The 72,089-nt window shown below is 43.0% G+C and overlaps 1 protein-coding gene across 4 annotated transcripts; it reads left to right on the top strand.

Moving 5' to 3' along the window:
* Positions 1-26,791: 26,791 nt before the first annotated feature.
* On the top strand, positions 26,792-66,767 carry LOC308348076 (overexpressed in colon carcinoma 1 protein). Of its 4 annotated transcripts, XM_080811921.1 has the most exons (7): positions 26,906-26,915; positions 27,312-27,406; positions 43,494-43,518; positions 61,191-61,226; positions 62,041-62,120; positions 62,938-62,969; positions 65,871-66,767. In XM_080811921.1, exons 2-6 carry the CDS (start codon positions 27,361-27,363, stop codon positions 62,940-62,942), a joined length of 192 nt encoding a protein of 63 aa, XP_080668047.1. In that variant the 5' UTR covers positions 26,906-26,915; positions 27,312-27,360; the 3' UTR covers positions 62,943-62,969; positions 65,871-66,767. The 4 variants fall into 4 exon arrangements, 3 of the variants coding, with proteins under 3 accessions (XP_080668045.1, XP_080668047.1, XP_080668046.1); XR_013967305.1 differs by lacking the exon at positions 43,494-43,518 and having other exon boundaries at positions 26,792-27,406; positions 65,871-66,010; positions 66,523-66,753; XM_080811920.1 differs by lacking the exon at positions 26,906-26,915 and having other exon boundaries at positions 27,231-27,406.
* Positions 66,768-72,089: the final 5,322 nt, after the last annotated feature.

Raw genomic sequence — 72,089 nt, 5'->3', positions numbered from 1 at the left:
GATTCAGAATTTTGTAAAAGAAATATCACTGGAGGGGCACCTGGTGGCTCAGTCATTAAGCATCTGCCTTCGGCTCAGGTCATGGTCCCAGGGTCCTGGGATCGAGCCCCACCATTGGGCTCCCTGCTCAGTGGGCAGCCTGCTTCCCCCTCTCCCACTCCGCCTGCTTGTGTTCCCTCTCTTGCCGTGTCTCTCTCTGTCAAATAAATAAATAAAATCTTAAAAAAAAAAAAAAGAGATATCATTGGAACACAAAGTGAAAAAAACAAAAGCAGTTCCCTCAAAAACAATTGAAAGGCATAAAAGTGAACATACGTATGATTTGGATATTCCTTATCACAGTGGTTCTCAACCTTTCCCCCTAATTCAACAAAACCATTGGGAACAGGGGCTCATAAACGCATGGAGTCCAATAGGGATTGGCCTTGGCCACATGTCCTAGAAGGTCATAGCAGGATGAATGGGGAGAGCTATCATTTAGAAAGTCCTTCAGGACATTCTGATATCTAACTCTTTATGTTCTCATTTCTTTCAGTGTCCTAAAATTATAAGGCCTACTCAATAATTGACTCAGTTTGGCTTGTTGGCCACCAGGCCTGCTGTTACCCTGTTTATCTGGTTAGGAGCAAACAGGCTTTCAGGCCGGGTTGCCTGGATTGGAATTTTGGCTCATCACGTAACCTCTATATTACCATTCCACTAACTCCACTGGCTGTCAACAGCCATCCTTTCCTTGCTCCCTGCTAATGGAACATGGATCTGTTTAGATATTGTCAATATCTCTCCTGACCTCAGGTGGCCCTACATCTTATTCCGGTCACAGGGTATGAATAATGGTTGGTCAAAACAGTCATAGAAATCTCTGCTCCTTTGGCCAGGAAGTGGTCTAAAGGTAGGCTTGTTAATGACTAGAGAGATGTCAGGGCAAATTGGCTGATGCGTGAGGTCGAGGGGAGAATCCATCCCAAATATGAGATGAATCCTTGAAAGGAGAAATTCTTCCTCATTCTTCCTGCCTGGATGGCTGACATAATCCCGAAGGTGTAGTGACTATCTTATGGGCTTGAAAAGGAAAGTCAGCACGCTATCTTAGTAAGGAAAGAGAAAAAGCTCAGTCATTTAACTGTTTTGAGGAGCCTCTGCCTCAGCTCTGAACTTTGGACTTTTCATTCAGTAAGAAAAATAAACAATTCATTTGTCAAGCCCCAGTAAATGTTGTTACTTCCAGTCGAATCCATTCTTATCTGATGTACTCAGTGTTTCTAATTTATAAAGTAGAATAAAAATAGTACCCAACTGAAAAGAAAGAAGAAAAATGATCTGTTTTCACATAACATGGTCTTGTGTGTAGAAAACCCTAGAGAGTCCATAAAAATAGCCCTGTTAGAATTAATAGACAAGTTCAGCAAAGTTGCAGGACATAGAGTCAGCACACAAAAATTAGTTGTGTTTCTTCGCACTAACAATGAACAGCCTGAAAAAGAACTTAAGAAAATGATTTCATTTACAATTGCACCAAAAGAAATAAAATACTTAAAATTAACTTAACCCAGGAGGTGAAAGACTTGTACACTGACATTCCTGAGAGAAATTAAAGAAGACCTAAATAAATGGAAAGAAATCCTGCATTTGTGGATCAAAAGACTTAATATTGCAAAGATGTCAATATTACCCAAAGTACTCTACTGATTCAAAGTGAACCTGACCGATGCCATTTTTTTTTTTTTTTCAGAAGGAGGAAAACTCATCCCAAAATTCATATCAATCTCAGGGAATCCCGAATAGCCAAAACAATTGTTAAAAGAAGAATGAAGTTGGAGTTCTCACACTTCCTCATTCCAAAACTTACTACAAAGCCACAGTTATCAAAACAGTGTGGTGCTGGGATAAAGACAGACATACAGCCCAAAGAAATAGAATAGAGAGCCCAGAAATAAACTCTCATATACGTAGTCAAATGATTTTTGACAGCTGGTATATACCCAAAAGAACTGGAAGGATAAAAAGGAGACAAAAAGATATTTGCACACCCATGTTCATAGCAGTATTAGTCACAATCGCCAAAAGGAGGGAAGAATCCAAGCGTCCATCAACAGAGGAATGGATCAACAGAACGGGCTCTATCCATACAAGGGAATGTTACTCATCGTTGAAAAGGAAGGAAATTCTAATATAGGCTATGACATGGGCAAACCTTGAAAATATGCTAAGTGAAATGCGCCAGACACAAAAGGACAAATATTATATGATTTCACTTATGTGAGGTAACCAGAAGAATGAAATTTATAGAGACAAGGACCGTTAATGTTTTTGGTTTTTTTTTAAAGATTTTATTTATTTGACAGACAGAGATCACAAGTAGGCAGAGAGGCAGGCAGAGAGAGGAAGGGAAGCAGGCTCCCCGCTGAGCAGAGAGCCCGATGTGGGGCTTGATCCCACGACCCTGAGATCATGACCCGAGCTGAAGGCAGAGGCTTTAACCCACTGAGCCACCCAGGCACCCCAAGGACAGTTAATGTTTAATGGGTATGGAGTTTCAGTCTGGGAAGTTGAAGTTCTGGAGATGGACCGTGGTGATGGTTGTACAACAGGGTAAACGTACACCATGCCGCTGACCTGTACAGTTGAAAAATGTTAAAAGTGGTAGAGTCAATGTTATACATATTTCATCACAATTTAAAAAAATGGTACCAACCCCTCAGGGAAGTTGTGAGCATAATTTGCAGTAACCTTCTATGAAGCGTGAGGCAGAGTGCTTAACCTACAGGTCAGATTCCATCTCTGTTGTCACTCTGTCCTGAACTGTACCATTTGGAGTTTGTGTGAACGGAAGGAACCCTTCCTCGGGCTAACGTACTTGGTCATGAATGAATGAATGAATGAATGAACTTCGCAAGAAATTCATGCAAGTGCCCAATAATTTCCATAGAGGGTTTTAGTTGGGGGTGTCTTTAAAATCTGGAAAAGCAAACGTTAGCTTTCAAGTTGGCTATCCTGTACCACCTCTGGCTTCTTGAGCAGCAGTTTTGTATTTCTTTTTTTTTTTTAAAGATTTTATTTATTTATTTGACAGACAGATCACAAGTAGGCAGAGAGGCAGGCAGAGAGAGAAGGGAGGAAGCAGGCTCCCTGCTGAGCAGAGAGCCCATGTGGGGCTCGATCCCAGGACGCTGGGATCATGACCTGAGCCGAAGGCAGAAGCTTTAACCCACTGAGCCACCCAGGTGCCCCCAGTTTTGTATTTCTTAAGAAATGCTCTCTACTACCAGTGGCTTTCTTTTAATTTGCTTTAGAGAATAACAATCAGCATACGCTGCTTTCAGTCGTTTGAATGAATTAGCTTTGATGTATAGACTCACTTGTGGGAATTATCCTGGGAATACCTACTTTCTCTAAGTTATTAGAGATAGTCGAGGCATGAAATAAAAGTTGTTTTTTTTTTAAGGTTCAGCTGGAAACAGGAAAAATTAGCCTCTATGATAGTTTTTGATTTGAAAAATATTTCCCTATGAAGAAGGTCTCCCCCGCTAAATTCTTGAGATTAAGTTGCCCATTTCAAGAGTGTCTCCTGCTGCTAACTACGATAGAGGCTTTGCTTTTGAAATGTGTTAGTCTATATGATAAAGGAAATGAATAGGAATTTACTCTGTTTAAAAACTAGAAAAGAGTTTCAAAATAATCATTGGTGCTTTCCCTGCAATAATGTGACAAAATCAAAAGAAAAATTTTTAAAAATCAATGTTCCTGGAAAGGAAGAAAATTTATTTTTAGATCTTCCTGACGATCGACTGCAAATTTCTCTAACATTGATTCTGCTTCTAGGGACTCCTTCCTTATACTAAATTGTGGTAAAAATGCTCATTTCAGGAAATCAATTTTAATGAAAGAGCAAAGCAAACACTAGAAAAGTGAGCGTTTCTTTTCCGACATCTAACAGGGAGCAGAACGTTATTCTCTCTGCTGGGGATCACTTTCTGAGAAAGCCAGTTGAAACCTGACATTCAACTTGTGAATTCTCCTTCTCTTCCTTCATTTTCATCCTGTACCTTCACAGCTCAAAATCTTCTTTGAAAAGTTGTAATTTTTTAAATAAGACTTTTCATTCATAAAGAACAAAAGGGTAAACAAATACCCTTCTTTAGCTTCTCAGCCACTTAATTACCTTTCCTAGAGTCAACCAATGTTTTTAGTTGATCACGTATCCTTCCCTCCGGATGCTTTATGCGTTCTCACGCAAAGATGTATACACATGGGTGTGTACATCAGTGCCTTTGAAAAATTTTATATTTTTAATTAGTTTATGAATCACAAGAAGCTGCAAAAATAGTACAGAGAGCTCCTGTGTATACTTCACTCAGCTTCCGCAATGATAACGCTTCAGTGTAATGCACATTCCACACCAAGGAATGTGACATTAAGATCTTTGGTATAATGCTGCCAACCAACCCTGATGCAACCTTATTCTATCCACTTGTTTTGATACATTCTATTTTCATGTAATAGCATATTATGTTATATTATTATGTATTATGTATATAATATTATATGTTATTATATCATGTTATAATAATACATCATATTATATTACTATCATAGTATATTATTCATTCTATTCAGCATCTTGTTTTTCTACATTTAGCAGTATAACTTGGAAATCATTTCAGATCAATAGGCAAAACTCTTCTTCATTCTTTAAAAAAAACAAACTGTAGAGGTGCCTTGGTGGCTCAGTCGTTAGGGTCTGCCTTCAGCTCGGGTCATGATCCCAGGGTCCTGGGATAGAGCTCCACGTCAGGCTCCCTGCTCAGTGGGAAGCCTGCTTCTCCCTCTCCCATTCCCCTTGCTTGTGCTCTCTCTCTCTCTCTCTCTCTCGCTGTGTCTCTCTCTGTCAAATAAATAAATAAAAATCTTAAACAAACAAACAAACAAACAAACTGTAGGATACTACTGCATGGAGAATCAGTTTAACCAGATTCCTATTAATAGGCTTTCAGGTTGTTCTCAGTCTTTTGCAGTGACCAACAATTTTGTAATGAATAATTCTCTGCATTAATTATTTTGCACATATATGCGTACATCTGTAGAATCTGTAGAAGATGACTAGATCAAAGGCTAGGGGGATTTGTAATTTTAATGTTGCCAGATTAGTCTTCAGAATTCATTATTAGCTATTTTCAGTGTTTCATGCTTCCCTTTAGTAAAGCCTGCTACTTTCTCTGAGTTAGTACTGAGAAGGGAAGTAAATGGTAAGGTCTCAATGGGAAACTCCATGTTTATATGCATTTGCTGGTCTCTGCAAGGGGAGTGGATTGTGGACATGGCAGTCACCGGTGACTGGGAGAGGCAGGGGTTGTAGCCCACGAATTAGGATCTGTGAAAAGCACAAAATGAGCGTGGAGCCACAGTGAGTGATGATAGCTGGAGGACTGTGAAATGCACAGGTACAGCGCTTGGCGGATCCCTGAAGGGGATGTGATTCAGCCCCTCCACACCACCCCTTCCTCAACAGATACACAGAAGAAAAACGCAGCTTTGTCTGCACAGAACTATTAATAGTTGTTGCCTCTGGTCTATGGGATTGGAAATGGAAAGAATTCAATTTCAAATTCAATTTCTACTTGTGTACATTTCCATATTGTCTATTTTTTTTTGTAAAAAAATTAGTACTTTGATCCTGATGAGGTAAAGTGTGCTTAAAAAAGCAAAGGGAAGGTAAATTCATAGAGACAGAAAGTAGAATGAAATCTAGGGGTTAGGAGGGGGAAGTGGGAGATTGTTTAATGGGTATAGAGTTTTCAAGATAAAAAAGTTTTGAATATTGATTAGAAAAAAGCATGAAGATATTTAACACTACCTAACTGTACACTTAATAATGGTTAAGATGGTAAATTGTATGTTACATGTATTTCATCACACTGCTAAAAAAAGGTAAAGGGATTTTTTTTAACAACTCAAGAGGCAGAATTTATTTCTTTTAAAAGATTTTATTTATTTGAGAGAGAGAGAGAGAGCACAAATGGGGGGCAGGGAGGGGACAAGGGAGAAGCACACTCCCCACTGAACAGGGAGCCAGACAGACACGGGGCTCAATCCCAGAACCCTGAGATCATGATCCAAACAGAAGGCAGATGCTTAACTGACTGAGCCACCCAGGCGCCCCTGAGAGGCAGAATTTAATTCACTGATGGAATGTAGCCAAGATCCAGATAAAAACCCTTGCAAATGTTTAATAAGTATATATGGTCTGGCTCTGAAATATCATGATCATCTGAAAATTGGGACCCTTATATTTCTCAACGAGGGAAAAAGAGCCAGTGAAAATATTCCTGGTCATTGTTCATGAAAACACTGTTTGATATTGATCACAGTTTTAGGATATAGAAGGCAAAAAAAGATCTAGCATTTGTTCCTTAACATGACTCTCCATCAAAATGCTGAAATCATTAAATCAGAAAAGCTCTGATGTGCAAAACTTCTTATAAGCTTATTATTATGATTAGCCTACTAAGTAGATTTCTGAGCAAAGATTATATTACCAGAGATAAAGAAGGCTAACGGTCATTTGTAATGATAAAGAGGCCAACGACTCAAGAGGATATAATAATCTTAGATATTTTTAAGGGTCATGTGTCTATCCCTGATATTCTAATTGGGAGGGAGCCACCAACAAGTGGTGAAGGTAGGGGCAGTTCTTGCGAGACTGGAGAGGTCAGTAGAAAACACAGTAGATCCCCATTACAAAGACACTTGGTTTGCATCCAAGAATATATACGGAGACATGGTATAAAATATTTGACATTAGAATGCTCTGGAAGGTCCAGGGGATGCCTTAAACAAATCGGTACAACATCCTTGCCTTTCTATTCTCAAGGATATTTATTATTGGCATTTGCGCAAGACTGGAAGCTGTCAATTACACCTACAACATAGACATTTTTATTGGTTTAAATTTTCAGGGACAAGCCAAATCCTTTTATGATAAAAATATGGCTGATGAATGATACAGTGCATCTGGTAAAGCTAATACGTTTTTAAAAAATACATGTTTGTGCATTTACTTAACAATAGACAACATGTTTTCTACTACTCAAGGGAAGTGACATTTCGCAAAGTATAGCTTTTTGATACTTGATTACGTCCCATTTCCATTACTCTAAACCTACAGCTTCTAGGTTTGGTTTGCACAGCACACTGAAGGGAATACACGAGCGTGTAGTGAAACAAAGGGGGCAAAAAATGTCATTAGGTTCTATTTCTGTATTTGTCTGACAACGATCGCACAAATTTGTCTCTCTTTTTTTTAAAATTAAAATTCAGTTAGCCAACACACAGCACATCATTAGTTTCAGATGTAATATTCAACAATTTGTCAGTTCCCAATAATACCAACTGCTCGTCACATCACATGCCCTCCTTAATGCCCATCACCAAATTACCCCATCCCCACACCCACCTCCCCATCAGCAACCATCAGTTTGTTCCCCATGGTTAAGAGTCCCTCATTGTTTCTCTCCCGCTCTGATTTCTTCCCATCCAGTTTTCCCTCCCTTCTCTTATGATCCTCTGCACTGTTTCTTAAATCTCACATATGAGTGAAACCATATGATAATTGTCTTTCTCTGACTGACTTAGTCCACCTAGTATAATACCCTCCATTTCCATCCATGTTGATTTAAATGGTAATTATTCATCCTTTCTGATGGTTGAGTAATATTCCACCGTATAAATGAACCATATCTTTTTTATCCATTCGTCTGTTGAAGGACATCTCAGCTCTTCTACAGCATGGCTATTGTGAACTTTGCTGTTATGAAACATTGAGTCACAGGTGCCCCTTCGGATCACTACATCTGTATCTTTGGGGTAAATACCCACTCGTGCGATTGCTGGGTCGGAGGGTAGCTCTATTTTTAACTTCTTAAGAACCTCCATGCTGTTTTCCAGAGTGGCTGCACCTGCTTGATTATCCTCTTATACAAATTTGTCTCTACATTAATTTCTCTGCCTTTAACATGGCTTCACATACAAGATCTCTTCATAATTTAATTCAAAAGGTTTTCTGCTACTCCATGTTTGAGGAGGCACCAAGCTCACACCGTGGGGATCTGGTGGAGGAAGTGTGGGTCTGGTTATAGACTCTGAGGTGGGGGTCCGTCATCCATGCACAAACAGGGTACTTAAGGAAATCCTCTGCATCACCCTTGAGGAATTCTAGTTCACAGGAATGATCTGGAATCATTTTTATATTTCATATTTCCTTGAGGGTTTAATGGATCCCTTGGGAAAAATTAAAAGGAGATATTTAGAACTGAGGGCTGGACTTGGAAACATTTGCTTTCTTCTACAAATACTTTCTGACTCTTTCTCTTTTTTTATAAATAACCCCCCTGGTTCCAAAATAGACTATTTGCCCTTGGGGAAAAATTGTCAGAAAAGTTTGATTCACTGAAGCAAGTGTTTTATTTAGAAAAAAAAAGTTGTCTAGAAAATGGTTTCAGCCAATTTCCATCCTCTCTAAAATGATAATAAATTTTTGGCAAAACCTCTTTTTTACCACTTGGTCACTTGCTGTCTTTGCATTATTACAGAGCTGTGTCAGGCTTGTGTATGTTTTGCTCCCTAGCTCCAGGGGAGAAGGTGGATTTTATTCTCTTTGAATATCCTTCAGTGCTTAGTATATAAGCCCACAGATAATATATATGCAATGAGTTTTTGCCAAGTGATTGAATAAATGGATGAATTAATGACTGCTATGAGAGTGACTGTCTTGAGTTTATCTGTCAACTGTTTCGATTTACTGTGAATTAACTTATAATTTGTTTTACAATAAAGTAGCCTTTAAGTAGGCGTCTCATGTTTGCGCGTCTTTACATCTTGCAACTATTCATGACAGGAAAGAGTCAGGACAAACTTCTTAGACTAGGAGAGGCGGGGTCTCCCAAGTCAAAAATGTGAAGAGTCTTTGGGAACAAGGGTGGAAAAAACGAAAAATAAGCTTTTCATTTATTCATTTATTTTATTTTATTTAAAGATTTTGTTTATTTGACAGAAGGAGCGACTATGCACAAGCAGGGGGAGCAGCAGAGAGAGAGGGAGAAAGGATCTCCACTGAGCAGGGAGCCCAATGCGGGGTTCAATCCCAGGACCCCGGGATCATGATCTGAGCCAAAGGCAGATGTTTAACCAACTGAGCCACCCAGGCGCCCAAGAAGCTTTTGCGGGTGACCAGCAGGCATGGCACTTCAGTGATGGGGAGGGACGGCATTGACCTGCTACCATGTGCATTTTAGTGGACTCTACAAATAACAGGAAATTCCACTGGGTCGCTTAAGCCCAGAAGCTGTTTTGTCTCATGTGCTGGGGGAGCGAGGGCAGGACTGGGACGGTGACTCAGGAACACCATCAGGGGCCCAGCATTTCTCATCATTCCATTCTCCTTCCACATAACCCTTCATCCTTTTACCTCTCATCTTGGGGTTGCAATGTGTTTGCTGCATCTCCAGGCCTCACATCCAAATTCAAAGCCAAAAAAGGGAGGAGTAGGGTGTGGGCAGTGAAGATTGAAGGGAGAAAGACATTTGCCTTTTTACTGAGGAAGGGACAGTGTCCCTGGGGACTTCTGCCTGTATCTCATTGGACAGAACCATATCATACGACCATCCCAGCTGCAAAGTAAACTGGGAACTCAAATATTTTCAGCTGCCCTGAATGAAACTGAGTTTCCTCTGGTAAGGACAAGGGCGGACGGAGATCAATGTCTGTGAAACAGCTTTTGTCTGTCAAAGCGTGATTAGATGGTTTGAGCAACCTGGTTGGAGAAGCTGATAACTGGAACGTACCCGAGTGACCAGCCGAGGCTGGTGTTAGTTCAGGGAGGACATCCATGGCTGGGAGGCCCACTGGGAATTATTGATCCGCTCTCTGGAGCAAGGCTGTGGTCTAGCCTGGTCTGCCCCTGAAAATAACACTTGGAGATACCCAAGGCAAAAGAACCGGCTCTTCGCTTCCCAGGAAAGCCCATCAAGAACGGTCTTGCGTTAAATGATGACAGATAGATAGCTAGGAAGCAACATGGAGAATTTCCCTAAAGCCCTGATCGCTGTGTTAATTTATAGTATCACAGAAATTCAGAGGTAGAAGAGACCTCAGAGATCATTGTAATGTAATCCTTCATTCAACAGGGAGAAAACGAAGGCAGATTAAGGTGATGTGACTTCCTCAAAATAACCCAGACAGCACCAGACCTCAGCCTATAGAGTCTAAGTACTTTGAACTCCTTGTTCAAAACTATCTTCTCTACACTGGGTCTCCTACGGGGAGCAGCAAAATCAATTGGGCCACTGGCTAAAATTCGGATTCCTGCGTCCAGTACCCAACTTACTGAATCCTTATTTCCAGGTGTGGCTGCTGGGAATCTGAAGGCTGACCTGGCCTGGAGTAGTGCTCTGATGGAGGACCCGAGCTGAGAATCATGTATGTCTTCCTCAATTCCAACCCGCAGGACTTTCTGTCCTGAGATTTGGTCTACACCCCCGCTGAGTTGCTTTCGTCTCTAAATGGCTAATGGCAGGATGTTGGGCCAAGACAATGGCATGAAGGAGGATGAGAAAGAGTAAAAGTGTGTCAGAGCTCACATCCCAAGGTGATAATCTGAACAGTAGAAGATTCTTGCTCTTTCGGCTGGTGGCAATGGAATATTACCCCTGAGGAATGCTAAGGAATGTTCCATTTGGGGCTGACCCAACCTATTTCATTAAGACCTATATCAGAATGGTTTTCTGCTTCCTGACCAGTAGCATCATGGGTCGCACGCACGCTGCTGGGAAGGGCCTGTCCCGGGGGGCTCTACTTTACCACTACAGCTGCCCCACCTGGCTGAAGTTGACAAGTGATGACATAAGGCGCAGATCTACAAACTGGCCAGGAAGGGCCTGACTCCCTCACAAACTGGTGTGATTCTGAGAGACTCACATGATGTTGTTTAAATCTGTTTTGTGACAGGCAATCCGATCCTGAGGATTCTTAAGTCCAAAGGACTTGCTCCTGCTCTTCCCGAGGATCTCTACCATCGGATGAAGAAAGCTGTTGCTGTTGGGATGCATCCTGAGAACAGAAAGGATGCTAAATCTGACTGATGATGGTCAAGAACTGCATTAGCCATTGGCTCGATATTGTAAGACCAAAGAGTCCTCCCCTCCAGCTGGAAATATGAGTCATCAACAGTCTCTGTCCTGGTTGCATAAATTTATCTATATCCTTAAGCAATAAAGTCATTGTCTAACTAGAAAAAAAAAAGACCTATGTTGAAATGATGACAATTCTTTTTTTTTTTTAAGATTTTATTTATTTATTTGACAGACAGAGATCATAAGTAGGCAGAGAGGCAGGCAGAGAGAGAGAGAGAGGAAGAGGAAGCAGGGTCCCTGCTGAGCAGAGAGCTCGATGCGGGCTTGGTCCCAGGACCCTGAGATCATGACCTAAGTCGAAGGCAGAGGCTTAACCCACTGAGCCACTCAGGCACCCATGAAATGATTACAATTATTAACCATAACACTCAATAGGTTGGCCACTGACAATCAAACGTTTTCAGGAAGGAAACAAAGCAGTAAAAATTTTAGCTTGACTTATGGATCTTTTCCCTGAAAGCAGTGAGATGAAGTACTCTGTGTATGGGACATATACAATGATGAGTAGAAGCTTAGTTTTTCCGTCTGTCTTCCTGGTAAAAGCAGTCATAAGACTTTTTTTTTCTCCCAGAGCTATAATGTTTCCGCTCCCATTTCAATGTGAGTTGTTTATTTCCTCATCATTTATTCTCCATTATTACTTTCTGAGCAGCTAAAATGCTAGCAGGTGTCAACATTGCTTGGAGGCCTGGTATTTACAGGATAATTGGAAGAATTTGCAACTTGAGGGAATGCGGAATTTCTTTAATGAGAAATTAAAGTAATGGACTTTTATCTCATTTGCCTAGTGCAGTGGTCCCTGAAACTGTTGATGATCAGAATGCTCTGGAAAGCTTTTAATATATTTTCACTGTTGATTAATTAATTTCAGAATTTAAGAGTTGTTCGTGCTCTTCGTTAGTGTGATAATAATTCAAAGAACTGTGCCGAAGGGTAAAAGTGGAAAGCAAATCCCTTCTCCTCCACTTTGTATTTCCTAGAATAATCCCACCGTCAACATATTGTGTGTATTGTCTTCCAAATCCTTTTATACGTAGTACAATCATATGGATGCTTATATCTATTTTCCGCAGATGTGGTCATTTCTGTATCTACGGATCCATTGCTTGCTTTTCCTGGCTGCAGTCTCTTGGACACCTTCATATGTAAAAAGTGCAACTACACTTCAGTCTTTCAAATGGACTTGTTTTCCGTTAAAATGACTAATTCATTGGATCAGGTGAAGCCCAGGGATTTGTGCTTTTTCAAGGAAGCTCCTCCATTATTTCTGACGTAAGCTAGTCCCTGAACTCTCATTTAGAAACCACTGTCTTAGCTCATGTGGCAAATTATGTTTTAAGAATTACGATTTCCATGTTTGGCTGGAACTTTTCTTCTTTAGGATTAGAAACTGTTTTCCTTCCCACTGCCTGATAAGAATGAGAAATAAACAATTGCCCACAAATTTTTTTTTAAAGATGATAAAATTCTCCTTTATGCACAAGGCAGGAAAGTTCCATTGGTAACTGGTGGCAAGTATGGAAGATAATGTGTGAAATTTATCATAAGAATGAGGCAACATTTCTACTGGGAGAGTGTCAGAAAGAAGTCACCTAAACATGGTACTTACAGGTCTGCAGGAAGAGCCCAGAATAAACACTTGATGCTCAAAGATAAAGAGATGAAAAATGGCAAAGTTGTTAAAATTAAATACCCTTCCCTCTCCTTTTAAGCTAGAAGTATTTATCTTCTTCTTCTTCTTCTTTTTTTTTTTTAAAAGATTTTATTTATTTACTTGACACACAGAGAGAGATCACAAGTAGGCAGAGGCAGACAGAGAGAGAGGAGGAAGCAGGCTCCCCGCCGAGCAGAGAACCTGATGCAGGGCTCGATCCCAGGATCCTGAGATCATGACCTCAGCCGAAGGCAGAGGCTTTAACCCACTGAGCCACCCAGGTGCCCCTAGAAGTATTTATCTTCTGTCAAAATCATCTTTACTTTGAACTTGAGTCCTGGTGAATTGTCTTAACCATTAAGATATCTTACCATTAAGATAAAGACTTAATTTTTGGAAAATGCTATCCAAAACCATGAGGGGAGGGAGAGGGAGGTTTTCAATAGTCTTCTAGGAAACAATGACAAGTCAATCAACCTGCCAGGGAGCTTCTCCTGGGCCTCTCAGCATTAGCAGCTTGTCATCCCCCAGCAGTAAACTGTGTTTTTCTGTAGGATGAATCTTGGCTGGTCAAATGAAAACTTGCCAAGAACACTAATTAAAGTAATACAAGTTAGAGTCTATTTTATCCCTTGGGAAAGATTACAAATGGTGTGGGGGAGGGGACTTGACACAATGGGTCGATTAAATTCCTTAGCTTAGAGGAAGGGACCTGCCCCTCCAGCTTGAACATCTCCCCAGCTTGTGACAACTAGCAGAAACGATGAACTCCTCAGGCGTGAAGATTCAACTTTATTTTAACCACATTCTATTTCCCAAATGAAAAACAGAGTCAAACAAAACTCATAAGATCTTTAAGTCATATATATGTGTATATATATATATACACACATACATATATATATTTTTATTTTATTTTATTTTATTTTTGCCCCACATATATAGGAACAACTGGAATAGAAGTTGAATTTTTTTTAAAGATTTATTTATTTTAGAGAGAAAAAGCATGTGTGAGTGGGGAGGGGCAAATAGAGAAGGAGAGAATCTCAAGAAGTCTCACGTTAAATGCAGACTGGGGCACAGGGCTTGATCTTATGCCTATGAGATCATGACCTGAGTGGAAAGAGAGTGTGAGATGCTCACCCAAATAACTGAGCTGCCCAGGTGCCCCAAAGCGAAACGCTTTCAAAGTTAGAGATTCCAATTTGGATTTTATAAGCTATGGGACTATCCTTTTGGAAATTATCCCCTTAAGAAATCAAACTGCATTTGAATGCATATTATACCTTTGAGCTTGTACTTTTAAGATGATTTCCGAAGGACCATTCATCGATTAATATTTTTCTTCATCTCTCTCTCAGTTACATTCCTTTGGTTACAGTTACAAACCAAGTCAGGTTAACCTAAGAAAAATGGGATGTATTGAAAGGAAATGGTATCGTTCTACAAAGTCAAAGGAGGAGTTTGTCATAGGAATAGATAAATAATGGCAAAGTAATTAAAATTAAACTTTTTTTAAAGTTAGAAATATTATCTTCTTTCAAAATCATCTTTATTTTGAACTTGGGTCGTTGTGAATTGCTGTAACAGCAGTTAATATTTTAGTTAACAGCAAGCCTTAGGAAAAGAGTAACCAGAAGAGCTTTGGAGATTCCATGAACAGGCTCTTTTGGACATTACCATTAGGGTGATAGATTCAACAGCTTTCTACACTTGTGTCACTCTGCTCAAGAGTTAGAGTTCTGAGAGAGGGTTGGATTGGCCCAGCTTGGGCTGAAGTCTACTTCTCCACCAACCCTTATGCTTGATGAGCTCTCACAGCTCACAGTCCCATCAGGACCACATAAAATAGGAAATAGAGAGTTACCAAAGGAAAGTCAGATTCTTATGACAAGAAGAAGAGGAAAGAAATGCCAAGCAAACAAAAACCAGAGCAGCTCACCGCTGTCATCTGCTGTATTGATTAGGATGAGTTCAGTGGCAAGTAGCAAAACCTAATAGTATTGTGATCGGGAGACCAGGATTGAGACAAATATAGGTGTCTCACCACCTTCCAAGAAGTCTAGCGGTTGGTGGTCCCAGAAGATCCTCAACACATACTCAACAAATACTCATGTTAAATAGACAGGGAGATCGTGGAAAGATAGGAAGCAGACCATACACTGGGGAAGTGAGAGCAACTAGAAGGAGCCGTGGAGAGAGAATCAAAAAGTAGAATTTATTTCTATAATGGGGAGAGATCTTTACATTCTCCAAGCCAGAAAAGAGGTGAAAACTGATGTTCCTTGTGGGAGAGATTGGAGGAATAAAAGTGAATTGTCTTTTTTTTGGTAGCATGGGGTAGAGTCTAAGATTCAGGTAGTGGGGTACCCACTTGCAAAAAAAAAAGGTGGGATGGGGTTGACAATGCCCATATCAATTTTTCATGGTCATGGCCACCTCTCAGCACCATGCAGTGTGTGATCTGAGGGCCAGGTCCCTACTTCCTTCCTTCCTTTCTTCCTTCCCTCCCTCCCTTCTTTCCTGCCTCCCTCCCTCCCTTCTTTTTAAATAAGATTTTATTTATTTGACACACAAAGAGAGAGAGGGAGAGAGCAAGCACCAGCAGGGAAAGCGGCAGGTAGGGGAGAAGCAGGCTCCTCCTGAGCAGGGAACCCAATGTGGGGCTTGACTCCAGGACCCTGGGATCATGACCTAAGCCAAAGGCAGCCACTTAACTGACTGAGCCACCCAGGAGCCTCCAGGTCCCTGCTTCTAATTGTAGAGTCTGAATTGATCTCATGTATGTTCCTGGCAAGCTATGGAGGGTAAGAATAGATGGAAATCGCTTCCAACTTATTGTTCAGGAAATCTAGACCATGATCTCTAACAGCTGATGAGAACTCACTGGATGGCAACAGAGGCTCAGATACCAGGACTATACATTTCATGGGGACACGGGACTCCCAAGGGGTAATTTCTTCCAATTCTTTTTTTCCTATTGGCTGTACGTTTCAAAAGCAAGCACTTGGGAGACTAAGGAGAAAGAAGTTCGAAATGGTGCTTGATCTTCCCCACACAAAACTGCTGTGAACAATCTCTGGTCTGGTAGACTGGTTCCTTCCTCAGCAAGCGCTGCTTAAACTAACTCTGTGACTCAGTGAGTATTTGCTCTGCGTCCATCGGAGAAATAATAGCTCAAGTTTATCAGGAGCTCACCATGTGTTTGGCTAAGCCCTGGGAATGCAAAGTCAAATAAAACCTTGACCTTGCCAAATTTGTATTTTAGTGGGGGCATGGGGCGAGGAGGAATAAACAAGACATAATGATGCAATGTGTTAAAGAGTGCAGCTAAGGTACAGAGGGAGGAGGAATTATTTCTTCCTGGGAAGAGAGGAGATGTGCCAAGGAGGGGACATTTAATGGGCCATGAAGTTGGGGTGTGAAGGTGCAGGACAGGGGATAGAGGAGAGGGAGGAAGAAGTGCCATATAGGGGCAGCTGCTGAAAGCCAGAGTGGAGTGCTCAGAACACAGTGCTCATGAGGAGGAGGGGCTGCAGATGCTTTAACAAGGCAGGTAGGGTCAGATGATAAAAAAGGCTTTGTTCAAATGCCCACCTGAGAGCTTACGCTTTGTCTCCTTGGCAGTGAGGGGCCAAGATGGAATGCAAAGGAGGGAGTGACAGGGTCAGGTGTGTTGGGACAGATAGACCCCCTGGCGGCCCTGTGGGTGTGGCTGCTTCCTCTAGAAAGCCCCTGGACTTCTCCATCTGGCTGGCACTGCTCCTGTTTAAGGATTCAGCTCCAGGGTCCTCTCCTGCAGGGAGCCCTCCCTGATCTCCCTGCTCTGGAGGGAACACGGATCACAGCACCTGAGGCACCGAATCATTGCACATTCGTTTCCCTGCTCCCCTGAGCGTTGCTGGGAAGTGGCCTCCAGCCTCTGCTTCTCCGTGTAGTCAGCACCCAGCCCAGTCCCCAGCCGCTCACAGTTGCATGCTAGAAATGTTTATTGTCGCATGAAGGAGAATGAGCATCCCAGCCTTGGTAATTTCTGAAGCAGTGAGAGACAGTAAGTACAACTGATCAAATACTTCCCCTTTGTGAGGCATTTCGTGATCTCCTTCAGTTCCCATACAAGTATTTGAAGACAGTGACAATAACATTTCTATTACTACTAATCCTATCATCACTACAACAACAACTACTGCTGAAATCACGTATGGCTCTTGCCACATACCAAATACTGCTATGAGTTACATATATTAGTTCATTTGATTCTCACAGCAACCTTCTGATACACCTGATACACCTTTTTTTTTTTTTTTTTTTTTTTTTTTTTTTAACAAATAAGGATACCGAGACAGAGAGTGAATAAGTAATCGGCTAATAAGTGATGAATTAGATTTAGACCCAGGCAGTCCGGCTTTAGAATCTGGGTGCTGTCTGTTGATTAGATTGCATACAGAGCATAGGTTTGAAGAAGTCGGGGGGCTCCAGGCTATTCAGTGATAAACAAACCCCATCTCTATCTGGTTCCTGAGTCCTAAAGCTCCAATTCTCTGCCTTGCTCCACTGCAAAGATAATACGAGTGCTCACCGGGGTCCTTACTAAGACACCTAGAAAACTGAGTGTCTGCAGGATTAAACAGAGCATTGTAGGGAGATGTCTGATTCATGGTGGGATTAGAAGCAGCCACTGGTGGGGGTGGCTGGGCAGACTCGAGGTGGGTGGATGGAGAGTCGGTAAGAAATTGGGATTCAGAATGCAGCTTGGATCTAGGAAGTTTCCAGCATGAGGCACTGTGTCTGAAATCACTGTTTAAGATCTTCAAGCTAGGAACAAGTATATTAGTTTAATAAAAAAAAATTTTTTTTTGTCCTCTGTTGAAGCATTTAAGATCAGAAAGTGATGTCCTCATTATCTCCCTGACTCCTGGCGGATTTTCTCTACTAAAGGAGCTTGAATCTGGAAATCACTTCCTTTAGAAATCCCTTTGAGTCCAGCCAGACACAGGAGTCCAAATTCCATGTGCTTTAGCTAATGATTAAATGCTGCCTTTTTTACCTATCAGTTCCCTCCCTCTTTTCCAAGCAATTTAATCTTAACCGTTCTTGTGTATTGTTTAGTTAGTCGTGGCAACAAAGCCGTTTGATCGACAAATTAATAACTAAATTTAGACACGATATTGACAGTCCAGCTGTGTTGGCCACAGTTTTGAGATCCTAGTGTAAGGGTTTAACTGATCTTCATGAATTGACAATGCACTTGGAATTGATGGTGTGGTAACCAAAGAAGTTTCTTTGGAGTGTGAGAATACATCATTTTGGCTTTCAAATATATGTATAAGGCAATCACAGGGATGAAATGTAGCTCATCTGGTTTCAGTGAAAGCAGTTTATGAAAAAAATAATCGAGAGGGGAGAGGAATTCCTTTTGAAGAAAAGAACTTTTCGGGAAAGATGTCGATTTCAGAATTTCAATATCAAGCTTCCTTTTATTTTCCTGTTGAGAGAAACAAATATGAAATTGTTAAAATCCTATTTTAAAAATTGAATTTATAAAATGACAGTCTGTTGCAATGAAGACTTCATATATAAACATCTAAACCATCACTCCTGGTTTTCCCTAAGACTTGATTGTATTTCATAATTTAAAATATGTGATCTTCAGTGTAATTCAAGTGAAGGAGCGTTTACAAGTTTAACATTAAATTTGTAAATGAATATATGATATTATAAGACTCATGCCATCAAAGATTATTCAGCCATGTTTCAAATTTTCAAAAATAATATGTTAAAAACATACAAAGGGGCCCCTGGGTGGCATAGTAGGTTAAGTGTCTGCCTTTGGCTCAGGTCATGACTCCAGGGTCCTGGGATCGAGGCCCTCGTTGGGCTCCCTGATCAGTGGGGAGTCTGTTTCTCCCTCTGCCTGCGGCTCCCCCTGCTCCTGTTTTCCCTCTGGCTCTCTCTCTCACTCTTGCAAATAAATAAATAAAATCTTGTTTAAAAATACAAAAAGACAATTTCAGGCAAATCATTTCCTGCTCGTGGTTTGAATTCCCAATTGAGCTCTCACCAATCCATCATCCACTCCACACAGGCCAATAGATGTCTTTCACATTCTGAATGTTATTATATCCAGGGAAAATGCTCTCTGTTGCCCCAAGGAAATGAGGCTATTTTAATAGTTTGCTTCGGAGAAAAGGACATGACATTATTTTCTTCACACGCGCATTAGACTTTCATCATAGGGCTGATTAGGTACCAAGCAACAGGTTTGTCACTTGCCTGCTGTAAATCTCTTCCTGGTTCCTCCTCATTATTGTAAATAACCACTGACTTCTGAATAAAGCCTTTTATCCTAGATTTCAGTTACAACTAGCTCGTCTCCAAGTTCACGGGAGCACAAAACAAGGTACAAGCTTTGCTAATGTAAGAATACTCCGGAATGAGCCCCAGTTTAAAATGCAGTAACCTCTCCATTTGTATGAAATATCCTGAAAAGGCAAATGCGCATCGACAGGAAGCAGATTAGCTGTTGCCAGGGGCTGGGCGTGAGGGTAGGGAATGGGAGGGACTGCTCACCAGTGCAAGGTTTCTTTTTGGGGTGAGGAGAACGGCTTGGAATGAGATCGTGGGGATGGAAAGGCTAAATGCCCCTGAATTGAATGGTTTAAAATGGTTTATTTGTGCTAAGTGAATTTTACACCGTTTTTTTATAAAAAATGTGATAACATCAAGTTGTGAGAGTTGGCAGTGATGAGTGGTGAGGGGAAAGGGTGCTTTACAAGGAAATTGAAGTCACACACCTACTTTTGGCTCTTGGCTTCCCGTCCCTCCACCTCCCTTTAAAAACAGCAAACTAGGGGCACCTGGGTGGCTCAGTGGGTCGAGGCTCTGCCTTCGGCTCAGGTCTTGATCTCAGGGTCCTGGGATCGAGCCGCATCGGGCTCTCTGCTCAGCGGGGAGCCTGCTTCCCCCTTCTCTGTCTGCCTGCCTCTCTGCCTACTTGTGATCTCTCTGTGTCAAATTAATAAATAAAAAAAAAATCTTAAAAAAAAAAACCCAGCAAACTAATTAGATGTCAGTCTAGAGAAAAGGGAGTGGATACATTGTGTGAGTCCTACCATTGGGTTCCACCAGAACGGCACTGGACCACATTTCCTGGGGGGTCCATTCTTGTTCTGAAATCTTAGGAAATTGACTGAGCACACCTTTTTTTCCCCCTCAATGACTGGTTCGTGGAGGAGCAGGTGATGGAATCCTGGCTCAGTCAGCATGACTGTGGGGCATTTAGCAGGAATTATGATGGGTTTTCTCTTTGGCCTTGAACCTCAGCACACAGGAACAGCTGCTACAGCTGTCTCGCCACCATGAAGTGAAGAGTCGGCTGCTACCAGGGCCGACCTATGGGACCTGAGAATGAGGCCACGCCAAGAGATGGTGCGAACCTGAGTCCTGCTGGCTTTCTGTATCTAATCAAAGCATGGCTGCAATTGTCCTTGCTTCTGTACTTTCCGATGGCATGAGCCAACGTTTCCTGTTTTGCTTTTGCACAAATCAAAGAGGTGAGGGCCAATGGCCGTTAGGGGAGCATGAAAGCAGTCTCCACGTGTGCAGGCCCACCTGCTGCTTTAGGACTGTGGGAGAGACAGGAACTCCTGATTCAACTACTCCTGCCAAGCAGAGCGGGCTTCTGAAGCCGAGCGGAAGAGCAATGGTCCCCACGGCCTGGGAAGATGTACTTTTGGGGATCTGAAATTCTAATCTAGTTAGGAGGGTTGGTGTGAATTTACCCTTCCCGGGGCTCGAAAAGGTACTTTTGTCTCTAGGGTTCCTAGTAAGGTTCCTTTCGGAAGCTTGGGTCTACTCTGGCTGATGTGAAGGGGAAAGGGAGGGAGTCAGGGAGCCAGAAAGGTCAGAAAGCCATGGAAGATGCGGGATGGAAAAGGAGGGGGGTGGCAGCCACGGAGGCCGGGCTTCCTCTCCAGGGAGACGTGCCTGTGGCCATGCCCAGGGAAAGATGTGATCATCCTTCTCTCCCACCCAGGATGGGGGCACCCTGCTAAGTACCTTTCACCACTGCCTCCCAGCCAGGACTCTGGGCTTCTCAACCAATTCTCTATTTTCAGAGGCAAAGCCGTCTCCCAAACTAGATGGTTATTTGACATCTAAAGATTGGCTTTCCACAATCTCTTCTTCTCCCAAAGGAAGAGGAGAATCTGCAAGGGAGGAGGAGGGGCAGGGAGATGCCCTTGGCTCAGCGTGTCTTTCAGGACTCTCATCGAGAGAGTGGAACAGGAAATGAAAAGCTGTGGGTTTAAATTCTTACTCTGATAAGTAATAATGGACTGGGGAGCTAGGTCTGTCTGCCCTGTTTCCTCACTCTCTAACGAAAGCATTGGGTTCAGTGTCCTTCAATCAAATGCTTAACATGTTACAGTGGATAACTGCCTTTAAATGACCCAGGAAGTGAACCCTGTCTCAAGTTTTGGGGAGATCCCCTGCTGTTTTAGTCACCATGGGAAGCAGAGCTCCCCACTTCTTGCTCAGCTTCTTTCTATCTCTGACCCTACGTAGCATTTGACCTTGGATCTTTCCCCCTTGGGCTTTGGATCTCGACAGAGGGACCCATGGTTCAGTGAGGGTGGGGTTGGGTTTGGGACAGCAGCAGTGACAGGTAGAGGCAGAGGCAGGAGCAGTGGCATTGGTGGACAGGCACCATGCACTGTGGCTGCTTTGTCCCCAGAGCTGAGTCTCCCTGCTTCCTGACCGCCTCACAGGTGTGGTTCCCAGCCTTCATAGTAAGTCTGCAAACCATGCAACAGAACTGAAGCCCTGGAGGTTTTATGAGGATTAAATGAGATAATTCATCAAAGGAGTCAGCATTGTGCCTGACTCATGGGAAGAGCTCAAAACATTCATTATTCTTGTTTTCAGAAAGATGATGCAAATTGTCCTGAAAAACCAGCCCTGGGATTAATAATGGTTGTTGAGCTAAGAAATGTTTTTATGATTCTGTCTCTTACTTCTCTCTGTTTATACACACACAAAGACATTTACTTGCTCTCCTAGTGCAGTAAGGAAGCGGAGTTTAGGACACCATCCCTGTCCTCAAGGAGCTAACAGTTCAATCAGAGATACAAACTTATGTGTATTCAATGTTGTCTGTTAATAAACGTCATTTGTGGGCTGAATAATAGCACGTGCCAGAAGAAAATGTGTTGAAACATGTTGAAATGTTAAACATGCAGAATGACAGGGAAAGTTCCAATACATCTCTGAGCATTAATTTCAGGGTAACTCTCCCCAAGAGCAATCAACATCAATAGTAAAAATATGGATACATTTAAAAAAGAAATTCACTTGGTAACAAAAATATTCTCAATGATTCATGGGTTAACAGGTAACAGAAGTTGCAAAGAATTTATAACTGAACAACAGTGAAGTTAGTGAAATAACAAAATTTTGGATGTAATATAAACTGTATTGAGAAGGAAAGAAAGGAAGGAAGGAGGGAAGAAAGAAAGGAAAAAAGAAAGAAGGAAAGAGAGAAGGAAAGAAAGAAAGGACTTAAGTGATTTTGGTGTTTAACTTAAGAAATTATATAAGTAAGAGAGTAATCTCAAGGAAATTAGAAAAAAGAAAATAATAAAGATAAGGGCTGAAAATAAACAAATAGAACATAAAACAAAAAGATGGTCAAAAAATTAAAAATGGATTCCAAAACTCCAATAAAATGGACAACTCTATAGCACAGCTAAACAAGAAAGAAAATATGGAAATAAACAGTATAGGAAGGCAGAAGGGGGCACAACCACAGATATGAAAGAGATAAAAATAACCCCGAGTAAATACTGTGGTTAATTTTATGGCATTTGAAATTAAATGAACATGAAAGATGTCTGTTGTCGCAGACATAGGTGGCTGTCACCTCTATGTTAGGATCCACTGTGAAACTGACTCCAACATAAAATGAGTTGAGGTGTTATGGTATGTTATGATGGTAGGAACTACACATCTTGGTGCTTAAGCACAACAACATCTCAGTAGCTTAACATAACAAAACTTCCTTTTTTCCTTATGCTTTGGGTCTGGTGTGACTTAGGGATCCAAGCTGATGGGAGCTGCCACTCTTCCGCACGTGCTTCCAGGATCCTGGAAACTGGAGAATCTATAACTCTCAGTCAAGAGCTTCTCCTGGTGCGGAGGGGTTGGTGATGCACCCGTCATATCTCCCTTGGAGAGAATGTGTTGTGAGGAGTGGAGTTGGCTGACAGCCCCCAACTGTTGACAGTTTAGGTCTGTTGTTGTGTTCCAGCTGAGGCCAGGCTCTCTCCGGGCAGCTGACAGCCCAGCCATGGTACTAGGGCCATGTCTGCCCAACAAGAGGCTATCCCACAGGTCATCTACGTTTGAAGTTCTGTTTGGCCTTGGCCAAGGCTTTTTCAGAGAGGCTTTATAGTCTGAAGTTCTTCCTACCCAGTCCTCTTTATATATGCTTCTTCTTGTTTCTCCCATGGGTGTCAGACCCGCAAGGCAGCCTAAAGGCTTTCCCTGCCCACTCCCGATCCCGCTCCCCTGGATCTTTCGGGAAGTACCCATACCAAATCTCCTGTATGCCCATCTCCTAACTCCCAGCGGATGGGAACTCACAGAGCCTCTGAGTCATCATTTCACTTTTGTTCACCTTTCATTGGCCAAAGCCAGTCATAGGTCTATGCCCATCTCCAAGGGGGGTAGGAAGCCTAATCCAGAAGAGAACTAACTCAGAAGAGTTAGTACAAAAGGGTTCATATGTATTATGACTATGACTATCTGGTTAAACAGGTATTAATTACCCCCCTTCCCTCCCGGGGCAGAGCCCCAATTTGTTCAGGTGTCTCTCCTGCCCTCCCTGTCATGACTCAGGAGTACACTGTAACTTACCAGAACCAATTACAGCTCTCCTCTTTACCTTCCCAGTGGCCGGATCAGGAAAAGTCGTATGATTGATGCAAATCCTGGCCAAAGAAATGGGAGAGGAAGTTTCCCAGTGCCTCTCAGCTTTAAAAAGGGACCCAAAATGCAGGGGGGAAAAATCCCCCTTTGTTGCTGAGTTCTGCCGTGTGTGGATGAGCTACCCAGAGCTGAGGCAGGAAAAGGAGAAAAACAAAAATTAAACTCGGGCTGCCAGACACTTTGTGGGGAACCCTTTATGGAAGAAAAACCATGAAAGCTGAGACTTATTTAGTCCCATGTTCTCCTGTGTCTCGGTTTCCTTTTCTGCCAGATCAATTTCAGTCATGCATATCGACTCTCTCCCTCACACTGCATCAGTTCTTGTCTGAAGAATGAAAACAACAGCTCAATGGTGTGATTTAACTAGGACCAAGATAGAAGCCAAAACTGACCAGTCAGGAAATGAGACATGCATTAATGATCTTCTTTTGACTCATTGTTTTTGAAAACACCCAAATGCAATTAGCTGTTATTTATAAAAATAAAATAAATTCCTAAAAAGGAAAAAGGAGATGCTAGACTTCTTCTTCTTCTTTTTTTTTTTTTCCACTCCACAACGGGGAGAGGACTGACATTTATGGGGCACTTACCAGGAAGTTTGTTAGGAACTTTGCATACTTTGTCTCATCAAATGACTTCGCATTGCCCTTTGAATAAAATTTTAACTCCCCACAAAGCCCATCGTATCCAGTGTGATCTGGCTTATCTCCCCAACTACCCTTCTCCATCTTTGCTCTAGTCCTGCCATCCTGGCCTTTTCATCTGTTTATGAAACATACTCAGCATGTTCCTGCCCCAGGGCTCTTGCACTTGCCATATCTTCGGCTTGGGATGCCCTTTGCTTGGCCTTCACATGTTTGATTTCTTCTCATCAGCTAAAATTTCCATTCTTCAGGGAGATCTTCCTTGATGCTCCTACCTAGAATAGCACTTCTCCCTCTACCCCTCGTCACTTACTTCAGTGCCCCGCTTTGTTTTCTTATCTTTTGTTTGATTTTGATCTGTCTCCTCCCACTAGATTTTGCCTCTGTGCCTTGCTCACTGCTCCATCCCAAGCATTTAGAAAAGTGGTTAGCACAAAGGAAACACTCAATGGTGTTTGTTGAAAGAATGAGTAGATAACACATTCTATAACCTTATAGAGTTCATGTCATTTACGACAGTCAGTGTCCTCCCGCCAAAGACCACCAGGAACATGCTAGTAGTTGGGCAAGTTGGGTTTATTACTTTTTGCAGTGAAAGAGAATGTGCACCACAGAAAATCATGAGGTATCTCATTAATGGGGTGTTAGAAAAGATTCTATAGGATTTGGGCTCAAGTTAGGTGGTTATGGTTGGAGTTTAAGAAAGCAGGACATCTTTTTTTCCTGAACTGGGTGTTGGCAGGAAGCAGGGACAATTCTATGGTGGGATAGTCTTAATAAATTTCATTTATGAGGCAGGGAGCCTGGGATGAAACTGTAACTGGTTAAAAAAAAAAAAAAAAAAAGCAGATCGTTCAAGTTAGCCAGGATTGAGTGATGCTCTGTTTGTGGTTTGCCAGTGAGCCTGTGTTTGGCATACTCAGACAAGATTACCGACTGGTCTTATTTCTGGTCTCACTTCCTCAGAGTTAGAGAGTGGCCCTGTCTGAGATTGGCGTTCTGTGTAGCTGTGAACCCAAAGGCCTCACGGTGTCAGGCGGCTAACTGGATGTCAGGGTCTGTTTTTCTTTTTCCTCCAAGTCTCCTACGGCTGGAATCCAGTGTCAGCCCAGAAGTAAGCAAGAATATTTTCTTCGGTTACTTGATAGTCCTCCTCTCTTACTCCCCCTACCCGCCCTCCAATTCTGGATTTGTAAGAAGGGAGCCACTGAGCAAAGATGGTGGAGGCCAAGATAGAGAATCAGGGCTTCTAGAAGTCAACTCGGAAATACCCTTATTTGCCCAAGAATTAATTCTTATCTCAGGACACGCCCAGATATGTCTAATTTTCAGAGGAGGGATGGTGTATCCTGAATGAGATTACCCCATACGCTCTCCATTGCCTCAAAGGTCATGACCACAGACTCGGTTCAAGTCAAGGTTTTCTCTAAATATGATTGTTTTGTTTTAGAAAGGTCTTTTAACCGGGATCCCAGCATCCTCTGGGCTCCTGGAGCACCCTGTATTCCTTCGTTAGTATCCCTGCTATACTGTAATTAATTTGTTTATGATCCGTCTGCCTGGTTAGACTGGCTCCTACATGTTTGTATCACTGGAACTTAATTTTAACAAAGGACTTGGCACAGGCTAGGCTCTCTATAAATATTAAATGGATTTAAAATGGAGATTTAATTCCTGGCTTGAATTCATCTCACAAAACACTTACTGAGTCTGTACTATGAGCCAGGAGGACGCTAGGATAAATCAGATAGTCCTTACCTTCAGGGAATTATGTTCAGTTCTAACAGGACTTAAAAACAAGAATAGCTAGCATTTATTTGGGATCAGGCACTGTGTTAGGTGTTTCCATGTGCCCGAGTTATTACTGCCATTTTAAAAAATTTAATTATTTTTATTAACATATAATGTATTATTTGCCCCAGGGGTACGGATCTGTGAATCATCAGGCTTACACATTATTACTGCCATCTTGCAGGTAAAACAACGGATACACTAACGGGTTAAGTAACTTTGCTGAGGTCACGCAACTGTTAGGGGCAGAGCAGGGGCTGTAACTCAAGAGAGTCTGACCGCAGTAACAGCTGCCAAAGTGTTAGGTTGAAAGGTGCCAAGTGGATTCACGGTTCCGTCTCTAAATGAGCAAAGGTCCTGCAGACTACTGAAATTGCAGCAAATGCAATTAAAGTGGGGTGGGCTAACATGACAGACCTAGGGAAGACTTCATGCTCTTTCCTAGCAAAGTGTATGGGGAACAGAGCTGCATTAGCTTTCTGTTAAAGAAGAAATGGATTTTGGGGTTGACTTCAGACCTGAATATCATTCGATAACATTTACTGGGCGCCCATATGCAAAAGAGGTGTTTCGGCCGCCTCCACACCTGCCCACATCCTGAAGCAGGGAGGGGAAGCGGCGAAGAAAAGGCAAAGAGGGCCCGGCCTTGGGTAGGTGGGTATCCCCAGACCTCCGCCTCGCCCCATGCCCGCGCCGGCCACGCCCCCAGCCTCGCCCTCGCCCCCAAACCCACTTTAAACTCCCGCCCCCTCTTCACGACGACCAATGCCCGGCCGGAGAGCCCGAAGGAGGCCGGGGATTGGGCGTCGCCGCGGTTGCCGAGGTGACGGGTGGGTCCGGCGGGGACCCCAACCGCGGCTAGCAAGAGGGGTGCCGGGCGGTTTCCGCCCCGGCCCGCGCCCGCCCGCCGCGCCCTGGCCCACACCCCTCTGCGGCTGGAAGCAGGAGGCCCCGCGCACCCCGCCCCCCGGCCCGACCCCGGCCCCGCGCGCCCCCGCCGGCCTCCGGTTCGGGGCGCGCCGCCCTCCGCCTCCGTCTCCGCCCCCCCAGGACCAGCGGCAGCCAGCTCCCGAGCGCCGCTTCCCGGGCCAGCAGCGCGATGGGCTGCGGGAACTCCACCGCCACCAGTGCGGGCGCCGGCCGAGGTGAGCGGGGGCGCGGGCCGGGGACTCGGGGGCGGCGGGGAGGTCTGCCGGGCGGGCGGCCGCTGCGGAAGAGGCCCGGAGAGCCGGTGGGGACCCGGGGAGGGAGGGCGCGCAACACCATCTCCCGGTCCCCATTTTCGGGACGGGGGTGGGTGGGTGGGCCAGACTGCCCGCTTTTGATGGGACCCGCAGCGGGGCATTTCCCCCGCGCGGGGGCGGTCACGCCTGGACGAGAGGAGCCTGCAGGGCGATCCTGCGGAGGGTGCGCGGGGAGGACGCACGGCGGGGCTCCCCTGCAGCGGGGAGCCCGGTGCCCTCACGGGGGCCGGGGGGTGGGGAGAGGATTCCCCGTAGTGGCCCGCATCCGCTCCCTCGCCTCCCACTCTCGCCCTGCAGACCTCGCCGCCTGCCCCTCGGAACCCTGACGCCGCAACAGGAAAGTGCGGCAGAGCAATTCAGGACTTTTTTGGTGGTGGTGGTGGTGGTGCCAGTGGGGTTGGGAGGAACTGCGAGCCGGGCTCCAAATTCATCTGAGTCTGTCCTGATGCGTGAGAGCGGCTGGGCTGCGTGGCGGATTTCTCTGAGAAGCCGCAGTATTAAGGATGTTTTAGATAAGTGTGACAGAGTTTTAATATCAGCAGTGATCTGTTCGCATGTTTTTCATTAGAAAAATATACTGGAACTTCTTTTACACCACTTCATTTTGTTGATGGGCAGGCGAGATCTCCTATCCCCCAGTTGACCAGGCTTTGTGTCAAGTGACTTATTCCAAAACTCAGCCTTCTCTCTTAACCCAGCTCGCGTCTCCTGATTTAAGAATCAGGATCTGTTTTGAGTAATATCTGCTGGCCTCTTTTAGTATCCTTTCGGGTAAAGAAGTCCCATCTCCTCCAACTAAGATCAATCAGATGCCCCGTCCCATTCCCACCCACCCCCCAACCCCCAGCAAACGCAAACAGCAGTCTCTTGCTGCAGTATTTCCTAGCAGACTGGCATGGGTGTCCTCTCAGTCTTCGTGACCTTGGCCCTGTCACTTCCCTTAACCCAGACATCTGTGGAAGATGGAGCTTAAAATTCAAGTCTTATTCGTTTATTTATTTTAAAGTTTATTTTGACGTTTACTTAGTGGGGTCAGCTGTGGAAATCTGCTCTGTGGTCTGTGAATCTGCCAAATTTCTTTTTCCTTTCTGTCTGTAACCACACATAGAATATTTTGCTTTTCCTGAGAAGACACTAAAATATGTGGGGTTCTGGTCCTAGAGCTGTGAATGAACCCAGGTGATGATTCACCAAAAAGTTGATCTCTTACAGATAATCTTTACTATCTTTTTTTTTTTTAAGATTTTATTTATTTATTTGACGGAGATCACAAGTAGGTAGAGAGGCAGGGGAGGGGGGGGAAGCAGGCTCCCCGCTGAGCAGAAAGTCTTATGTGGGGCTTGATCCCAGGACCCTGGGGATCATGACCTGAGCCAAAGGCAGAGGCTTTAACTCACTGAGCCAGGCGCCCCTAATCTTTACCATCTTGAATGAAATTCTCCTCCTTGGGATATGCAGGGAGCCACCAGAGAAGAAATCTTTTCCGTTCACTTAACAGTGAGATATGTTGGGTATCGTGGTTGGTGTCTTATGCCAACAAGGGCAAACGAGATTCTGAGAGCAGCCAGAAAGCTCTTAATGGAAACCTACACCAGACCTTGTGTCTCTCCATCTAACAGACACTGGGGTCCTACACCATCCACTGCATGGGCACCCTCTCTTTAAAAAGGCTAAGAACAGAGGTGCCTGTGGGTTAAAGCCTCTGTCTACCCCCCCCCCCCGCCTGCCTCTCTGCCTACTTGTGATCTCTGTCTGTCAAATAAATAAATAAAAATCTTTTTTAAAAAAGGCTAAGAACAGTTATCCATATTTAAAAAAAAATCATGGGAAGTATTTGTGACATTTCTTTTCAAGTGGAGCTAGGTTAGTTCATTTACATTTTTATTTATTAATGAACTTCTTGTCAGATCTGGGGATAGGAGGGAGGGGCACTTTGCTAAATCAGTGATGATAAGGTAATTTGGAAATGGTAATGTCAGAAAATGAGAAAATCAGGGGTGCCTGGGTGGCTCAGTGGGTTAAAGCCTCTGCCTTTGGCTCTGGTCATGATCCCAGGGTCCTGGGATTGAGCCCCACATGGGGCTCTCTGCTCAGCAGGGAGCCTGCTTCCTCCTCTCTCTCTCTCTTTCTCTCTCTCTCTGCCTGCCTCTCTGCCTACTTGTGATCTCTCTCTGTCAAATAAATAATAAAATCTTAAAAAAAAAGAAAAAGAAAATGGGAAAATCGGATTCTCCTTACAGATATTTGGTTGACCCTTTTTTTTCCCTCGAAATGCACATCCCTTATACCCTATACAGTTGCACTGAAAAAACCACTCCAAGTGCACGCCTTCTTGTTGGGCAGCCTGTTTATGAAGGACCGTTCACAGAAGAGCGTGTTGTTGTCTCCTCTACCTTGCTCTTGGCTAAAAATTGTGTTTTGTTCGGGGAAATGGCAGATAGAGAGTGCAGGCTGTAAAACATTAAGGAGGGAACGTGATGAGTGGGGGACTTATCACATCACCCCGTTGAAGGATCTGCCCTGGTCTTTGAGAGGTCATTCCCCAAACACGTCCTACTAGAGTCCAGCTGGCTAGCTTTGGGATGCGGTCATTGTTATTTGGAAATTTTTCTGTCAGCTCATGGTAGGACTTTAGTTTCAGAAAGGAAATATGTCAAATGAAGAAAAATAAGCCACAAGGCAAAGGTATTTGAATATTTTTCAGTTGTGAAAGTTGACATCAGCATGAAATATGCTGTTGGCCAAGTTGCAATCGTGTGGTCCTGAACCCAAGTGGCATGAAATAAATGCATTAAATAGATGTTGTCACGGGGCGCCTGGGTGACTCGGTGGGTTAAGCATCTGACTCTTGGTTTCCGCTCAGGTCATGATCTCAGGGTCCTGGGCTGGAGCCTGGCATCGTGCTCCATGCTCATTGTGGGGTCTGCTTGTCCCTCTCCCTCTGCTCCTCCCCCTGCTCCCCCGCCCATGAATAAATAAAAAATCTTAAAAAAAAAAATAGATGTTGTTCTTGTCCTCCAGGTACTTACAATGCCCAACTTCTGAAATTTCCCAGGATCATACAATTCAATAGTTACACTTAAGCTTTTCAGCAATCAATCAGTCCATCCATCCAGCCAGACATAGATACATGAATAACAAAATACAAAGAGAAGGTGGGAAGAGTGCTGAACTTGGAGCCCGGAGAGTGAGGCTCAAGCCTGACTTCAGCTCTGGGCTTGTTGCTAGGAGCATTTCGTTTCACATTTCTGAGTTACAGAGTGAAAGCGCTGTGTAAACTGTAATTATTATAGAGTAGCGGAATAGTACCATGTTGAAGGTGAAATGGCTTTCCCTGATCATTTTTCTCCAAGACCGTGGCATATCTACTTCCAAAGGGTGCATTAGGACGTTACAATATGACCCTTAAACCTGAAATCTCTATTATAAGCCCTATTTTACTCTGTAAGAAATTCAGATAACATGAGATAATTGTTTGCCCTGTCCCTGAGCCATCTGAACAACTGCCTTTCTTGGCTTTCGTCTAGAGAAATTGGTTAATATGACAAATGGATATTTAGTAGTGTGCTTGAGTAAATTTAATTCTGTATGTCCAATAGGTGGAGAAACTGATCTGCCATAAAATGATCCAACAGCCATAAGAAATCAGCCCCCAGATCACTCAGGCCCTAGATAATTCCGGTTAGATGTCTCCTAAAGATTTCTAACTGTGGGGCGCCTGGGTGGCTCAGGGAGTTAAAGCCTCTGCCTTCGGCTCAGGTCATGATCTCAGGGTCCTGGGATTGAGCCCCACATGGGGCTCTCTGCTCGGCAGGGAGCCTGCTTCTTCCTCTCTCTCTGACTGCCTCTCTGCCTACTTGTGATCTCTGTCAAATAAATAAATTAAAACAAAACAAAACAAAACAAAACAAACAAACAAACAAAAAACATTTCTAACTGTAAGCTTACACCCAGTCCACCTCTCCCTGCAGAGAACGGCACTTTGCTAAGAACTTGTAAGGCAAGGCTTGGGCAGCCACCAGTGGGTGGTTGAAAGAAAACAAACTTTCATGCTCTTGAGAAGCTGATAGTCTAGGTAGGAAGGTTAACCCTTGGAGAACAGCAGCAAGGCAGAGTATGATAGAATATGCCAGCGCCCGGGACATGATGAATAATACTGTTCGGTCGAAGGAGGCTTCGGGGAGGAGTGGAGCTGTCGGTCCAGATGGGGTCTTGAGAACAATTTCAATTGCATGAGAGCTCTCTCCATTTTCATGTTTTAGTAAGAGCACTCTCGCAACTTAGGAATTTGATTTCCCCAACCTAGAACTATAGTGGGAGGATTTCTTATATTTTCCACTCAGTGAAGATTCAGTATGTTTGTCCTGAATAGATTCTGGCCCCTCCACTCTAGAGAAACATCTGGCTTAAATACCCAATGTAAAAGTGTTCCATTTTCTGGAACGCAGGGAGCTCTTGATCTATTTCTCTTTGCTCTCCAGCCCCACCTCTCTCCCTCTCAGCAATCAGATTCTCTGTCCCCTTGTTTTTCCTTGAACATGGTTTTTAACTAGGCAGAGAAATGAGCAGCCCCGCGTTTGAGCTAATGATCTGAACAGGTCAGCCGTTCCCTTTTATACACTCATACATACAGGTGGGTAAGCAAGTCTGTAATGTAAGCCAGACAGTCTCTTTTCAGGTAAATCAGAAAATCCCTTAAAAAGTTTGGATGGTTCCCAATATCGACAATAGCCCGTGTCAGTGCAGGCTAAGGCTGTAGACATTCTTTGCAGCAGAAGACTTACTTCAGAAGTGTTCTGCTCATGATAGCTAACTGAATTTTTTAGCTGTAGTTTTTCTAGCAGGGATATGTAGCTGGCAACTGTCTGATCATAACTCTGTGGCAGTTTATTATCAGAATGTTTCTGTAATGGTTCTCCTGCTATTTATATAACAATAGTCTGAAGAGGAGGAGTTTAATAATTATTTATCCTATTTTGTCAGTGTACCCAGGGAGTTAATACAATCCTTTTGGGTCCAATTATTTAGATTAGTTTTCTTTTCATCTTCAATTAGGTAGATAATTGCATTCCCTTCTTTTGATGTAGCTCTGTGGTCCAGCCTTAATTTACATCTATAAATGGTTTTGTAGGACTGAAATGTTGCCACTGTGCTTAGCATGAGCCCAGGCCATATCCAGGACATAGTATAAAATTTTGTTGATAGCATCCTAGAAGTCACGTGTGTCTCCTGCTGCTCCCCTGCTACCGCCCCCAGACCCCAACCCCACCATCCTTCTTTGAATTCCCCGAATTAAAAAAAAAATTGCTGAACTGACTCTTGTTGTTTTCTCTCCGTTTGAAACTCTCTTTGCCGGAGAGCTGATATTTTCTTTATTTATTTATTGCCTCTTCTGTTCCCTTCCTCCAAATGCAGGCCTCATGAGAGCCTCCCGCATCTGATTCCCAGCTGTACCCTCAGCCTCTAGACTAGGATCCAAACTTTCAATGGAATTTTTGGCTTGCAAAGAATTTTTTTTTTTTCCAAATGAATGAACATACTGGGGAAACGAAGATGCAAATGAAATCCTAAATTGTGTCACTGATACAGCAATTGAGAGAATAAAATAAAACCTCAAGCAGTCAGGGCGGCCTGCTTGGAAGAAGTGGCCCTTGATTTGTTTCTGAAGAATAGGTAACTGTTCGGATAAGCAGGTAATGGAAGGGAGGGCATTCTTAGTGTTGTGTGAAATCACAGGGACAGAAATGGGCTCTGTGCGTTTCAGGGCAGTAGGTCTGGCCTGACTGGCTTTAGTGGTTCCTGTTGGTTATAGGGTGTTGGGAAGGAAGAGTGGGTAGAATAGAGGGTGAGAAGGACAGACAGGCAGGAAAGCGCCACGCCTCGGAGTTGAGGGTGGGCTCTGGTACCAAAAGGCCCAAGTTCGAATCCTGCTTTTGTCATTTATCAGCTGTGTGACCTTGGGCAACTCAACTTAAACGGTATGTTGGTTTTCTCAACTGTCAAATGGGGGAGTAAGAATAGAATTGACTCCAACATAAAATGAGTTTATGTAAGTCAAGTGCTTAGAACAGTGCCTTGTCTATTGTGAGTACTCACTATGCTGTTTATTGTAAATATAGGGGAAGACTCTTGTAACTGGTGTAAAAGGAAAGAGTGGGCTTACAGCAGTGGTTGTCTGGAGTCAGGGCAGTAAGAAGGGCCTGGAAGCACTGACGCCAGAGAACCCTGGGACAGCCAGGCTGAGGACGGGCTGCATGGGAGGGAGAAATAAACAGGAACCCAAACTAATGCCTCGTTAACTGGAAGATTCTGCTGCCTCTAAAGGGAAGGTAGGAAGAGGCAAGTCATCAGTACACTCTTGGAGGTTCCACATTGGAAGTGACTGTGAATGACAGGAGATGTGGAAAACCTCTGTCCAGGCACTTTTCACTGGTGAGACAGAATCAGGACGTTCATGCGTCCCAGCTCCCCAGAAGTGACCTTGTGCAGGGGTCGCGAAGGTGACCTCTTGGGGCCACGTGCAGGGGTCACGAAGGTGACCTCAATGAGGTATTCAGTTCAGCCACAAACCACTTACCGCTGAGTATTAGACGTGGCTGGAATTATAATATAGCAGCCAGATGTCACTGCCTTACCTTATGCCCGTCCTTCTGTGGCTGTCTTTATTTATTAATTTTTAGCTCCCTGAAGTGTAGCTGTTCAATAAGGACAACCTGCAAGTGAAGAGATTTTCTGCAAGAGCTTCCATATTCATGAACAGAATTTTATATTTCTAGGACACATTGACCTGAATTTTTTTCTCCTTTATTGAAAAAAATGACTTACGAATCTCGTTCTTTTGTTGGCTTCTTGAAAAATAACTTTGCTTTGGATGAACTAAGAGCTGTTGTTGTACTTCTTTTGGCCAAACTGAGACTATGACATCGTTTTGGAACTATTATGGGTCAGAGGAGACATCGTGAGCTGTCAAAATTAAAAAGAATTTTGTTTATTGTTCTGTAGTTAAGTTTATACAGTTCTCAAAGGGCCTTTTCTTTTCTTTTACAAAACAAATAGAGTAGGACATTCCTGCATATTTTTATTATTTCCCACAAGAGCCACAATCATTTATGTTTCTGATCATTTATGCCAAGAGAAGAGTGATCTGAAAATCTTTAGTGCTTTTTAGAAACTCTTCGTGTACATAATTTTATCTTTTGACGCATGTGTTTAAATTATCACCACTCAGTCGGAAGATAGAAATACGATTTAATATGTAACTTAGCAATTCATTTACATGTGACTATTTCCAGTCTATTACATAAATTCAATATAGTGCAACAGGACCGTGATGAAGAAAGGCGTCGGTAGGCTAGTTTTTTCAAGTGTAGAAACGGATGTGTCCTTTCTTTTAAGAGATAGATATCTTTTCTTTATGTTAGACTTTGGCATGTGGGAGGAAACTTGAAATGGTAAATGTGCAGATCGGAACAGTGCTGAAAATCTACTGGGCACTACAGCTCACTCTTCTTAGTTTGTAAGAACAATTAGATGGCAAAGGCACATCTAGGAGCCAAGATGTTCTCTCTATCCACCTAAAACTGCTGTCCCTGTGTAGTGTTTTGAAGCTGGTTGGCTTTATTGTGCACTAGGAATACAAGTTTGCCTGAATTTGTGGGATGTAGGATATGTTACATTAAATTTAATGCCTCCCCCATATTAATTTTTCTATACATTTCTTTTCAAAAGAGAATTTTAATTTTTGGAGGGATGGGGGAGGACACGGATAAGAAGGTTTAGCCCGCTGAATGGTGGCCTCTAAACAGAATTTTCCGTCCTCATCCTTGGAATGTGTGAATCTTATCTTATTTGGAAAAAGGGTCTTTGCAGATGTAATTAAGGATTTTGAGATAATCTGGGGGGGCCCTAAGTCCGCTGGTAAGTGTCCTTATCACAGAGAGACAGCGATTGGGGTGGGAGGACATCGGTGGAGCGACAGTGTGCACCGTGTGGCCACCCGCCAGAGACTGCCAAGGAACCAAGGCTCACGGCACGGGATGCTAAGGGGGTGTGGCAGTTTGAACCCGGGACTCTTTGGTTTTATGTCTCTGTCCTCCAGAAGGCTGAGAGCATCGACTTCTCTTGTTTGAAGCCACCCAGTCGTCGGGGGTTTCTTACAGCAACCGCATGAAACTATCAACGAAGGTTTTCCTGTAGTTCTTTGGGAGTGGGAGGTAATTAGAAAATTAGGAAATACAGCATACAGGCTATACCTGGGGTGCAGAATGATTTGCTGAAGCAAGTGCTGTGCAATCCCATCTTGGTGTGTGGTTCACAGAGCACGTCAAGGTTTTGTGGAGCCTCAGTGACTTCTCAGGACACCGCATTTTCACAAAACACGTTAGAAAACATGGAGACTATCTGCGAGGTTTTTTTCCTCCTGATACAATCCAACTTTCCGATTCTCTGGCACCTGCTGGGAGTCGCACGATACACTTTGCTTCTGCCACTACCTGGAGTCTGTCAGCTGTTGCAGGCTTAAGGACAAGGTTGCACAAGACGACCTCACCTCTGACGCCAGTCGCAAGCATTGGGTCCCAGATGACTCCCACTTCTATCCAACTTGGCAACAAATCTGGGGGTTCCCTCAGCACCCTTTCTCAGGTTGGATAATTTGCTAGAATGGCTCAGAATTCAGGAAGGCACTTTACTTTTGGATTTAAATTCACCAGTTTATTTATAAAGGACACACATGAACAGCCAGATGGACATAGAGTGATGTTTGGAAGGGTCCCGAGCGTAGGAATCTCTGTCCCCATGTAGTTGGGGTGTGTCACCCTCCTGCCACATGGATGTGGTCACCAGCTCAGAAGCTCTCAGAGCCTCATTGTTCAGGGCTTTTTATGGAGGGTTCACTACATGGGTGTGATTGGTGGAATCACTGGCTATTGGGGATTAACTCAATCTCCAGCTCCTCTCCCTTCCCTGGGGACAGGGACGGGGACAGCAGTACCAAGCTTCAAACAACACTTGGCTTTTGTGGTGACCAGTCCCCCATCCTGAAGCTATCCTGGGTTCCGTTAGGAGTCCCTTCATTAGAATGGAAGAGGCTCCTATTACCCTTATCACTCAGGAAATTCCAGAGGTTTTAGAAGTTTTGTGACAGAAAGAGGGGACAAAGCCTAAGTATCTCTCTATAGCCTCACAATATCAGATTGAGTTTTTTGAACATTTGAATAAATTGGGTTTGCCATGCCTTCTTAAGTGACTGAGACTTTTGACTTTGAGACTCAAAAACAAAATATTAAAATCTTTTGAAGTGTGTAAGTTTGAAGGTGTACACAGTCTTGGTTTCCTTCTGAACAACCAACAATGTTTAACTGTTTCCTACTTTCAGAAGGAAATGTTCTTCCTTACAGACCCTAGCCATTTATAATTCCTTTCTTTTTTTTTTTTTCAGTCACTGAAACTGCATATAATACTTTTCTGAGAGCAAGCCTTCCCCCTTCTCTTTTTTAGCAAGTTATTTAAAATTATCCTCCTTTATACAGTTTTGGAAACCAGTCATCAAATCTTTAGTCTTACGTACTTTGTGGTGCTTTCATTCTGGAAGAAGCATTATTGTCTTTTCCCCATCTCTGCTTCTTCTGAGCCATTATATGAATACATCAAGGCTACGTTTAAACAGTCAAGAGTCATTTTGGCAGGAAATGAAGTGGTGATATCAGGAATCAATACTCTATCCCAGGGGCCTGGAAAGAATTAGATGACATTATAAATATTTGTTTAGCAAAGGCTAAGTCACGTAAACCATAAACATAACTTAAAGCAAATGGGATTTTGCTGCTCTGAATTGTTCGAGATAAAGTGTTTTTTTTGTTTTTTTTTTGCATAAATTCTCTAGAGTAGAGATCTCCATCTGGTTAATTATAATCAATATATAGATGAAGTGTGATTACAAGGTTGTAGTGAAGGTAATATGATTTTTCTTCTATTTATTGATTTTATGATTTTATACTTTTGCAGAACAAAGAGCTGTTTTACATTTTATATACCTACATATTCCTATAGTTTTGCCAAGGGTTTCCAACAATTGCACATTTTTTTCCCCCTACTCTGACAAGTTGTATTTTGGGGACTCATGTTCTATCTGTCCTGATTATAAGCTTATCCTTAATAATACCATGCTACCTTCCTTCTAGGATGCACATTTTCTGTCCTTTAAAAAAAATGGAGCACATATTACAACACCTGCATACCTGATGCAGTGTTTCTGACATCTTTGCCCACCCCACCGTTGCACGTATTAAATAGACGGTACTCTTTAAATGAGGGACGTTTGAGAACAGAGGTAATGGCGTGCAGACTTCTTTGGGAAGGTAACCCCAGGCATCTGCCAGGGGCCCCGCTGGGATGCTGCATGGTGATCCCAGCAGGGAAGAGGCTCTGAGGGTGCCGGGCACCCGGAGCAATCATTTGAAGTGGATGCAGGGTTCCTGGTGGCTGATTAAAATCAGTGCTCATTAGACAACATGTTGCTGTTTTGAAACTAGTTACATGCACGTTACCCTTGAGTTGTCTTCTCAGCTGCCTTTATGTGCCCAGTATTAGAAACTGAAGCAGTGATTTTGTGACTTTCGAATGAATGATGTGAGCAAGGACTTTGTGTGTGTCTTTGCCTTCTCATTCCCTGCCACCCTGGGGCCCTCCCTGAGATGGAGTGGGATGGCTTCTGTCCCCTCTGCTCTCTCTGTGGATTCTATTCGATGGCCCTTCCTCTCTGCAGAGGACTCACCGTCCTCATTATGGTCTCTGCTTTCTTCTCTCTGTAAGACTTTGCAGAATCTAAGTTTCTGACCCCTCTGGCTCTCCCATCCCCTGTCCACGACAAAACCCCGAAATGTTCTTTGTACTTTTCCATGAACATGAAAATACGAAAATCAGGATATTACTTTCTTTCTAGACTTTCTTCCAGATTCTCATGCTTTTTTTTGACTCTGGAATAAAACATTCATTTACATGGGTTTTTGGTGGCACCCAACCTTTGCTTATTTTTTCCTATTAAAACACTCCTCTGTTCTTAAGATTTTTTTTTTTAAATTTTAGGACTTTGTTTTGTTTTATGATCTCAGATTCCAAAGAAGTTATTTATTTATTTGAGAGAGGGAGAGAGAGACAGACAGACAGTGTGAGTGGGAGGGCAATCTCAAGCAGACTCCACACTGAGCACAGAGCCCGACGTCGGCCTCGATCCCAGGACCCTGAGATCACGACGACCTGAGCTGAAACCGAGAGTCAGATGTTCAACTGGCTGTGCCACCTAGGCACCCCAAAGCAGTTTTTGTTTATACAATTTTAATGATTGTTGTGACATAGAAATGTTACTCTTTCCTTAAAAAAAGGAATGAGGTTCATTATGAAGTTAAGGTTTGGTCAGAGCCTTACAAGAATTTGTTTGAGGGTGAAATCCTGCCATTTGCTATGACGTGGATGGAACTAGAAGGTATTATGCTGGGCGAAAAAAGTAATCAGAGAAAGACAATTACCATATGATCTCTCTGATATGAGGAATTTGAAAGGCAGGGCAGGAGTTCATGGGGGGCAAGGAGGGGAAAATGAAACAAGATGGGACCAGGGAGGGAGATAAACCGTAAGAGACTCTTAATCTCAGGAAACAAACTGAGGGTTGCTGGGGAGAGGGGGATAGGGATAGGGTGGCTGCTTTATGGGCATTGGGGAGGGTATGTACTATGGTGAGTGCTGTGAAGTGTGTAAGCCTGATGATTCACAGACCTGTACCCCTGAAGCAAATAATACATTATATGTTAATAAAAACAAACAAACAAAAAACCTAAAAGGCAGCCTACAGAATGGGAGAAGATGTTTGAAAAAAAAATTTTTGTTTGAGGCATACGGTTAGATTATCTTTGTCTTCTGCTTTGAATTTGCAGATTAACGGATTTTAAGTTAATATCACCAGGGTACAATTGTTGCAGTTTTGGCAACAATATAGGCTTATTTGATTACTGTGTAACACATCTTTCTTTATTTTCACCTCTGTGTGACTTAGGCAGAGATTATTCTAATTCCCATTTCATAGATATGGAAAATGAGATATTAATTTCTAATTAATTTGACTGCTAATAATAACAATTTAGTGAGCTACTTTTAGGTACCAGACTTTGTGCTAAGTGTTAACATGCATCTTTAAAAAAAAAAAATCTTCACAGTCATGTCAAGTAACAAAAGACAAAACTGCAAACTGCAAAATTATATTTATGTGGTCATTTGGGGTCTTAATGGATTGCAATCCAGGAGACTATACTGAAGCTGAAAACATGCTCTGGAGAGACAGACGAAGGAGTGTAGAATTTTTAAAGAGGAAAGAGAAGACTTACATAAATTGTTTTGAGGAAAAGGTGTTTGGTTCTCGATTAAATACAGTTACATTAAACTACATGTGATTGGTTGTAGTGCTCATGTTAGAAAGTCTCTTTATGTCTGTTATGACATAAGTTGTGCCTTGGCTTTCAGCTGAGTTCAGCAAAAAACTTCTGAGAATTTGGGACAGAAGATGGGCATGAGCCTTGCTTCCTCCGTGTCCTCCGGGGTAGCGATTCTCATATCAGATAAATTAGATTTTAAACTAAAGACAGTAGTCAGGGATACAGAAGGACACTACATCATTCTTAAAGGGACTATCCACCAAGATGATCTAACAATTGTAAATATCTATGCCCCCAATATGGGAGCAGCCAATTACATAAGAAAACTATTAATCAAGATAAAGAGTCATATTGATATGAATACATTAATAGTAGGAGATCTTAACACGCCTCTCTCAGAAATAGACAGATCATCGAAGCAGAAAATCAATAAAGAAATAAGAGCATTGAATGACACATTGGACCAGATGGACCTCATAGATATATACAGAACATTCCACCCTAAAACAACAGAATACTCATTCTTCTCAAGTGCACATGGAACCTTCTCCAGAATAGACCACATACTGGGTCACAAATCAGGGCTCAACCGATACCAAAAGACTGAGATGATTCCCTGCATATTCTCAGATCACAATGCTTTGAAACTGGAGCTCAATCACAAGGAAAAGTTCAGAAGGAACTCAAATACCTGGAAGCTAAAGACCACCTTGCTTAAGAATGCTTGGATCAACCAGGAGATCAAAGAAGAACTTAAGCAATTTATGGAAACCAATGAGAACGAAGACACTTCACTCCAAAACCTATGGGATACAGCAAAGGCGGTCCTAAGGGGGAAATTCATAGCCATCCAAGCCTCCCTCAAAAAAATTGAAAAATCCAGAATACACCAGCTGTCTCTACACCTTAAAGAACTGGAGAATCAACAACAAATCAAACCAACTCCACACGTAAGAAGGGAAATAATCAAGATTAGAGCAGAGATCAACGAGGTAGAAACCAGAGATACAGTAGAACGTATCAACGAAACTAGAAGCTGGTTTTTTGAAAGAATCAATAAGATCGATAAACCATTGGCCACACTAATCCAAAAGAAAAGAGAGAAAGCCCAAATTAATAAAATTATGAATGAAAAGGGAGAGATCACAACTAACACCAAGGAAGTAGAAACAATCATCAGAAGCTATTATCAACAGTTATATGCCAATAAGCTAAGCAACCTAGATGAAATGGATGCATTCCTGGAAAACTATAAACTCCCAAAATTGAACCAGGAAGAAATTGACAACCTGAATAGACCGATATCTAGTAACGAGATTGAAGCAGTGATCAAAAACCTCCCAAAAAACAAGAGCCCAGGACCTGACGGATTCCCTGGGGAATTCTATCAAACTTTCAAAGAAGAAATAATACCTATTCTCCTGAAGCTGTTTCAAAAAATTGAAGCAGAAGGAAAACTTCCAGACTCTTTTTATGAAGCCAGCATCACCCTGATCCCCAAACCAGGCAAAGACCCTACCAAAAAGGAGAATTTCAGACCGATATCACTGATGAATATGGATGCTAAGATTCTCAACAAGATCCTAGCAAACAGGATCCAACAGCACATTAAAAAGATTATCCACCATGACCAGGTAGGATTCATCCCTGGGTTACAAGGATGGTTCAACATTCGCAAATCAATCAATGTGATAGAACAAATCAATAAGAGAAGAGAGAAGAACCACATGATCCTCTCCATTGATGCAGAAAAAGCTTTTGACAAAATCCAGCATCCGTTCCTGATTAAAACGCTTCAAAGTATAGGGATAGAGGGAACATTCCTGAACTTCATCAAATCTATCTATGAAAAACCCACAGCAAATATCATCCTCAATGGGAAAAAGCTTGCAGCCTTCCCATTGAGATCAGGAACACGACAAGGATGCCCACTCTCACCACTCTTGTTCAACATAGTATTAGAAGTCCTAGCAACAGCAATCAGACAACAAAGAGAAATAAAAGGTATCCAAATTGGCAAGGAAGAAGTCAAACTCTCTCTCTTCGCAGATGACATGATTCTTTATATGGAAAACCCGAAAGACTCCACCTCCAAACTACTAGAACTCATACAGCAATTCAGTAATGTAGCAGGATACAAAGTCAATGTCCAGAAATCAGTGGCTTTCTTATACACTAACAATGAAAATACAGAAAGGCAAATTAGAGAATCGATTCCATTTACTATAGCACCAAAAACCATAAGATACCTCGGAATAAACCTAACCAAAGAGGTTAAAGATCTGTACTCGAGGAACTACAGAACACTCCTAAAAGAAATTGAAGAAGACACAAAAAGATGGAAGACCATTCCATGCTCTTGGATGGGAAGAATAAACATCGTTAAAATGTCTATACTGCCCAGAGCAATCTATACTTTTAATGCCATTCCAATCAAAATTCCACCAGTATTTTTCAAAGAGCTGGAGCAAATATTACTAAAATTTGTATTTTTTAATTTTTTAAAAAAAGATTTTACTCATTTGTCAGAGAGAGAGAGAGAGACAGAGCACACAAGCAGGGGGAGTGGCAGGCAGAGGGAGAGGGAGAGGGAGAAGCAGTTTCCCTACTGAGCAGGGAGCCCATCGTGGGTACTCAGTCCCAGGACCCTGGGATCATGACCTGAGCTGAAGGTAGACGCTTAACCCACTGAGCCGCCCGAGCATCCCCCACCTCCATTTTCAATAACTCTCTCACCAGTGGTCATTCCATTTATCCTCTCTGCTGTATATTAACGTTTGAGAAAGGCACTCTTACTATCCTCATTTGACACAAGGGAGGGAAGTGAGGTTTTAAGAGGTTAAAAGACACTAAATGCATGCCTAGTAAAGTTAGAGCCAAGGTCTGTGTCACTCAGATGAGGCTAGTGGGAGGAGGAAGTGTGGAAACGGGACCGACTGTATGTGGCAGAGAATCTATGATGCATGATAGGCATGGGGTCTGACAGAGACAGGCTGTTTTTGGCACGTGGGTGGGAAGCAAAAAATGGGGAGGGGTAGGAGGGTTCAGTAGCAAACGGGAGCAGAGTTAGAAGTGCATGTAACTCCCTTTAGAGCTCGGCTGGTGTCTTTGAGACTTTTCACTGACTGAGGATATCACCTCTATTCTGTCTTGTAACTTCGCTTTACTTTGTGGTTAATGCCCTGTGGCCCATAGGACACCAGCTTAGAAGGCGGGTGACTTTGAAACGAAAATACTTCCCGACTCTTGTCAGTTTATCTGTAAAATAAAGGGATTGGATTAAGTGATCTGTAAAAATCCTTTCCAGAACCGACACCTTAACATTTATAGGAATTGTTAAAAATGGGCAGAATAAATTCAAAATGTAAAATTTGAATGTAATTTTGTGTGAATTGATTTAATGTGATTTTCCTACTTTCTCCTTTCTTTCTTTTGAAATGATCTTTTTAAAAGGCATATTTTCAGCTTGTCTCTTCTAGAATATTATTTTAGATGGGTATCGGGTTTCACATTTTTGTTGTAATTCTGTCACAATAATGCAAACCTTTTCTTCGCTCCCCTAGGCCCTGCAGGAGCAGCTAAAGACGTGTAAGTAGTTAATGTTACGATTTTCTAAACTCTTTTTTGAGGAAGACACTGTTTTTCATGATTGTGGCCTTTCAATAGACGGAGGTATGCCTGAAAAGATACGGGAATACATTCTCTGTTATGCAAAAATCAAGATTATCATCTAGTTTATAACTAAAGCACTATTTGAAGAATATCCCTGTGTTATTATTTATTCGATTACTATTTATGCCGCCTTTCTGTTGCCTTAGCACTGTAACTTAGAACTTTAACCGAGGGAAACATTTAATTGCGCTTCCTTCCCAACTTGTGCTGAGATTTCTTATAATTGAAAGCAAGTGGATATGGGAGAATTCATTAAGCACATAGCTCCTGCGACTGTGTTAGAGGGAGCCAGTGGGGAGAAGCTGGGGCACGCAGGTACCAAACACACATGGGACTGGTTTAAATCTGGTGACCAGGTATTTGAGTGAATACGTATGATCATGCAACATAGTCAATACTGAGTTGATATTTACACCGCAGGACATTAAATCAAGGGCAGCTGTTTCCCAAGGGAAGGTTTTGGGAGCTCAGGAGCCCTTCCAGAATTTCTGTCATGGCCCATGTCTGCATCTTTCCATATTTCATCTAGAACAGTAAGAACATTGCAGTAGTTCACTATTGACTCTGTGGAGAGTGGATGGACCCCTGCCCCACCTTCCCACGATGTGAGACGCTGCTTAGTTGGTTTGGATGTTAAGACTGATGGTGTGACACACACACACACACACACACACACCAAGGAGGGCAAGATGATTTCTCGCTCACATATAATGAGGCTTTCTCGGGGAGCAGGTAGGCACCCAACTGGCCCATTCATCTTGAGTGAAGGAAGGGGAGGCGGGAATGGCTTTGGTTTTAATTGTGGTTGGGAGTGGGCCTCCTCGAGGGCTCCTATGCATGGGGAGAGGTTTGCCTGGTTTTATCGTTCCCACCAGCACAAAGGAAGGAATTCCCAGGCTTCCTAATCAGCTTGCACTGCTGTGAGGCAGAAGGGGGAGAGGTTGGACTTGAAAGCTGTCCGTGGTCAAACATCAAAAACAGAGTCAGACTTATTATTATGACAAAGAGGAATTCAGAGAAGATGAGAATGGGATTGGAAGGTTTTCCAGGAGTTAAGTATGTATTTTCTATGGGACTTTCTGTACCCAAGAAGCAATATTCATTGTTTCAAACTCCTGGTTGCAGTGTCTGAGTTTATTACCAAAGCATGGAACAACCACAAGTTCCTTGTCCCTACCTTGTTTCTTTCATTGTGTATCTGGGTCTCTCCATCCCTCCTCCTTCCATGTCTCTACATTGTTGCCAGATTCATGACCTCAAGCACTCCCCTGGCCTTGTAGGGCCTTGGCTCAAAAACTTACAATTATTCTCCATTGCCCGCTAGACTGAGCCCAGAATCCTTTGGGAACAGGAAGATCATTTATGTTTTTAGCTTTTCTCTGACGGGGTCTGCATGAGTTGGAAGGAAGCCCTGCATTTGGAGGGAGCAAGGCCAGGGATGAGAAGGGCGCGGACGTCCGCGACCTCGCGCAGGGGCCCAAACTGACCTCCCATGTTCTGCCTCCGTTTTTGCTATTCCCTCTGCCTGGAATGGCCTTTTTCTCAAGTCTATTTGTAAAAAAAGAAAAAAGGAAAAAAAAAAAAAGCTAGTTGTTCTTTAGGGCTTCTGTCTTGTTCTTTGCAAGAAGAGTTTTTTGGATCTCTCAATTGGATAGAATGTCTTTTTCTTCTGAACTTTTAGAGCATTTGCCCCTTTCTTTTATTTTTTTTTATTTTTTACTTTTTAAAATTTATTTATTTGACAGAGAGAAATCACAAGTAGGCAGACAGGCAGGCAGAGAGAGAGGAAGGGAAGCAGGATCCTTGCCGAGCAGAGAGCCCCATGCGGGGCTCAATCCCAGGACCCTGGGATCATGACCTGAGCCCACGGCAGAGGCTTTAACCCACTGAGCCACCCAGGTGCCCCTGTCCCTTTCTTATGACACGTCAGATGGGGCTTGTATTGTGGTTATTTATCTTCTTGTCCCTCTAGGGCACTGAGGGAAGTGAAATGTCTTACTCCTCTGAATGTCTCCCAGGGTTATTAGTACCATGTTTTGAATGTGGTGTTTAATGAATAGTTGCTGAGGGTTCCCATCATTCCTATTCAAGGAGAGATTGTTGTCTTGACTCCTTTCTTTTAGAGGCATGGAAATTTCTAGTAGAATTTAATGATGCCATTGTCAACAAAATTAACTATTCCACGATGTGAGACACTGCTTAATTACTTTTTGAAATCCCGAATTCTCTAGATTTAAATTTTCTGTAACTGTATATACCTCATTGTATGTCCTAGGAAGATATAATTTTATTTAATAATTGACCCTTTTAGAAATAAATGTAATAAACTAGAAAAAGTTGAAAGAATATCATAATATTATTTTTCCTTGCACAAAAGCTATATTCAAACATGTTCTTTTTTTTTTTAAAGATGAAGGTACAGATTTGTAAGTCTTAACTATGAATGAACAGCTAAGAAATGAAGACAGTTTACACTTTTTGTTACAAAGATCTAAAATTTCTTTTTTAATCTAGAGAAACTGATCCCAACCCAAAAGAAGTGGCCAAAATCACATAATGGGTGCTAAGAAGTACATAACTTCACAGAGAGCCAGCACCGTTTTATACAGGCAACATAAGTCTTTTGTTGGGGGGAATTATGGTTATTTTCAGAAGAGAGAAATACTGTAGTTATCCTCTTAATATAACACAAAATCCATTCTGTAGGGAAGGTTTGTGATTTTTACTATCACTCTCCTTTTTCCTGTTTATTTGCTGATTTTCCGTAAGCAAGAAGCCAGGATATAATAACAGATAAAATGACCCTTCTGCCCTTAAGTAGGTTAGTGTCTACTGGGGACCAAAATACAGGGTGATAAGTGCTAATTATTGAGATAGTCAGAATTTAATGCTAGTTTGGGTCTTGAGGGATGAATAAGAGTTGGTGCAGAGAAAGGGAGAATGGCAGCCCAGAGCAGAGGAAAGAGCATGACAAGAGGCTCATGGGTGTAGGGGAGCGTCAGCTCCCCTGCAACGAGCCTGTGGGTTTGTTCTGGAGACTTTGGGGCATGCTCTGCAGAGATGAGGGATGAGGCCACGGGGCTGAAATTGGCTTGTGAAGGGCCTTTGGCACCAGGTCAGTAATTTCATTCGATACTGTATGCAGTCAAGAGCCATTAGGAATTTTAAGGTGGGGGGGATGCGATGATTATATTTGAGTGTTAGGGTGCTAACTGCCAAAGCAGAGCAGTGTGTGAGGTGGGGGAAGGGAGGAGGCACAGGGAGGGAAGGAGGTGTTGAGACCACCAGAGGGGCAGACTGCGGACAGTAGCAATGGGAGAGAGAAGGGCCGATGCGTTCGAAGTACGCTTGGAATATGACTGAGATTTGTTGAATGACGGAACAGGGAAGGAAAGGAGAGGAAAATTTGAGGCTCACGCTGCAGTTTCAAACCTTAGCCGAGGGAAGGGATGGGGGATAATCCAACGAGGTCAGCCGGGCTAATGGGGGGAGAGAAGCCACTGGGCATGGTGTGATGCCCACACGGGCACCTGGGGGACTGTAGTTTCCCTCCAGGGGTGTGAGTAATAACTGAGTGAAAATGGAAGTGGCCGAGGAGCGGGGAAGTGGTGCGTGGCCCCACTTCTTACCGTGTTTGCCAGTAGGGGAGGGAAGGATGTTAGCAGGTTAGAGATGCTGATGTACGAGGGTGCTGAATCCCGGTATCGTGCGCCTGAAACTCATATTACCGTATGTTCACTAACTGGAATTGATGTTAAAACTTTAAAAAAGCTAAAAAAAAAAAAAAGAGGAAACATTTTATTTTTTTTTTATTTTTTTTTTAAATATTTTATTTATTTATTTGACAGACAGAGATCACATGTAGTCAGAGAGGCAGGCAGAGAGAGAGGGGGGGAGAAGCAGGCCTCCTGCCAAGCAGAGAGCCCTAATGTGGGGCTTGATCCCGGGACTCTGGGATCATGACCTGAGTTGAAGGCAGAAGCTTTAACCCACTGAGCCACCCAGGCACCCCAAGAGGAAACATTTTAAAAAATGTATTTCTATTAGAAAAGGAATACCTAGAAAATTTGGGAAATATTTTTTTTAAAAAAGAAGACATCAGCTCTTATCTACCAGCAGAGACAGGCGCCATTAACATCTGACACGCTTTTCTCCCATTTCTTTTTCTTTTTTTTCTTTTTTTTTTCTTTTTCTCCCATTTCTTCGTTTCTTCTGTTTCTGCCCAGGGGAGTGTATGGATGATTTTGTATATGGATGTTTGTTTTGCTTTTTCTATTTATTTTTTTATACACCGTGGACTCGAGGGTAGGGATCGGTGAAGTGAGCCATGCTGTGGGTGGCTTGGGAAAGGGGTCTGCTGTGAGGGAGGGGGATCTCTGATGGAAGTGAATTCCAGAATAGGCGGGAGGGTCCAACCACTTACAAGGTTAACCTTAGAAACTTGAGAGGAGGAGGGAAGCAGGGGTGAAGATAACAGGCACAACCCCTCCCCACCTCCACTCCCCCCCCCCGCCCCTTTTACTGTGCCTGGCTTCATTGCCTGTTGTGGATAATGCATTTTTTTTTTTTTTTTTTTTTTACAAATTGAAGCTTTGTGTCAGTCCTGCATCAGGCAGGTCTGTTGGAGCCATTTTCCCAACAGCATTTGCTCACTTCGTGTCTGTGTCACGTTTGGGTAATTCTCACAATATTTCAAACTTTTTCATTAGGCTTGTTACGGTGATGGGTGATTGGTGATGACGACTTGCTGAAAGTTCAGATGATTGTTTGCATTTTTTAGCTACAACATATTTTTAATTAAGTTTTATACATTGTTTTTGTAGATATAATGTTATTGTGTACTTAATAAACTACAGTATTGTCTAGTTATAAAAACATAATTTTTATAGGCGACGGGAAACCAAGAAATTCATGTGACTTGCTTTATTGTGATAATTCATTTTATGGCTGTGGTCTGGAAGCTAGCCTGCATTATCTCTGAGGTATGCTTGTATAGAAACTTAGTCATCATGACACAGACTCATGCATATCAGTGAGTGAGTCTTTCTTACTCTCTCTCTGTCTTTTCAAAATTAAATCACAGTGCTGTAACATGCAAAATAAAACAGACGTGAATCAATGTGATGACATTTGGCTGCTTTCACAAACCTGGAAAAATCAACCATGCTTTTATTTTATTTCAGTGAATTATCTTAGCTATTTGGCAAAAATAGGTTGCATTGGGATATTTTTGGTTGGAAATGGCAGAAGTCCAGCTTAAACTGGCCTAAAGAAACAAACAAAAAGAAATTTATTGGCAAGTGTAATGGAAAAGCTCCAGGGGTTTGGCCCCAGTCACAGCTGGATCCAGGTGATCCAATGACAGGAAGAAACTGATTTCTGCTTTCTTATGTTGGGCTCCATTTTAGAAGCTTTCCTCAAGTGGTGATGGAGATGGTCATCTTTTATCTCTTACCAGCTTAATAACTCCTGTGGGAAAACAGCTTTTCTTTCCCAGTGGTGTGATCCAAAGTCCTATGGCTTGGGCTCTCCCTGCCACAGCATGAGGTCATTTGCCTCCCTCTGAATCAACCAATGAGCCAGGGGAATGGGGCTTTCTCATTGGCCAGGTCTGGGACACGTGCGCACCACTGGAGTCAATCAGCATGGTTGGCTCCACCTGACCAGGTGGTCAGAGTCTGGGGGCGTGGCTAAAGACAAATCCCGAAGCTGTTAGCCAAATGGAAGGCACTTAGAACTGGGCACGCAGAAACAAAGTATGTTCCGCCGTAGGTCAATTTTCATGTTATTAAAAAATTTTCTTTATTTAAATTTTAGTCAAAATTTATGGGAATATTACAAACATGTTTTAGTAAGAAAAAACATGAAATAAGTTGACACTAATTTAATGTTTACTGTTGAAAATAAAAGATCATAGCCGCTCAGTTTAAACAAGGTAATTCAAATATGTCTTTCACTTAACACTTCTATGGTGACATTTCATGAAGACTCCTTTCTTGACGAAGTGATTTTATTGTTATGGAAGGTAGTGACTATAGAGAAGAGTATCTCTGAATGAACAAAACACTGTGAAGCACCACCTTTTAAATAAATTGAAATTATGAGTGTTTCATCTTGAGTGTCCTTGGAATCCTTTATGGATTTCTCATGCCCAATGCACCTGTCAGCTGAGCCCTCTCTAGTCCTCGTTACAAACCCGAGGGTATCTGATGGGCTTACTCCTCCCCTGTGGAGTAGCAGGAGGTTGAGGAGGATGATGTGGAAATAGCATTGAAAAAGCATGCGTTTTGGAAGCAGGGAGATCTGCCTTTGAACTTCCTACCACCATTTACCAGCTGTGTGATACTGTGTCCTCAGTGATCTTGGCCATAAAATTGGGATAATAAATGTACAGGGCAACCATCTTTATCCTTATCATCATGATTCTGTTACTAGAGCTCCTCCATATATATACATACATACATGTATGTATGTATATAAATGTGTATATATATATTATGATTATGCATTATGATATATTATGATTATGCATTCTCTCATTCTGTACCCATGACAGTCTGATGGAAACAGTATGGTGTTTTATTTTACAAATGAGGATATGGGGCATAGAGAAGTTAAGTAACTGCCCAAGGGTTGTGATGGTTATTGGTACAGTATATTTAGTATCTTGGGATAATACTTGGCATTATGCTTTCCTGCTGCCCATAAATAGTAGCTAGGATTACCAGATGTTTGCAGTGTTGTTGAAAAGACTTGGCAGAGGCTCTGTTATGAACACCTGACAGTAGTAGAACCAGTACATCGCTGAAGTTAGGAAACACACAGTCCCGTTGTTGCCCCATCAGTACACGGTCAGATTCTCCTTAGGTAGGGCCAGTGCACTGGGAAGAGGAAGAGAGAAAACAGGTGGGTGTGTTCATCCCAGGGCAGACAGAGATGGTGGTGACCGGCAAGTGTCGCCAAAATGTTTGGCTGCAAGGCCTGCCCTACGGGGCTGAGGAATGGGGAGAGCCAGAGAGTGGCTTCTTAGGATGGCGGGGGCGGGAGGGGGGAGGAGCAGAAGGATGATTTTTTTTTTCCCCCTCTAGGGAGTGAGATTGTCTACTGTAAAATGTCAGAGGTGAAGTAGTTCCAGGAACTAAGCTCCTCAGAGCGGTCATGGGAGTGAGTTGTTAATGTAGCAATACAAGTTGTTGGAATAGAGGAAGTCAGCAAAATGTGAAGCGAAGGTCGACTGGGTGATTTTCATGGAATTTAAAATCATTCAAGATAATGATGGTTCAGAAGAAAACCTTTGGGTCAGGGCCAAAAACCTTTAAGGTATTTGGGGCTGCTGTCGCAGGATTACGATTCCCAGAGGAGAGGATTTGAGTGAAGGTGAAATCGACCCCATCTGAAAGAGCTCAGGGGGGAGGTTGGGAGCCTGCTGGCTTCATCTTCCGTTTGGAGACACTGGGATATTTCGAGCAAAGAGTTACCATGAGGGAAAAGCAAAGTGTCTTAAGGTAAGGAGGTGGAGAGAACGTTCCTGTCTTTAGCAAATGATGCTTCTACAGCCAATGCCAAAATAATCCTGAGCACCGTGTGCTTCTCAGAAGGAGAGCAGAAGGAGGGTAGGGAAATTGCAAATTGGCTCTTGATCCATTACTTCCAGACAAAGAGTGAATGTTATTCATATTTTCCAGTAGTACATTCTGGAAGAAAGAAAGGGACCCCTGTTGGCCAAGGGCTTATACAAAGAGAGAGATTTGAAGATAACTGTCCAAAGGAACTTTTGAATTTTGAAGAAATGAATGAGATTACATAGACCCCAAAATAGTCAATGATAAAATATTAATCCTGTCCAAAATCACATGTATTTAAGTGGTAAAATTGCTTGAAATCACCCTAAAAAAGCAGGAGCCATCATAAGAACATATTATAAAGAAGATTAAATGATTATACTTTATCTGGAGAGCTGCAGTGTCAAGGAAATAAACATTGTGAATTAATAAGCCTATTCCAAAATATTATTGTGAATGGCAGCTAAAAATAGATAATTAGTTACGCACACGGTCTCCAGACGTTTCCATATTTAATTTTATTGTTTACAAACCGAATAAGTTTGGCCTCTTCAGTGATATTGCAGATATGAAAAAAGAAAAGACTGCATGCTGCTTTTCTACTTTTTAGATCATCGCTAAATAAGAATAGTTCTATATTTAGAATGTTTTTCTTGATAAATAAGTAAGAAGTAAATCTTTTCTTTGCCACATAACTCTGTTCATCTTGAAAGGCCAGGCAAATGAGAACTTTGTGAATTTTAAGGCCAGCTGTAGCCAGGCTGAAACAGGAGATGCTAATTGGAGTGGCCGGCTGCTGGCTAATAGTTATCATCTATCTGTATTTGTTCTTGAAAGTGCACGTAACGCATCAGTGCCATGGTTCCATCATCATTTTACCTTTGAAACCTTTTTTTTTTTTTTTTTTAGGTCACTTGGGATAGCTATTTTATTTTATTTTATTCTATTTTTAAAATATTTTATTATTTATTTGACAGAGAGAGACACAGCAAGAGAGGGGACACAAGCAGGGGGAGTGGGAGAGCGAGAAGCAGGCTTCCTGCTGAGCAGGACCCCCCCCCTCCCCCCACTGATTGTGGGCCTCGATCCCTGGACTCTGGGATCATGACTGAGCCGAAGGCAGACGTTTAACAACTGAGCCACCCAGACGCCACACGGGATAGCTATTTTACGCAACCCAGAAACCAAGCAAATACAGCGACATAAATATTTTGACTACCAGGTATTGCTGAGGAGGAAAAAGTAGTGGCTTGTATTTTATAGAGTAACTCTAAATAAGGGTTCTCTTCATTGAAGTGATAGATGAAAGTGATAAGTGATCCTGAAGTGATAAGAGGAAAATCACAGTAGAATAATCTAGAAAGTTGAAGTGTTCTATTTGGATATTTGGTTTTAAACAGGCATTCGCAACTATATTCATGCAAAAAGGAGAGGCAGAAGGGAGCCAGCCTGCCTCAGAGAGCGACCACAGACACATAGCTGGTTTTGAGGCAGGCCATTTTCTGGAATCTTGACTTTAAAGAAGTCAGAGCTTGTTTGTGTTTATTTGACAGACAGAGACCACAAGGAGGCGGAGAGGCAGGCAGAGAGAGAGAGAGAGGAGGAAGCAAGCTCCCAGCTGAGCAGAGAGCCCGATGCGGGGCTTGATCCCAGGACCCCGGGATCATGACCTGAGCCGAAGGCAAAGGCTTAACCCACTGAGCCACCCAGGCGCCCCCAGAGCTTGTTTGTGTTTAGAGAGAAACTCGGGCTCTCTGGTTCATTTAGGAAAGGTCTGCATAGCGGGTCTGAAGCATACGGGTGTGCAGTTGCCCGATCAGTTAGGCATTCCATCTGAGAAGGGCGGGTGCCAGCAAGCTGACAGGAAGTAAGCTAGAAGTATTGGATGGAGATGCTGAGACGGAAGAAAGCAGTTGTGAAACCTCAAGTTATCCAACCATCAGCTTAGTTGTGGTGGTTGCCGTTGGTGGGTTGGGTTTTGTGTTTTTTTTTTTTTCCTTTTTCTGACATGCCTGTGGGAGGGCCATGGGTTGGGTCAATTTTGGTGAGACAGAGATCACCAAGCAGTCTACTACTCCGCAAGGGTGTGTCATTTTAAACTATCAACAGAGGATTTATCTTTTCAACCATCTCCAAAGTGGGGAGATACGTTGATTTGTGGTCCACCCTCAGTAACCCTTGTCTCTGCAAATGTCGTTGTTGATGCCATGACCTAGAGCCTGAGTCAGCCTGTGAGCATGCCCTTTTATTCTGGGAAATTATCATGAGTCTCAAGGGGATGCTTTACCCTCAACACAGGCTTTCCCTGTGAGCAACTAGTCTTTGAGAAAGAAGCTAAATCTTTGCCAACAAAAGGAGACCCAATTTTGGGGCACCTGGGTGGCTCAGTGGGTTAAGCCTCTGCCTTCGGCTCAGGTCATGATGTCAGGGTCCTGGGATCAAGCCCCGAATTGGGCTCTCTGTCTGCTCAGCCTGCTTCCCCCTCCCTTTCTCTGCCTGCCTCTCTGCCTACTTGTGATCTCTGTCTGTCGAATAAGTGAATAAAATTAAAAAAAAAAAAAGGAGACCCAATTTTAATGAAATGCCCACTGTATTTCTTAAACCTGGTCCAAAATTTTTCATATGTGTTCCACATGTCAGTTAGAAAGGTTCCTGTGGGGACGCCTGGGTGGTTCAGTTGGTTAAGCGGCTGCCTTCAGCTCAGGTCATGATCCCAGGGTCCTGGGATCGAGTCCCACATTCGGCTCCTTGCTTGGCAGGGAGCCTGCTTCTCCCTCTGCCTCTGCCTGCCACTCTGCTTGTGCTCGCTCGCTCTCTCTCCCTCTCTCTCTGACAAATAAATAAATAAAATCTTTAAAAAAAAAAAAAAGAAAGGTTCCTGTGGCTTTAAATGTTTTCCTCATAAGATGGGAGGTGAGCTTATGATTAAGATGATTTCATTGTTAACATTTTTTTCTCAAAGATTACATCACTTTCCACACATTTTCAAATGCTGTGTAGGATCAGAAACAAACAAAACACTGTCTTGATACCAGAGAAAGCTTTCAGCCCTGCTCCCTCTGGAGAACACCAGTGCCTCCCACAAGTGTGCTCTGCAGAGAGTGGCTTACACGTAACCAGAAAGTGGAATGTGTACTTGTTAAAATGAATTCGAGTCTGTTAGCCCTACTTTGCGCCTTTGTCCTGGGCACAACTGTGAAAGAGACCCTGTTTATACCTGAACCCAAGCTCCTAGCTCTGACCCCTTCCCTCCCGTCCCCCTCCATTCTCTCTCGTGTGCCTTCCCCCCTCCCCCACACCAAGGCGGAGGCCCATGTGACTGATAATCGAGAGCTTGAAATTACGACTTGAGCCAGTAAACGAAACTATATTTAAATCTTGGTCTTTCCAGACCCTTAAAGGTATTCAAATAGGTGTTTGCTCACACCACTGAATAAAAAAAAGTGCCTGCCTCTTCACACTTTTCCTTCTCTCCCATGACTCTTGACTGATGTGGGGAAACATGGAATGAAGGGTGCCATGACTTTCGTTGTGTTGGGCATTGAAACTCTACACTGTAGGGAGCACTTTGTAGCTCTTCGGTCCCTGGCTTGGCTGGGGAAGGCTGTTTCAGCCTCTTCTGGTTCTCACGCTTCTCACGAGGGCACTAGACTGCCCAAAATTAGAATTGAGATGAAACAAAGCTGACTTACTTTCCCCGTCTTTGCCAGCCAGAAACTTCAGTTTTCCCAGGAGTGCCTTTGGGAGAGGGGTGGGCCAGCTGGGTGGGGAGGCGTGGAGTTGGGTCCCCTCACCTTGTTAGCCAACCGTGTCCTGCCTCTGGACACACATAGAGAGTCAGAGCTCCGTGTGCTCCCAAGGGACAGACATACACAGTCTGACCTGAGAGGAATGAGCTGCTGTTGCAGAGTAATTGCAGGGTTTTGTAGTTTATGTTACCAGAAGCCGAAGGCATGCGTGTGGGACTGGGGTTCGAAGGGTAGGAGACCAAGGAGGAAGGAATATATATACTGAGTTAGACTGAATTTATTGATAGTGTTGTATTTAATGGAGGTTCTGGATTTAATCACTTAGGTGCATGGAGGGGTCCCTAACAAGTTAATTGTCCTGGCTGGCGAAACTCAAGATGCAGTGAGCTTACACTCTAACCAGGGGCGGAGTAGGCTAGAACTTTTGTGGGATGTTGGAGAGGAAGGAGTCCAAAGGCTTAAGGAGAAGAGAATGTTGGTGTGAATTTCTCAAGTATGACCTGCTCCCCATCACAGAGGATGCTCCTTCCACCAAGGCTTTGAGAAATTTGGGGAATGCATAGTGAGGGGGTGTCCCCATTAAGCTCTAAGGTGGTGTGGTCTTCTGTAAGGGCTGTGACAGAGGAGACACTGGCCCTGGGATGGGCTCTTTATCTCACCAGGCATGATGGGATCCCAGAGGACAGGATCACATTTCTACCAAGCGATAGAACGTCTCCCCCCGAGACAAGGTGGGCACCCTTGCCATCATGGACAGAGTTGGGATGAAGGAGCAAAAAAAGGGCTTATCCTGGAAGGCACTTTGATGATGGCTGGTTGGTTACGGTCTCCCTAGGGATAAATGAGAAGGACAGCCTTCTATTTATTTATTTTTTTTAGAGATTTTATTTACTTATTCGAGAGAGAGAGACAGAGAGCAAGCATGAGCAGGAGGGAAGGGCAGAGGGAGAAGTTTCCCCATCAACCAGGGAGGTTGACGTGGGAACCCAGGACCCCGGAATCATGACCCAAGCTGAAGGCAGATGCTTAACTGACTGAGCCACTCAGGCACCCCTGAAGGACAGCTTTCTAAAGGTTCGTTTTCTCCCTCTCTATATTTTTATAAGAGGAAAGCTTCTGTCTGTAACCAGAAACCTACCTAACTTGAGTCACCACAGTGGAAAGGCATAGCCACTTAACCCAGTTTCCAGACCCAAGTCAGACTCCCAGTGATTGAGGCCATGTTGCCTCGAGGGAACTTTCAACATTGCCTCCTGTAGGTATTGTAGATACTTCTCCACGTCTTCCTCAAAGGGATTTGTGTCCATTTACTAGAGCAGTTATGTTCCTTCCCTACCAGAAAAAGAAATAAAAAGGGATACAGTGTCTCTAGGGGGAGTTGCAGAAGTTAGTGCTGGCACCAAAGACTTGAAAAAATGAAAACATGGAGAAACTTCTCACATAGCTGAGTTGATTATTTTCAATAAAGACCCTACAGCTTGAATATCAGCTGAAATCACCCCTTCATGAGGTTTACAGTAATCAAAATCACTCTGAAATAAACCGGCCTTCTGCATGGGCCACAGGCAAGTTAAATGGGGATGTCCTGGTAGAAACCTCATTCTCAAGGTTTCTTCCCCATTTCTGGTCCATTTTCCAGTCTTCAGTGCCTCTGCTTGTAGGTTCCTGGACATTGACTCCTTAACTGTTTCAAAACTATTCTTTGGGAGTGGCTTACTGTGATAGGAGGCTTATCCTGGTTGATGTGTATACTTGCTCCTTTTCTACGGGAGCAAGATTTTGGGTAGGCTGACTTTGTAGAGATATTTGGACCAGTTAGCTTGTGAGGGGTGCTCGTTTTTGTTTTTGTTTTACGAGAGAGAGGGAGGGAGAGAGAGAACACAAGTTGGGAGGAGGATAGGAGGGAGAAGTGGAGGGCGAGAATCCCAAGCAGGCTCCATGCCCAGAGTGGGGCCTAACACTGGGCTCAATCCCACGACCCCCAGATCATGACCCCCACTGAAATCAAGAGTGGGACGCCACCCCAGCACCCCTGTCAGGTGTTTTTAAGTGCAGCAAAGCAGACTGCCCTCTTTTCCAGGTCATGGACCATGCATTGGCCTTGGTTTCACTCTGTCGACAGTTCAGTCTGCAGGCTCTTACATCTGAGGGGAGTTTTGAGGCCAGAGTCATCTCCGTCTTTGTCCTTCCTGCCCTGTGTCGGTGCTGGCAGGAGATAAGGGAGTGCTGCCTATTTCTGAGGACCTTTTGGACCATCTGTCCACGGCTGCTGTTCTCACAAAGCTGGGGGAGGTGTGGCTTCGTGTTCTGCCCTCCCTCCTGCCACCCCCACTGACTTGGGGCACATATTTAGCAACTGAGCAACAGTCACAGCTGCCAGCCTCCCAGGAGCCCCTGCCCCTCTCCTTTAAGCTGTAGTGACCAGAAAAGAAACATAATCAAGTCCTTAGTGAAAACCAGAAATTCCTCCATGGTGGCGGGATGCTTTAGCTGGAGCGCGCTTCCCAGCCCGGCGTTCCGCAACAGCTGGGTTGAAGAAGGACCATGGACTATTTTCATGACCTCAGAAACCCGAAAGGAAACCAGCATGTGCCAGAAAGGAGACTGCGCAGGCTTACCAAAATGTAGAATTTATTCGCTTTTGATTCAGAGGACACAGGACCCCCACCCCGAACCTCAGCTATCCCAGACTCATCAGAAGCACTCTTTGGCACTTGAATGTCTAAGAAAATATCTGCCAGTGAATTATCAAGGCAGTTTGGTAACAAAATCTTTTAAAATATGTTTTATGAGGAGAAGAAACCTGCAGTGAGTCCTTAAAATGGGGTACAGGCGGGGCAGCCCAGATATTCTGACAGCATTCTTCAAAACTTGAGAATTTCCCCAAGGATTAGAATTTGGAAGGCTTGGTAAACACTTAACAGTGTGCTAAGTTCAACAACAGCCCAGGTTTGAACTGCCCCAGGATAATGTCCACTTCTCTTACCAGTAAGAGATGGCCTTACAGGAATCTTTACTGCTGCTTGGTAATTCTTCTTCTAATGCAGTTGGGGCAGGACCCATCACCCCAGCTGGTAGGACACTGTCCTCTTGGACACGGATGGGGCAGCGTTTGGTCCCCAGGCAGCTAAACACACCGGCTTGGACCTGTCTGTTCACAAGGAGATTGGTTTTAGACGAACCACTATTTTCTGATTTAACCTCAGTCTGGACTTGGGTGTCCAGATGAAAAGATTCTAACATAATTGTCCATCGGAACAATTTTTGTACTTGGATGACAAATGAGTTCCCGCAGTCCAACAAGTTCTACATAAATCGATTGTCCCTGGAACAGCTGGACGTTTATTCTAATGCTAACAAAATGTTGACTAAGACTCTTAACTGTCTCACTTCCTTCTTTCTGTGAGTGGGATGAAAAAACTAGAGAGATCCAGCTTGGGAGATGGGGTGTTTCTCTCCCGCTCCTGAGTGTGGGCTCACAGTTTATGAAGCAGGAGTCGGAATCACACAGACTGGTTACCCAGCTGTGTAACCTTGGCCGTGCTACTCAACCTTTCAGAGCCTCAGCTTTTCATTAAAATGCGGCTGGGCTGCTTGCATGGCTCTGTTGGTTAAGCATCTGACTCTTGATTTTGGCTCAGGTCATGACCTTGGGGTCCCAGGACCCAGCCCCATGCTGGGCTCTACACTCAGTTCAGAGTCTGCTTGGGATTCCCTCTCCCTCTGCCCCTACCCCCGCTTGCTCTCTCTCCTTCTCTCTCTTAAATAGATAAATAAAAATTTTTAAAAAGGTGGCTCATCCCTGCTGTGCAGGATTGTGATGAGGAGTGAAGGAAACCATACCATAGCACTAGCAGGTGCCCGTGCAGTTCCCCCGGAGGCTGTGAGGGAGAGCGGATGCTCGGAGCTTCTGCGGAAGTGGAATGGAGGCGTCCCCAGGTCAGGAGCAGCCAGCAGGCTGGTTTGTCACTGGCAGTGTTTTTACTTTTCCATCTTCCCGTTTGAGAGGCGAGTGGTGAATTAGAGTGTGGAGCATGGTTTTTGGTGTCAGATGGGGTTTAAATGTCAGTCTTAACTTGTTGGACTCGTATACTTATTAATTACATGGCTCTGTGGACCCATTTTCCCAGGTCTAAACTCTCAGAGCTGTTGTGAGAAATCACACTGATGCCCATGAAGTATCCTGCCCTGTATCTGACTGCAGGAAAGACTCCATGATGCTGCCATTTTTACCCATGTGGTCTTTATGCTGTAGAATAATTGTGGAAGGAGCGGATAAAGCCGCACTCTCATATGTGGGGGGCGTATATACAAAGGCAGGCATTGTAACTTATTTGAAGGCTCAGGAGAGTATACGTCCAATGAGTCTTTACAAATGGTATTGTTAATGATTTAGTAATATATCTGAAGCTTAATTTATTATCCAATACATATGACAGCTACATCATCATTTCCTGCAAGTTAGATGTACAAGGTTGTTGATTAATTTTATAATGGACACAGAGTAGGTTTCAGGGTATTGAATACTTTATAAGAGATAGCAGGTTAAAAATAGTTTACTGTTTTCTTACATTTGGGGGAGTTAAAATATATTTTAAAACCTTTAATAATATATCCTTAGGTAGAATTAGGCAAGGGGAGAAAGAATTAAAATAAACAGAGTTGGGGGCACCGGAGTGGCTCAGTGGGTTAAGCCTCTGCCTTCAGCTCAGGTCATGATCCCAGGGTCCTGGGACCGAGCCCCACATCGGGCTCTCTGCTCAGCGGGGAGCCTGCTCCCCCCACCCCCTGCCTGCCTCTCTGCCTACTTGTGATCTCTGTCTGTCAAATAAAAAATAAAATCTTTAAAAAAAATAAACAGAGTTGGATATGAAAGAATAGCTATGCCAGAAAACGAGACATTGTATGTGTCCAAACTACCAGTGACCTGTAGCTTCAGAAACAATGTCATGATGGCATTAGCCATTTGGGACCAGTCCTAACATACTCCACCGAGTTAGTCACCATCATTTTCCTGTGGTCTATCCTAATGGGTTATAAATCCATTTTAATTAAAAGTAGTGAACAACCACTTCAATAAGCATAACCGCATTTCTAATACAGTATGACTTTGACACCTTTGAATTAAAAAGATCCAACTTTAGCAGGAGATAAGGGAAGTTGACAATTATCGGGTGAATTTAGGTTGTGTGCTTGATTGGATAAATTGGATCTCAAGGTGGGTTTTGCACTCGATCAGAGTATTAGCTGTGGGCGCGGCCAGGGTTCCATGGATGATTTCCAAATCTGCACCTCCCTTCTTTATAGACTGGAGACTTACTGGCAGATACAAAGAAGAAAAATCTCCTGTACATGTGCATTGGAAACATTCACAGCTTTTAAATGGGTAAAACCATGATTAGACAGTCCCTAAAATTTGTAGATTCAAAAGCTGTTTCGATGTTTTTTTTTTTTTTCTTTTTTCCTTTTGGCTGAAGCCCTTTAGAATTACATGTTGGGTTCAGCCAGATACATTTGAATCTTGGGGTTTTTTCTTTAAGAAAACTAACTTATGTATGCTAACTAGTGCTTGAAGGAAAGTTTCCCAATCCTTTTAGAAATATGCCAAGGAATATCAGTAGAATATGAATTCCTCTCATGCAAGGAAAGAGGCTGTGCGTTTTAAAAATAGTGATTCCCTCTAAAAATTTCCTTTTAAGCATTTCCTCCTTCTCTGTGCACATCATGTATAAAATGGCTTTTTTTTTTAGATAGAAGGAAATCAAATGGACACAACCTCTGCTGCACTAAAGAAATCTTTCGTACATCAAGTGGTGTCACTGGGTGGCAGGAGGATCACAGAACCTAGTCCTCTAGGACTGGAGGAGACCTTAGGAATCATCTGGTTGACCACCTCGTTCTGTAGATGAGATGCAGGCAGGCCGCTTGCCCACAGCCTGTCTGTGCTGATAGCACGCCCATGACAAGAACCTTGGCTTCCTGACGCCAAGTTACTGTGCTTTTTGCAAACTCGGTTGCCCTCTGTATGTCCTTTTGTTTAGCACTTGGACTTTTTGGCATTTGCTGGATTTGCACATTTTGTTAAGGAGAAATGACTAATTTTTTAATGCATGAATGATTGAGGTGGAAAGGACAGTGTGTTACAAAAATACTTGATGGCAGAACTTGAATAAACTCAACAGACTCTTTCTTAGTTGCCCTCTTTTACTCATAACCAAAAATGAAGTGTCTGACTATGAGACCAGATGGCTTATAGCAAATGTTTTTGACCTTTTAGAACAGAAGAATCGATAACGGAAGACGACAAGAGGAGGTATGTTTGACATTGAAGCTGGCTTTAATTTGAATAATTTTGGCCATCGTCCATGGATTAATTTAATGCATGGATATAATTTAACACTGTATGTAGTACATGACCAATAACACAGATTATACCCAGACAGCTTCTGGCACAGAGAATACAGGTAGGAGTGTGTGATCTGAAAAAGAACTTGCCCCAGGTTCATAATCTTTGCCTTCAGGCAAGCTTGGGTTTTGTGCTGTGCACATGGCCTGTGCTTGTTTCTGTCCTGTGGCTTTTGGATGTGCTCTTCTCCCCAACGGATGACTTTATTCACTCTCCCCGCCCACTCCACCCTCCCTCTCCTCCTCTGGTGGACTGCATCCTACTCTCATTACTCATTAGCTCTCTCTCCCCTCCTTTCATGTTATTATCTACCTCCAGGGAAAAGTTCTGTGTGTCCATAGCACCTAATACCACGCTGACCACTCTGAATTCTTGATGAACGTTGATGGATTAACTGTAACATGTTACTTTATGGATATTTGTTACTTTATGAAATAATAAACACCCCGATTTCTTTTCCTCTTTCTCATAACAAGTTAAATATCTAAAAATTCTACTCATTTAACTTAGCTTTCTTTTTTCATCTAGAGCTTCTTTTTAACGTATAAAAAATTATATTTCCAAGGGTAATAATGTTCCAAATTCTACTTTTGAAAAGTCATGAGTTATTTTAATAGTTCTGTAATTGTTGGCAGTACTCCATGCTTCTATCATTTTCTGCAGATATAGAATATCATTGATAATGTTCTGATTTTTTCTGTCTCTGCTTGTTTTCTCTAAGAAACTATGGAGGGGTGTATGTAGGGCTGCCGTCTGAAGCTGTCGATATGGTATCCAACCAAACAAAGACTGTACGAAAAAGTAAGTCAAATGATGAGATTTACTTTCTCTCAATATTTGTCTTTTTGTTTTGTGAAAAAATATGAAATTTATATTTCAGCATGCCTGACTCAACCTACATATTACTCAGTTGCTGTTAATCATGTAGAAAAAACCATTATTTGTTCATTGTAATCATTTGTTGAAATTGCCTCCTATGTGATGAGAGTAGTTCCAGAGCAAAATTTAGCTTCTGTTTGTGGTTATGTTCCATGGACGAAACAAATTTTTCTCCATGGGTAAATTTACATTTGTTGTTAATTTCAGTGACAACCCGTGTGACAATGAAAACAAATGTTTCAGTAAGTTTATGGAGTTTTTGTAGAAATACAGGTAAATTCTTACAACATATTCCTGTAATGTACTGATAGATGTCTGATGACTAGAGGGAAATCAACTGCATATTGTATAATTAAATGAAGGGAGGCCCCTTTTTGTTTCAATAGGTAGTAATTGTGAGGCTAATGTCTTTTTGGTAATAGGCTCCGATAACAGTAGCTGCAGAGCTAGCTTCTGGCTTAAATGTGGGACTCCTGGTAAAAAATGCTGGTTTACCAACTGCTGTGCAGTTGTCTGATGCATAGTTTTAAAGGACTGTTAATATGTTTCATTTACACACAGGCTGTATTATTACTTTATTTGTAATGTACTATGGTTATTTGTTCCTTATCACTGTTTTCCTGCATTCTCATCTGGACTAGCAAATACATATATGTCACTACTATTTGTCATTTTATAGGAAACTAGACTATGATCTTTATAATCTTAACATTTAACTTTTCTTAATTTTCTCTTTAAGATTAGAAGAAAATATGACTCCATAACCAAGAGGTACTGTATTTTTTCTAAATAATTTTACATATTTAGCCTTGATGATGAATGAACTGTAGATACTGTTGCTAGCTCTTTCCGAGAAATCTTGAACTTCAAGATTAAGAGGAGTCTCATCTTGTGGTTAAATCTATGAAATGGAGCATGTAATATTGTAAAGGGGTCTTTGATAATTAGATCAGTTTTCTTTGCAATTAATTTTATTTTTCGTTTTATTTTGCTTCAGATGCAAACTCATTTAATAAGTAAACCTAACTCATTTAATAAGAACAAGCTAAGTGTTTGCCTAAAACAAGAAGGTTTCACTCTTCACTGCCAGAAACTGAGGTGCTAAGACTTTGGAAATGACAGATAGGGAGGTAGAATTGTCCTAAGACAAGCAGGAACAAGGACAGGAGAAAACAAGCTCTCCTTTATTAACCCTCTGTGTGCCAGTTTCTAAAAGATCCCATGCAGGATTTTCATAGAGGAAGAAAGTCTCAGTTCATCTGGTCCAGTGATGCACATGATGCTTGGTTCCCCACTGCCTCTCAGTCTTGCTGACTGACATCTGGCCTCTTGAATGTCCCATGATCAGGAATGCCCTATCTCCTGAGATAGCATATTCTCTTTTGGGAGTCAGACAACCTTGGATATGAATTCAGGCTTTTCCACTTAGCGGGGCAAGTTACTTCCCCCTTGTCGCCTCCATTTCATAATCTGTAAAATGGCACCAATACTTAGCTTGAACGGTGTTGTTAGGATTCCATATGAAATGAATGTTTCTGTGATATTGTTAGGATTCAATATGATATAAACGGTAGTTCCGGTGATTGTTGTTTTCATCATCCCACTCTTCTGTTTTGTAACAACAATCCAGGCTTTGGCAGACTCAAAGCAAAACTGACTTGATACAGAACCCACCTCTTGCTAAGGGCCCGTTACTGGAGCTGGTAACCAGCTGGAGCTGGTTATTGGGATGGGGAGGGGTCACGGGATAAACTTAATAGGTGGAGACAAATAAGCTTTCCCACTGGGGGAGAGGGACAGAGACTGTAAGCAGTTTCTTCCTGACAAGAGATACAACAGTCTTGGGTAGCCAGTTCTTTGAAGAACATCTCCTCAAGGTGAAAGCTTTGTGGAGCTTTAGTCCCTACTGCCCATGACCACACTGTGGAGTTTGAGTTTCTGTTTGCTGAGATTTTCTATTTCTAGTATTTTTAGGAGTTCTAACCCTCTAGGTTCCCTGCCAGTTTTCCACCATGCAGAAGTACTTTTGTTATTTGCATCAAATAGAAAAGACAGTCTAGTTGAGTCAAGCGTATGTTACCCTCCTGAAAATAGGTTGTTTTTCAAAAAGTATGGGAACAGAGTGGAAAGAGGTGTCACGTTGCTCGGTATCAGGAGGTGTGATAACTCTGTCACTAACACAGGACCTCGGAGGAATCCCTAACTTCTTCTCAGGCTTTTTCAAGTTTGGTTTTCTCATGGGATGGTTGGACAAGATGGTTGTTCAACTTTGTGTGTGGACCTCAAATTCCCTGATAACAATTTAGCAATCTTGCTGGTAAACCAGCCCACAACTTGAGACTGCTAGCTAAAATATCTCTTTATTGCCCGTGACTGTAAAATATTTTATTGCCATTCCTGTCTGTTTGAATTGCCTGAAAAGTGCTCTAAGTTGAAAGGCTGTCCTTTTTCCATAGTTGGTAAGCATCCACCATGATACTTGCCTGTAACATGTCTGAGCTCATGGCTTTCTGGGCTTAAATTATTGGAAAGAGGGGCGCCAGGGCTGGCTCAGTCTGTTAAATGTCTGCCTTCGGCTTAGGTCATGATCCTGGGGTCCTGGAATGGAGCCCCATGTCGGGCTCCCTACTCAGCGGGGAGTCTGCTTCCCCCTCTCCCTCTGCTGTTCTTCCTGCCTGTGTTCTCTCTCTCTCTCTCTCAAATAAATAAATACATAAATAAATAAAACCTTTTTTTAAAAAAGTAATTGGGGGCGCCTGGGTGGCTCAGTGGGTTAAAGCCTCTGCCTTCGGCTCAGGTCATGATCTCAGCGTCCTGGGATCGAGCCCCGCATCAGGCTCTCTGCTCAGCAGGGAGCCTGCTTCCTCCTCTCTCTCTGCCTGCCTCTCTGTCTACTTGTGTTCTCTGTCTGTCAAATAAATAAATAAAATCTTTAAAAAAAATAAAAAATAAAAAAAGTAATTGGACAGAAACACTGAGGAGAAGACTGTCCTTTGCAGAGGAAGCTATTTTATGGAAAGGATCGGAGACACTTTTTTTGACCTAACATGTCAAATCTCTCAAAATAATGCCACCAAACTCCCTCAATGATAGGAGTTCAAGGTTATTTTGGTGAAGTTTTGAAGCAAATTGAGGAATGAATTCAGAATCTGTTACAATACTTACATCACGGTACAAACGTGTAGTTTCTTCTACAAATGACCCTCGGCTGAGCGTTATGCCCACCTAGATGTGGGCAGCACCCAGGGGCAGGGGGTACTCTCAGATGCCCGTGGAGGGACTGGATGGAGCAGGTTCTCCTGGGAGAGCTGGAGAGAGTGTGGAGGGCTACCCCTCTCCTAGCAGGGTCTGACCCCGCAGGGGAGGGATGACATCACAGCTGAGCAGTCTATATCTTTAATTTGGGTGATGTTGACGTGCAGCTTGGCCTGGCCATTATCACATCATATTTTACTTTAAGTTCATCAGTCTCTCTTTTGCAAAGTGCCATCAGTGCTTAGCGCTGTGCCGGCCACATATTCAATCTTAAGTATTGAGTGACTCTTGGATGTGTGTTTTACTGAAAAGAAAATCAGTAAATAATTTGTAGATTTAAAGCTGATTTTTTTTTTCTGAGCTGTCCTTTGTTAAGCTTGCTAACTCTTTTTCCCCTTCTGTTTGCGGTCTTCACAGCTTGCTCATTAAGACTTGGAAGGAATTGCACTCCATGGGCCGTCCTGACGTGCACAGAAGTTTCCAAGGAAATTCTAACTGGTCGCCCTCTCTGCCTCCCCTCCCCACCCAAATTCTCAAGTCTGTAGTTGAACCCACAGGTACATGTTGAATGTTGTGGTCCTAGAAAGGAGTGGGGTAAACAATGCATGGGTGTCTGGAACTTTCTGTGGTCCTCTTGAGAAAGACAGGCTGACAAACCTGGTGTCTGGAGCCCGTCTTGCTGTGTCTGGCGGCATTTTCTCCCTGGCTATTCAACACAGCTCATGAGAATCATGTCTTTTCACTGATACTTTTTTGATAGTTTTTATATAATGAGATCTGTATTCTATTTATAACTTCAGCTAAGAAGGCACTATAAATGAACTCCCTAAAGTAATATATTTGTGGGTTACCTTTCACTATTTTTATGTTACATTGATTTTTAGCTGTAAAATGGTTAAATTGATTCTTACTTTTCTCTCTTTCCCTTTTTTACTTTGGGTTTTCTCCTTTCTGTAAGTGTCAGAGACTGTCTTCTGTTAGGAACAACGTATGACCTTGCAATGTTGAAAAAAGCCACCGAAATTTGCATGCCCTACGCACATTTTGATTAACTTTCCATTTTCTGTAGTTGAAGGCTGATGTCACCACGAATCCTTCGCAGTCATTGATCCTCCCACCCTCCTTTGTGGGATCCCGGCCTCCCTTCATGTTAATCCTATACTATTTTCAACGACTTGTGACTGATGGTTAGTTAGTGGGATGTTTGGAAAGCTCTTAATCTGAGGCTGGCCACGTGTAGCCATTTGGTACTGCGATGTAGATTACTCAGTTTACCAATGTATTTCAACAATTAAAACATTTTTATCCCTCTTTACCTGGATTTTGTCATTGTTTTTTTTAAAAAAGTTCACTTTCAAAGAAGTCACACATGGCATTGTGTATAGATACTCTATCAGTCTGTAAAGGTAGGGAATAAATAGGTTACCATGGAAAACCAAAATGTTTCATAAGAAGGAAACGATTATCTTATAAATCTGGTCTGTAGGGATATCAAATTTGCAAAATATCTAAAGTGATTTTCTGAGCCGGTGGTGAGAGCTGAGTCTCGGATCTTGCTTGCAGTGGCTGCTGGCTGTACCTGGAGTGTGACGAGCCCTGCGACCCAGCTCCAAGGAAAAAAGTAAAGCACATCTAGGGGATCTGCTTGGTCCTACTAGCTGTCCTCAATATTTTATTAAGATGGTTTATTGGGAGGAGGTTCAAGTTGGCAACATAGGAGGATCCTAGCCTCATCTCCTCCCACAGACACAAAAAACTACATATGAAATCGTTCCTTCTGAAAACAGAACAGCAAGCAGCTCCACAACAAAGGATAAAAGGGCCACATCGGGAGGGGTGGGAGGGGCAGAGGCATGGTCTTGCAGGAACCCCCAGGCTAGGCACAAAGAGCAGCAACTGGGAGGGATCTCATTACTACAGAGCTTGTCCCTGAGGAGGGAGGGCTTTGTGCTCCACATCAGACACCCCAGCCCTTGGGAACTGCATCGGAGGGATGCCAGCCCCGAAAGCACCCACAGGGCTTATGGCCAGGGGAACCACAGGGCTTTAGGGAGTGGAAAATCCACTCTTAAAGGGCTCATGTACAGACCCACTTAACCCAGGACCCATCATGAAACCCCGACCATATACTTAGGAGACTCGTTTGTTAATCCTGACGTGTCTGCCAGAGCGACAAGAACCTGTTGGGCCTCTCTGGGGACAGAGGTGCTTGATCAGACACCAGTTTTGCATTCTCCTTCTGCCTTGTTGGGACTAGTGCTGGGGGGTGGTCGCCATTTTCATCCACCCCTTTCCCCACCCCAGCCTGCTACCCCTGGTGGAGGTCCTGCCTCTGTGCACCACAGCCGAGAGTGACCCTGCCCTGGTGGGGGAGTACCTTCCCCCACACCCACTCTGCCAGCCACAGGACATGAACCCCCGACACCAGTGAAGCCCCTTGAGCCCTTGGCTCTGGTGGCTGAGGAGGATTGTGCTCTGGAACCCGTGGGCCTGACATAGACAGCCCTTGACAGGTCAACACCCCCAGGCCACTGTACAGACAGTAGATGGAAACACTCTAAGCCTTCATGGGAAAGAAGCATAGGTTCTTGTCCCAGAGCTCCAGCCTGAGGGACAGGCTTTAGGTCTGGCATATAGTCCTAGGCCACAGAGGGGCCCCCAGGGAAGACGGGCAGGGAGATAACCATATTCGTGGTCTCCCACGGCCACACATACCACCCCAAAAGGACCTTATATACCTCTGAAGCCACAGGCTTTGCAGCTGTCGCCCTGAGGACACGTCTAGACTTCTTGGTCTGGAAGTCTGCAGGGTTTAGGATTGCAGACCCACAAGACTGTGTCTGTTTACACACCCTGAAAGCTGCTGGCTGTGGATCTGGCTTGATCCATACCTAAAAGAACTAGAAGAAGAACAAATGAGGCCCAAAGTTAGTAGAAAGAAGGACGCAATAAAGATCAGAGTGGAAATAAATGAAATAGAGACTAAAAAGAAAACAGAAAAAGATCCATGAAATTAAGAGTTGGTTCTCTGAAAAGATAAAACCGATGAGCCTTAAGGCAGGCTCACCAATTGAAAAAGACAAGTCTCAAATAAAGTAAAAGATAAAAGAGAAGTTACAGCTGATACTATGGAAATATAAAACATCATAGCAGACCACGACAAGCAATTGTATGCCCCAAACCTGGACAGTCTGGAAGAAATGGATAAGTTCCTAGAAACACACAATCTTCTAAGGCTGAATCTTGAGGAAACAGAAAATCTGAATAAACCAATTGCTAGCCAGGAGATTGAATCAGGAATCAAAAACCTCCCAGCAAACGAAAGTCCAGGACCAGATGGCTTCACTGGTGAATGCAATCAAACATTCAAAGAAGATGACATACCTATCCTCAGACAAGGACGCCACAGAGAAGAACATTAAAGGTCAAGCCAGTAACCCTGATGGACATAGATGCAAAAAGTCCTCAACAAAATCCTAGCAAACCAGGGACGCGTGGGTGGCTCAGTCAGTTAAGCGGCTGCCCTTGGCTCAGGTCATGATCTCCAGGTCCTGGGGTCAAGCCCCACATTGGGCTCCCTGCTCATCGGGGAGTCTGCTTCTCCCTCTCCCTCTGGGCTCTCTCTCTCTCTCTGTCTCTCAAATAACGAAATAACATCTTAAAAAAAAATTCTAACAAACCAAATTCAACCGTACATTAAAAGGACCATACACCGTAATCAAGGTTGATTGATCTCGGAGACGCAAGGATGGTTAATGTCCACACGTCAATCGATAATGTACATCGCATTAACATTTGCATGTAAGGATGAGCTGTTGTGTGGCAAGAAGCACAAACGAGAGGCCAGGAGACTCCACAGCAAGTGCAAAGGGAGAGCTGCCTCCGTTCCCAATGACTCAACAGCCCTGGCCCCAGTCTGCCCAGGCCATGTGACTTGGCTTCTGTGAAAGAAATTCACGGCGCTGTGATAAATTCTCCCCTTTGCTTTAGCTTATGTTGGTTTTTGTCCCTAGACACCAAGACACAGTCTCATTTTTCCATTGACACTTCCACCACCTCAGTCTCAAATCTCACGAACCTAGAATTTTATAAAAGCCTGTGGACTTTTAACATGAAAAAATATATATATTGACATAAGACTCAGTGAGACATGACCATAATACACATGCTCTTGTCCCATAATGGCATGTAGGTGGGACATCAGCAGTTTATCCCACTGAGGTTAGCAGGTTACTTTTTGAAACCTTTTAATTTTGAAAGAATTTTAGATTTACGGAAGGGTGCAAAGTTAGCACAGACTCTTCCTATATGCCCTTGACCCAGCTTCTCCTACTGTGAACATCTTACATAAACTTGTCAAAACTAAGAAATTAAACATTAGTGCAAACTAAACTAAAGATTTTCATTGGATTCCTTTAGTTTTTCCATAAATGTCCTTTTTCTGTTCTAGACCCAATCTGAGATTTCATCGCAGTCCATTGTTTTTGGTCGTCCTGTCTCCTTAGTCTTCCTGTCCAGATGGTTCCTTGGTCTCGCCTTGTTTTTCCTGACGCTGACACCTCTGAAGCCTCCTGATAGATATTTTGTAGTATTTCCCTCAATCTGGATTTGTCTGATGTTTTCTGATGATTGGACTGGGGTTATAGACTGAGGGGAAGAACACCACAGAGGCGATGTTCCCCGTCATCACATATCCTATCTCATGATTTCACCATGACTTGTTGCTGATGGTACTGACCACAATCACCTGCTAGGTTAGGGGGCATCTGTCAGGTGTCTCCACTACAAGCTTTCTAGTTTTTCCTTTCCAAACTCTGCCCTATCTAAGTGAGTCACTAAGTTTATAACATACTCAGAGGAAAGGAGAATGAAGCTCCACCTCCTGGAGCAAGGAGAACCAAGGGATTTTTAGACACCCATTAAAAGCACTACAGTCATGAGTATTTTGAGGGAGATACTTGGAGACCCCAACAATGTCCAGTTTCTTCTCCCACGAATTTTAGCATTCACCCTCGGAAGTTGCCTGCAGCATTGAATACTGTGGTGTTCCGGTGGTGATTTTCTGCTTCCCTCATTCCTTCATATGTATTACTCAGAATTCTTCTCCAAGGAAAATTTATCCCTTCTCCCCTATTTACTTATTTATTCAATCATTTATATCAGCATTGACTCATGGATGTTCATTTTGTTCTTTAGGTTATCATCCAGTTCTGTCACTGTTTCATGGCTCAAACTCTTTGAGGTTTGACCATTGGTCATTGGTTCAAGTTGATTCTTGACATGACCCAAGCTTCCCCCCTACCCCCTGCCTTAGGTTGACTTTTAATAGCCAGCTGGCCTATAAAATAAAAATCCAATTCAAAAGTTAAAACATATTTCTTAAACTTATCAAATTTTATTATAAATGAATAGTGTTTTCCATATTATGACAAGTCTTCACATTTTCCTTCAACTAGACATTATTTAAATTTAGAACCTTGTGATTCTGACATGCTAATAATGCTTGCCACCCACTTACCTCTGTCTTAAGGTTAATGCTTATAATCTTTATTAAGTACTTCAAAAATCTTCAGTGAAAGACTTAAAGAAGGAGAAACATTAACATTAAGATCTTTCAAAAGAAAAGTGAGAGAGTAACGAAGCCTTGAAAATGCCTGAAATTCAAGGTAACGTTTTTTCAACACTATATCCTGGTTCTTTGTAAAATTGTTATTAAAAAGATATAGATGAGTTTCAGAGAATTTCTGATTAATAGAAAAGGTTTTCTTAAGCATCTTTCTAAGCTAGGAGACATTTATTCCTAGTCTCTGTTAAGGAAGATGGCTTGAGTTCAGTGTTGGAAGAAACTGCTCCAATCTGGAATGGAGAAGTCTGGTTTTGGCAAGTGCAGCCAACTCCTGGGGTGGAAGAAAGAATGGCGGGCCTGATAAATTGCCTTCTCCAAAGTGATCTGGAGTAGGCTTTAGGGATGGAGGCAGAATGATAGACGATGCTAAGTCAGCACAATGGGGAAGCTGTCTCTGGGTGTTTGAGTTGACAAGAGCTTGAAGAGGAAGAGAAAACAGATTGAGTTCTGCAAACGAGAGCAGGGATATGAGGAATTTCAGGAGGGAAAAGTTATGTAAGAGACCTTCCCAGGAAGATATTTGGTTATTTGCTTATTTATACTTGATATGTATGATAAATTCAAGCAGTACAAAGTGATGTGCTTTTTCTGTAGATTGCGTCCTAACACCCAGTTCTGATTTTCAGCTGCTTATTAACAATTGCCAGTCAAGTTCTTTTTGTGTCCCAGGTGGGTACTAATTACTAAGGGTATGGCTGAAAGACCCAGTCCCTGAATTCTTGGCTTTTTATTGTTTTTGAAGATTTTATTTATTTATTTGTTTGAGAGAGAGAGAGAGAGAGAGAGAGAGAACATGAATGGTGGGGAGGGGTAGAAGGAAGGACAGAAAAGGAGACTCTCTGCTGAGCTGAAAGCCCAATTCGAGGCTCGATCCCAGGACACAGAGATCATGACCTGAGCTGAAGGCAGACACTTAAACCTACTGAGCCACCCAGGCGCCCGCAATGTAGGCTCTTTAGAACAGTGGGGGATGTACTGGGTAACCTGATATGTATGTACAGAGCAGTGGC

This window comes from Martes martes, assembly GCF_963455335.1.
Source record: "Martes martes genome assembly, chromosome: 8".
Classification (NCBI taxonomy): Eukaryota; Metazoa; Chordata; class Mammalia; order Carnivora; family Mustelidae; genus Martes; species Martes martes.
The sequence above is the reverse complement of the archived record's forward strand: the minus strand, read 5'-3'. Positions and strand labels throughout refer to the sequence as shown.

Coding starts and splice junctions, on each gene's coding strand:
- LOC308348076 (XM_080811919.1), top strand. CDS start 27,027: ATGCCCGGCCGGAGAGCCCGAAGGAGGCCGGGGATTGGGCGTCGCCGC. Junction 27,407..61,190: donor CAGTGCGGGCGCCGGCCGAG/GTGAGCGGGGGC, acceptor TTGACCTTTTAG/AACAGAAGAATCGATAACGG. Junction 61,227..62,040: donor ACGGAAGACGACAAGAGGAG/GTATGTTTGACA, acceptor GTTTTCTCTAAG/AAACTATGGAGGGGTGTATG.